The sequence below is a fragment of the Xenopus tropicalis genome, chromosome 8 (genome assembly GCF_000004195.4).
Source record: "Xenopus tropicalis strain Nigerian chromosome 8, UCB_Xtro_10.0, whole genome shotgun sequence".
Classification (NCBI taxonomy): domain Eukaryota; kingdom Metazoa; phylum Chordata; class Amphibia; order Anura; family Pipidae; genus Xenopus; species Xenopus tropicalis.
Genome location: NC_030684.2, coordinates 39,293,235 through 39,345,299, shown reverse-complemented (window position 1 = coordinate 39,345,299; position 52,065 = coordinate 39,293,235). Strand labels below are relative to the sequence as shown.

Below are 52,065 nucleotides of genomic sequence, written 5' to 3'. Positions count from 1 at the left end.
GCAATGAAATGGTAATGTATAGCCAGAATGTCTTGTGGTGACATTTTATTCAAGCTGAGTGCATCTGACCCTGCCAATCTGTTCTGTGCCTATAGGATTAGAATGATGTAGAATCAGTACAATGTCAGCAGACCCATCACCTTTCATCTAAACAGCTTGGTCATCATATTTTTAAAAGTAAGTGGTAATTATACTAATTCATACTAATTTACCATGCTCTGTAGAGATTGAGAAAAAAAGCATTATAAAGATTGTCTGTTCTAAGCCGTTCTGGAATGGGCCTGCCATGCCACAAAGAACCCACAGCCCAAGGGCCACTCATTAACTTACTTTCTCCTTTTGCTTTCATGTACCTTAGCATTGCATCATTTTTTCCTTTTAACTATTACTTTATCTGCCCCATTTTTCCTTTTCTAATACCCCCGTGCTTTTTACTCACTGCGATTATCTTTCTTGTGTCTTCTGCCCCAGTTTGCAAGGTACACTAAAATGAAGGGGGCAAGACACATGAGCCATCATCCAAAAGGTTTGGGGTGCAACTCTTATAAAGCTAAGGTACATGGAGGCTTTTACAGCAGACAACTAGTACAGGTATGGGATCCCTTATCCGGAAACCCTTTACCTAGAAAGTTACGGATCTCCCGTAGACTCCATTATAAGCAAATAATTCTAATTTTTAAAAATGATTTCCTTTTTCTTTGTAATTATATTGTACTTGATCCTGACTAAGATATAATTAATCCTTATTAAAGGCAAAACAATCCTATCGGGTTTATTCAATATTTGAATGATTTTTATCAGACTTAAGTTATGGAGATCCAAATTACGGAAAGATCCCTTATCTGGAAAACCCCAGGTCCCGAGCATTCTGGATAACAGGTCCCATACCTGTAATACTTCTGACAGGATTTAATTTCCTTGTAACCTAACAGATTCTAATCAGTAGGAATTGCACATTGCCTAGCAGAGTAGGCACTTCATTAAAAAAAACTGTTGCCATACAGTGGAATTATTGATAGAAAAAGCCAGACAGCCTGCCATTGCAAGGTTAAAATGGACATATACAGCACCATCCAAAAATATAAAGCCATTATTGGCCCGGTTTGTGAGCTTGTTTCTAAAAAAAAAAATCTTAAACTGTTGAAACCTTTGAAGGAAAAAAAGTAATATGGACCAAATTGTCTTCATTTAATAACCTTATGCAGTTAGATTTGATGAATGTGATGCAGTTAGAAAAATGAAAGCAAAGATTCAACTGATTGCTGCCTATGTAGCTGTAGCTGATTATAGGCCTAGAAATATTAGTTTATGATATGGGGGGCATACCGATGATCCTCTGAGTTCTACAGATATACTCAGTCTTTGACCTTGTGCCTTTATATGGTCATAGAACTCCTCATTAATTTCTAATTATTTCCTATATCCATCAGGACAGATTTAGCTGTGAATTTGTGGCCCTAAAGCCTGTACTAAATAAACATAGCTGTGCCAGGGAATGGATTGTTTGCTGTAGAGATTACATTAGATTACATTATTTTGTATGGGAGTTTGTACAATTACTAGATATCATCATATCAACATATATTTATATTAAATTAACTGGATATTAAGATCACGGTAGCCATGGATATTATGCTTGTTCAACAAATTATCCAAGTCATTCTTATTAGTATCTGCCATTATAACAGCACCCAGTAGGACATTCCACAATCTCACTGCCCTCACTGGCCCTTCATTGTGACCCAGACTTTAATCACATTCTTTAATTCATTATATTAGGCAAGGATGTTGTAAAACATTTTTTAATTATTTATTAAGAAATAATTGCAATTCATTACTTTGCCATAATAACGTGAAACAGGTGTGCAGCTAATGACTTTCTTAATAAATTGTGTTATTTAAGAGAGGGACAGCAAATGCTTACCAAGCGTTTCTGCTATTTCAGTGGCTCGTTACACAAATCAGTAATAAATGTTATTGTTAATGGTATAATTAGTTTGTCATTGAAATGTGAAGCAGGTGTAAAAAGCAAATCAATTACAGCTGATTTCATTTAAAAATCATTAGCAGAAAATTTTTGGGGAAAAAAACTTTTTTATAAGTCATTTTAAAAAATGTCTCACTGTAGAAGGGGAAAATCAATGGACTCCCTTTTTAGAAACATTGAGTGATCAATTTGCACCAAAATGACTTTCATTTGCATTCTGTCTGCTCTTCTGAAGTTCCATATAAGGGCTGTCCAACATGCAGCCCCCACTGACAGCTTAAACCAGGAGTACAAACAATGAGAGGGCAAAGCTTGTTTTGCTTTGGGACCTTACACCACGACAATTTATAACTGGCCACCATATAAATTCTTCTAATTTTGTGTAAGCCAGTAGGAGCCCATTGCAGTAACATGAGCAAAATCGACATAAAATAGACATGATTGGCAGGAAAGCTCTGATGATGTTGACTTTGCCCCAGCCTGAGCTTCTTTTCGTTTCATTGCTTGTTCCTGTAACAAATCTTTATGTAAAAGTGAAACAGATGAAAGAACCTTACCTCAGTCTTGCCTTTAATTCCACCCTGGTCACTCCTCCAGTGCTGTCCTCTCAGTCAGGTCCCTTGTCAAACTAAAGATCAAAACCAAAAGTATCACGCTGCAAGCAGCCAACTAATTGGAAGAATTCTTCTTTTAAAAAAATTCTTTTTTTCACAGAGCCTTAAAATACAGAGGGGACCCAGCGTATAACAGGTTTCGAGGTTAAATGGTTACCTCATCAGTACTTAACAAAAAGACTGATCTGATCAGAAGTTCTAGCTGCCACAAAGTGATTGAATCAGTGAGCTCTGCTGCTTTATATGATGCATACGCTTCCTTTTGTCTTTGATTTTTAACCTCAGCTGTGTTTGCTTTTTTTGAGAATTTAAGGGAAACCTGACAGAAAAGTATAACTACAATTCCAGTCCCTGCTCTTAGATAAAGTTCTTCTGAGATAGATGATCTAGAACGGGCCAGCTGCAAAAGTCTTTGCACAGTTTTGTGCATTCTTCTATTGAGCAGTTGGCGACAGAACAAAAAACTGAGATTATAATCTGACATGAAAACAGCACGTGTAATTCAAACAAGGAAAAGTGCTTTACGTAGAGCAGGGGTAATGAAGGTCTGGGTGAATTCATTCCTCTGTGCTTAGGCACATTTGTCAGTTAAAGGATGGCTAAAGCCAAATTATGGCTATAAATCCTGTATTGTATATACGGAACTAATTGTACCAGCCCAGAGGTTGAGAAGCCCTATACCAGTAATGAACCATGCCACCAAAGTTGTTCACAGAAGGTCTCCATTTTGTGATCGTGTTAGGCCATCTTTTGTGTGTCACATGCTCAGTCTACTCTTGGCGGCTCTTGAGAAGCTAAGCCCAGGAGTTGTCAAAAATCATCAAAACATTAGCAGAAATTAATTAAGGCTACATCTGTCCAAGGTGCTTTTTGAACAGGGATAATTATGAATGAGTTCTGATGCCGAATTGGTTTATATGCTGCAATGATATGCAAATCTGAGTTCGTTACATTGTATTATAGTAACATTTTATTATGAATTTTCTGTAGTATTCATACTGGATATTGTGAGTCGGTCCCTAAGCTCAGGCAACTCACAGCAGGACAGAGCATGTTCAGCAGAAAAAAAGGTGAGAAGATACAGGATGTATGTTTGGAGGCAAAGATCTTCACTTTTAAAGTTCCACAGAAGCCCAAATTAAAAGGTGTAGTATCTGCTACTTCTCATACTAATCCCTGAACCACTTGATCACTTTCCTACTTTCTGTTACTTCCTTGCACAACAACCACCGATCACTAGTTCACTGCCTCTCTGCTGGCTGCACCCCCACCCGGTTGCGCCCTAAGCACGCTTCTGTAGCATACCCACAGTTCCAGTCCTCTTCCTTGTTGAGCTTTAGTTTTATTTTAAGATAAGGCTTTCAAGATAACATGCGTAATGATATCAAGCTGCTTTCATCTGCATCCCACAGTATACTGTGATGATGCTGGACAGCAGTGTTGGACTGAGATGGCAGGGGCCCACCAGAAAGCCTTGGACCATGGGCCTACTCTCAGAATTTTAATTCCTTCTCTCCTCCGTCAAACTCTATTATCCTAGTCTCTTTTCTCTACATACTATACTCTGATCTTCCATCTATCAAGCTTCCTTGTTCCCACACAGAAATAGGGAATCACCATGAAATAGGCTAAATAGAAGCAAGAAGGCCCACTGACACCCCGGCCCACCGAGAGTTTTCCTGGTATCCTCGTGGGCCAGTCCGACACTACTGGACTGGGCAGTTTTAATAAATGGGCAAAAGGGGCAATTGCCGGAGCCCACCAGGATTGGGGGCCCACAATGAAACTTTTAAACTGTTATTACTTTTGACTGCAGCATCCCCTAGAAATGGCAGACCTCTCATTTTAGGCTTATGCCACACGAGGCGTAGGGCTGAAATTTTCGGCAAGTGGGAAAAACGCTTGCCGAAAATTCAGCCCTATGCCTGCTACTTGTGCCTGCACCCGAATGAATGGAATACGCTCGGGTGCAGGCACATGTAGCCGATATACGCATGAAAACGCGAGACTGTGCATTCTCTCGCGTTTTTATGCGTATATCGGCTACATGTGCCTGCACCTGAGCGTATTCCATTCATTCGTGTGCAGGCACAAGTAGCAGGCGTAGGGCTAAATTTTCGGCAAGCGTTTTCCCGCTTGCCGAAAATTTCAGCCCTACGCCTCGTGTGGCATCAGCCTAAATTACTTGGAAGAGCAACTCAACTTAACTATTTAGTTTAATCTTCTATTACAAGAAATGTTTCTGCTTTTTTATTTATTTATTATTTACTTACAACACCTAACTATAGGCTATTTCTATATTTACTTCCTTAATAGATTTGAGCTCCCCAGCTTTTACAGATATGTTAGGCGAACTGTGGGGACCCACCAATAAGATCTTTGCCCGGGGCCCACTGATATCTTAAAGCAGCCCCGATTCTGCAAATTCAAACTCATGCCTGTAGATGGAACACACATTTAAAGGAGACATATCCTATAAAAATTATGAATGTACCAATGAACTATACTCCTCCAGATATAGAAGGATTGTGCTTAAAAAAGTTGTGTTTCTCACTGATTTATTGAGAAATTCGCCCAAAACCCCACTAGCCCCGCCCATCTGTGCCACTTCCTGCTGGCTGAATTCTCTGGATGAGCTGGGGAGCCGACGGCTCTCAGTACACTGCACTGTGGGATAGGAACCAATCAGCAGCTAGGCTGACCTGATAGGGGACTGAAGCCTGTCTGTGCTTGTGTGACTGCAGGGCTGTGATTGGCTCTCCCCCTCCTACTGTGCTTCTGGCAGGGACCGTTAGGACACGCCCACTCTCCATTTCAAACTCGGGCAGAGAAGAGATAGGATCTATAGGGAGCTCCAATAAAGGGGCCATTGTTACAGATAGGGTTAATGTTTAGCCCAAAGGGAAACCAGCACCGGATATTATTCATAATTGCCTACAGGGTTAGGGGTTTTCTCATTTATCCAATATATCTCCTTTAATATTCCCACATGAGTTAAAATTAAAACTACATAAAGATGTGCAATCAATCTTTAAAGTACTTACACTGGTATTAGAGATACTGTGAACACTCTCTCTGATTTGTACTTGATTGGTGAGCTGTTCCATCAGCTGAAGTGCTCAGGGTGCTTATTCCCATCGCACGCCAGGAGAGTGTCCGGCTGCGCTTGATGTTTCTGATCAGCAAGTACAGGGGGAAATCAGGGCAATGCAGCTGATATTTAGGAGTGTAAATGCCCAAAACTATATCTCAGAGGGCATAAATGGGATTGGCAGAGCTGTACAAATGTGCCTAGCTTTTTCTTTCCTGCAGCAAACAACTTGATAAAGAAGCGTTAGGCTGAGGGAGCTTGCTGATAAAACATTAAATATTTTAAAAACTATAATATAGAAATAAAGGCTATTTATAAAGCTAAGTGATTTCATGCAGAAATGCCATTTGACATAAATTCTACACTGCCAGTTCTCGGGGACTGCTGATGACATTGAATTTACTTTTCCAGGTACTTCCTTGATCTTCAAGATGCTTTGTGTTTACCGGCAAAACATGGCGTGGCAAGAGCAAAGATCTTCCATGTACATGAGGCTACTACCACCATAATCTTAAAGCAGTAAATTCACCTTATAGTTTGTTGTAATCAGTGGTATTGTAAGACAATTTGCAACTGGTCTTCATTTTGTTGCTGAGACAGATGTAAAATAGCCAGGCTAATTATATAAAAATCATAAAAAAAATTAAAATGAAGACCAGGTGCAAAGTTATTTAGACTATGTATATTTCTGCCATACTAAAAGTTACATTTAACTTCCCCTTTAAAGTGATTTGCTAACAAGGAAACAGACTGCAAACAATTGATTTGAGTGTTTTTTGTTATCTAAAATACCAATTGCTACTCTTCCATCTGCTGGTTATTTCTAAAATTCTACAATAGTTCTTTACCCCCCCAGGCTGGACCTGGAGTATGTATATTTCTGGGACTGGGGTGGAGCAGGGTGGGTGTTGGGGAGGAAACAATGTTGGGTTGTGACAGAGCATGTTACTTTTGAGACTGTATCAACAGGTAAAATATTTAAAGTATTTTTCTAATTCCCCTTACTTTGTTTTTCTTACAGGTTCAAATTACCAGCTGTCCTTTGTAAGAATAGTCTATTCTTCAATTTCATCATTATGCATTTCCCAGGTACACTCACAGCCTTCTTTATACCAGCATATATGTTTTTTATTATTTAACAACCATTTACCAAACCAGCAAATTTGTTATATGCATCTGAGGACTGCAATGACAGCCATGCTAAAATCATGTATAATCAAGTCTGTCTATGGCTGCTTTAACTCATAATCTTCACGCCCCTGTGATGTCCCCACACCCCAGTTATGTCACTGCCCACCTCCCCGCCCGGCTTTCGGTAGCACTTATATCCTAAACTCCAACTCCCAGCACCTTCACTGTAGTACACAATCATCATTTAAGATAGTTAGGTTATCCTAAAGCCTGTTTAGAATACAGTATCTGAGCTGGTATCACAACCTCACCTGGCAGGGAATTTTATTACAGTATTTCCCTGTTCTCAGATGTTGAATTTAAAAATCATTTTCCTTTTGAATAATAAAATTTCTGTATGAACTTTACCATTTCGCACATAATTTCCTTATAACAGATCCGTTTATTCATTTTTATGCAGTTTTCCCACTTTACTTTATATCATTCCTCCAAACTGGAGCCCAATTTGTCCCATGCTAATCTAACATTAGTGCATCCACATTTTTCCTTTTTAGGGTCCAGCTTCTATCTCTGCTTGGACTGTACAAATGTCATTACTAGCTGACAATTCCATGGATGTGGCTTTTGCCATACAGAATTCTCCTGCACCCAGTCTTTCCCTTTAAAAGTAAAGACAAGTAACTTATTCCTCTTCCTGTGAGTTTCTACCATAAATAATGACACAGACAATGACTTTATGTTAAATCTGTGAAGATCACAGCTTTATTAAATATATCATTTATGAAATGTGATGCTCACTGTAGGGTTATCAGATCTCTGGAAATCAGAGGGCACATATAGAAAGAGCTGCACGCTGCAATATAAATGCACCTTCTATACGTGTCCTCCCATCACCAGAGGGTCTGGTAACCCCACCACATAGGGCTGTTTGATCCCAAGGAAGGCAAAAAACCTAGAGAGAAGCTTGGGCCAATCTGCTTCACTAGAGGCAAAAATTCCTTCCTGACTCCTAAACGGCAATCGGAATTACTCCCAGGATCAATGCGCCCTATGGAGCTTTGTTCAGAAATGTACAGTAATGGGTAAATACATGTTTGCCTCTCTGTTTGTCTGTAGGGAAATGTGTTCATAGGTAATTAAGAGTGTATGGAAAGTGACAGCTCTGATTGATGATGGTACTGGGTGCCCTGGCAATGTCACCCCCACCATGGTCTTATCAGACACAGTGATCCCCGATACTGGCACTTGTGTTGATTGGTATAAAAGTATATGAAGTGCAGAAATCCATCATTTCCACAAGCACTCCCACAAATCAAAAAACATTGGCACTCTCACAAAATATGTGTGCACTCTCTCATCAAAATCAACCCCTTAACTCTCACCCAGATGTACCCAAGCACTCTATAATAAACTGCTAGCATGTACGTGAGTTTCTATGTTTACCTGTGTGGAAATGTGTGCACTCTCTCATCAAAATCAACCCATTAACTCTCACCCAGATGTACCCTAGCACTCTATATTAAACTGCTAGCATGTATGTGTGTTTGTATGTTTACCTGTGTGGAAATGTGTGCTGGAAATATGGGTGCCAGTAAGGAAATGGGGGCATGTATGGGTGCCAGTAGGAAACTGGGGCCATGTATGGGTGCCAGTATGGAGGTGTTGGCATGTAGGGGTGCATATATACTTGCCCGTATAGATCAGTGGGCCAGTATGTGTTGTGTAGCACATAACCGGCCCCTTCCATGTCCTGAGAATGGCTGGATCTTTCTGCCATCTCTAAGTGCTGGGAACCTGCTGTGTCCCTGGATGTTGTTGCCACCTCTGGTGTTCTCTCTCTGCCTTCAGGTAGATGTTGGCCCCTCTCCTGCTCTGATGTTCTTACTCCAGGAGAATTTATATCCTTAGGTGTTGCTGCAGGCCTTGTGGTGGGAGGATTAAAAGCTGGAAATATTTGTGGATAAACTCCTGGGAGCAGCGGATGTAAAAAGTAGTGGCCTATAGTAACTAGATGGCAGATCTTTTCCATGCACTCAATAATTTGGTGTTCTGGGTAGTCGGGGGCCACTTTGACAGGGTTGTTATAAGAATAGATTTTATCTGCCACATTGAGGCAGCACAGTGCCATGAGAGATGGTTGGTGCATGTAGAACTCATGATGTTGGTTCAGGCACAGTGCTGCGATGCCTCGGGCAGCTGTTAGGCTTTTGGCTGCTCTTGTGAGCTGGGCAGGGGAACACTCCTCCTGGTTGGTCAGTCTCAACAGGGAGAAGTGCTCCAAAAAGAAATCAATGGTTGGTACCCCCAGGCGAAACAGCAACTTCCTTAGGATGGTTCTCTCCAGGTGACGCATTTCAGCTGGTGTCATTCTGTAGTCAAACAGAGGTAGGAAGAGCTTGGGGGGGAGGGGGTACCGTAATTCAGCCACTTTGTAAGCCATGTAGAGGCAAGTGGCTCCCACTCTTGTTAGGGTGTCGGGGTCAGTAGGAGTGCAGGACACATACCGCTCCAGGAAGTTGATACCCAGGCACAGGGTCTGAAAGTCCAATCTCAGGTACCTGTGCACATTAATCATTAGGGTGGTGATGTGGTTCCAGGATGTTGAATTTATTTCCTTCTGATTTTCTAGGAAATTTTCCAGCTGATAACCTCCCTCCAGGCCTTTTTTATAGAGGTAACACTCCTCTCCATACTCCCTGAAGGTCTGCAGGGCATCAGCCAGGTTGGTCAGGGTGTTCCATGGCTCCCCCTCTGGCACCGGTTCCTCAGCTGTAGGGGTGCTGGTCCCACGCAGATCACCCTGGGGCTTGGCCCTTTTGAATTCAGGGCTGCACCCAGGGGAAATGATCTCCTCTTCTTTCTCTTCTTCTTCTTCTCTTCTTCTTTTTCGCATGCCAACGCTCAGAATCTCCATCATTTTGCTCCTCTCTCACCAACTGTCACAAAAGACCGTTAGGACCAAGTATCCGTTATCCACAAGTCACCTCTGCTCTTCACTGATTGGCTGGGCATGTCAACAGCTGATTGGCTGAATCTGAAGTACAAATCCCTGAGTTGCTCTCAGTTAACTTCTCCTTTTCTAGTGTCTTGCCTTGTACTTCATCCTCTTCTCTTATTTGTGGATAAATCTGTTTGTAACTTTTGGAAAATCAGTTAGCTGTCCAATGTATGAAACCCACTTATTGTAGAGCGCTGTGGAATATGTTGGCACTTTATAAATAAATGTTAATAATAATTAGCTGACATGTGGCCCTCAAGAGCATGCCCAGTTGAAGCTTGGTCTGATAGCAGGTTCGACTGCACAGTCAGGCTCTATGTAAGTGAATAGAATGAAGAGGAACAGGCAGAAGATGGCTCTTGCGCACCCTGCATGTTTATGACAGCTTCACAAGTTGGAACACTTTTGCATGTAATATACTGTGCAGGGAGTTAGCAGGGAAGGAAGCGGGGTGCAGTGGAGGCCAGTTGAGGGGGGCTGGGGTTTAGGGTGAGGTTTAGTTTTCCTTTAATATGTTGATGTACAGAGTTTGCAACAAAGCAGATTGGCTTTTCCCCTGGGCCTCTTTATCCAGTGTTAGACAGGGCCTTTGTACCTGCTGATATTATGGTGTTCGTTTTGCAGGATAACAGGTAGGGTTCCCACCTTTATAAAATGTTCTTACTGGCTAGATGGGGATTGGTAATAAAATGACAGGCCTTTACGTAAATGGCCCACGGCCATGGGACAAGGGGCGGGACAATGCCTCAGATTGATGTCTTAGATGGGTTTTTTTTTATCAAAGTAGATATATAGCATAACTCTACCCAATATGTAGTATTAGTATAATGCTACATGTTGTCAGTTTTAATCTGGGCTAAAAATTATATTGTCTTTAAAAACGACCTGGAGCTTCCCATAGATCTGCTATGGTCCCTGTCTGAATTTTAAATGAGGAGTGGGCATCTCCTAGCAGTCCCTGACAGAAGCACAGTAGGTGGGGGATAGCCAATCACAACCCTGCAGTCACAGAAAAAAAGACAGGATCAAGTTCCGTGTCCAGGTCCACTTGGCTGCTAATAGGCTCCTATTCTACAGTGCAATGTGCTGATTGCCACCAGCTCCCCTGCATAGCCTGGGAACAACTAACAGAAAGAAGAACAGATGGGCAGTGGAAAAGTGAATTTTTTTAAATAAATTAGGCCAAAACACAACTTTTCTCAATACATTCCTTTTTTATTAAAGAAGTATAAAGCAATGGTACCTTTTTGTTTTATACACAGTATACAGTTCCTAGCACTGTGCAGTCATAAAAGAGTAGAAAAATACATATAGATATATATAGAGATAGCACAAATGGGTAGGTACTTACGTATATGAAGACAGCTTTGCCTGGGTGCAGCATCAACGAAGTACATAGATCATCCAAGAAAAGACTCTGAACTTCTCAGTTCTTGTAATAAACTTTAATAAAAATTTTTAGGGGAGACTGACGTTTCTCAAAGTGCAAAATGGCAACATTCACTGGCAGAAAAAGGAACAGTGGGCAAAGTAACATCATATCAAATACCTTGAAATGTGTCATAAAACAACAAGGGGTCACTTAAGGTGTGAAAAAATTGAAATAGAACAGTAACAAAAGAAAAATAATTAAAAAGAACAGTAATAAGAGAAAAAAAAACAAACAAAAATATAACAATTACACTGAATAAACCAAAGTTAATTTCAGCCTTCAGTTAACAAAGCGCATATAGATAGGTAACATCATAGCTAAAAGTTAAAAAGCATAGAGGACACCCAACAGGATATGGGCCTTAAATGTCCAAAACAGAGAAAGAGGAGAAAGTGGATCACTAAAGCACATACGTTTCTTGGCCCATATAGGAGCAATAAAATGGCACATATGTCCAAATTGGGCAGCTGCGATTTGCTTTCTACATTACCCAGTATGCTCTGTAGAGAAAAAGCTTCCTAAATTACCCAGTATGTTCTGTAGGGAAAAAGATGTATGGACCACCGGAAGTCCAAAAGTATGTTAGTTGCAGCCGTGAAAAAAGCAGGCTATATATACAAAAAGTAGCGCAGTCATAAAACAAGCAGGCTATATATATAGATATAGAAAGAGAGAGTCAGCATTAATAATCAAAAAAACTTTTTTTTAGTGCAGAAATCAATAGCTCAACTCACAAACAATTATTTAAGTTACAGTAAATATATTCCTATCCCTGATGGGGATCGTGTAGATTCTGCAATATTTAAGTTAAGGACCAAGAAACCACTAAAGAGGAGAAAATCCACTAAAATATGATAGAGAGGAGCTAAGATATCAGACAGAACCAATAAAACTCCAATATCACTACATTCCATCTCAACTCAAGTTACAGTAGGAACTTTTCATGATCTTTCATGATGCATCGGTGGTGGAACATTGTCGATAGTCATGCTTTTTTAAACTACCCAACGTATGCTTAGACTTAACGAAATGTGATGAAACTTGAGTTTTCCCTCTACCTGTAGCCAAAGCAGTCCTAATAGCTGATTGGTGATTTAACCTTTCTATCCCTAAAAGTGGTTATGGTCTTCCCCACATAAAGAAGACCACAAGGGCATTTGATGATATAGATTACAAACTGTGATACACAGGAAAGTCTATATTTAATATTAATAAGTTTTCCAGAATAGGGAATTGCAAAGTTTGGCCCCAGTCATCATATTGTGGCAAGTGTAACAGTCAGTGCACTTGTAACATCCTCATTTTGGACCAGTCAACCAACAGGTGGAATTCTCTTTATGGTAACAATGTATGGGATCTGATTGCACCCCCCTCCTGTAAGCAATCCTTGGAACATTCCTGAAGCTAGGGGTAAAGTTTTATCCTTCTGCAGGACAGTCCAGTGGTTTATCACTGCTTTTGCCATAGAACTCGTATCAGAAGAAAATGTCGTAAGAAAAGTCAGTTTCTCATTGTCCGTCACATCCCTTGTCAATCTTCCACTACTGAGAACTTTGTCCTGTGTTAGAGTGAGAGTACGTTGTTTGCTGGCTAATAACTCATGGTAAGGGTAGCAGCCTCTTTGTAGAAAACCAGAGGTCATTGAGTTGGTTATGTAATGTTTTCCTGTCTGAGTTATTCCTTACCATTCTCACCATTCTCACCATATCCTCTAATATGATGAGGTAAGAATGGTGAGAGTGTCACATAGAATAAGCTAAACAAATGGAATGGCACAAATCAAAAAGGTACCTGGAATTGTAGAATCTCCGGCACTAGCAAAATTGTACTATGAAATTATTATTGTATAAAGTCTTGAGCCAGGAGGTACAGAAATTTAGAAAAGTACTTTAAGCTCTATTAAGCAACAACTGTTGTGTATGGGGGAGCAAGGAGTTCACTTGGGCCTTATGATGGCAAGGGATCCTGTGCTTTAAAGAATATGTATCAAATGGTATCAGGTAATTGCAGTACACTATAATCATAACTTTTTGATCCCATGTAACCCATGCTGGTAGTTTTCTGCCATGCCACTGTTTAGCCCAGACCAAACACAGTTTAATCCAGACCCCCCCAGACCCAATTTTTTCCAAACCATGCCCCCTGACCCACTGCTAGAAGGGATATAAATATGGGTGACTGGGCTGATGGGACAACAGGAGAAATCCTGCTCCTGGCCCACTGACACCCCTGTCCGACTAAAAATCTAGGAGGGTTAACAGGAAAATGAGTGTGGGGGGGTGGGGGGGGGGGGTGGGTGCATCAAATTGCCTCAGTTTGTAATGACCAATATTTAATTCATAAATTCCAAATACAGTGCAAGGTGAGGAGTAGAGTGGGAGAACTGGGACTAATGGGCAGGTAGGGGTGAATCTAAACAGCAATGTGATGCACAGTGGTGGCAATTGAGAAGCACATTGCATAGATATGGGTTTTTGCTGTAGAGATGATTGAACTGTGTTGGTAAAAGAGCCTCTCAGTCTTTTCTACAAGCAAAGCAGCAGGAGGTTTCTACTTTATTCTTGCTAGAAAGCTATCCGGCCTCACCTCGTAATAAATTCTTTAAGGTTGATTCCTATTCATACTATAAAATCTCACTCTACTGTCTTTTCCACTAAGTATCTTTTTGTAGATATTGATCAGCATATGTAAGATGCCCCTTTCCAATGAAAGAAGTAGTTTGCCAGTCAGAGCTGAAGACTGAATCTGTTCCAAAATGGTGAATTTTATGAGTAATGATACTTATCAGATCATTTGGTTGTGTAGAGACCTCTTGTGTGGAGCACTGGTATTACACATAACATTGAGGAAACACATTTTAAGGCCTGAAACGCAGACCTGTCACAAGGGTCACGGCCTGTTTCTTACACTATGACAGATTTGCGACACTTATGTGACAAAGTGGCCTTTCTTTTTATCTATCATCTGTCCAATCTATTTACCCATCACCAAGCAGTCTAAGATGTTACTAAGGAAAATATACCTTTATATACTTAATCTAAGTATAATTATATAGATCAGTGCTGTCCAACTGGCGGCCTGCGACCCCCCTCTGTGTGGCCCCCCACCTGTCTGGCTGCTTTGATGGCTTACTCTTGTGTAAGCTTTAAATGGTATCAATACTGTGATTAACTGCCCCCCCCTGCATGGTTCTCACCTCAGATTCAGGCTGTAATCCCTCTGTATTGTTTAAATATGTAATCCCCTGTGTTGTTCACACCTTTTAATCTCTGCATTGTTCACCCCCTGCAGTGTTCACACCTCAGGCTCAGGCTGTAATCACCCACATTGTTCCCCTGTTGACACCTCAGGAGCAGTAGAAACCCACAAATAATCCCTGCACACTACAAAAAGAACATATACTGTGGTGGTACTGCAATTAAAACGTTTTTTAATATATAGTTATTGTGCAGACTGTAGGAGCAGTGCCAGCATTGTGTCACTGTAGGCTGCCTGTGTGTGCCATACACACAGGCATCATAGGGCAAGCAGAGTATGGCACACGCAGGCAGGGTAGGGAAGGCAGAGTATGGCACACACAGGCAGGGTAGGGCAGGCAGAGTATGGCACACACAGGCAGGGTAGGGAAGGCAGAGTATGGCACACACAGGCAGGGTAGGGCAGGCAGAGTATGGCACACACAGGCCAAGTATGGCACTAACCAGCCAAGTATGGCACACAGGCAGGGTAGGGAAGGCAGAGTATGGCACACACAGGCAGGGTAGGGAAGGCAGAGTATGGCACACACAGGCAGGGTAGGGAAGGCAGAGTATGGCACACACAGGCAGGGTAGGGCAGGCAGAGTATGGCAGGTTTTTGCTGTACTACAACCATTAATATGGGTATGGTCATTTGATAACATGGGTGTGGTTTCAAGTGGGTGCGGTTTCAAAAAGGGGAGTGGTCAAAACTGGCTTCCATTATCGGCCCTCCACCACGTAGGTCGGAAAAATTCCGGCCCTCGGTACAACAGAAGTTGGACAGCACTGATATAGATAGATCATTGGAAGAGATTTTCTGATACTTCCAATAATCTAGTGGTACTTTAGACTTTCTGCCACAAAAATACTATTGACTGTAAGTTTGTGTTATCCTACTATTCTTAATTTACTATAATACTATGCAAAGTAGAAAGAAGCATGGGAAACACTGGGAGACATGAAAATGTGGTATTCTCCTTGTTCAAGTGTGGGTGAGGTAATGCTTCCAGCTGTCAATTGTTTGTAGTGATCTAACTGGCATGTCTGGAGGTCAATGTGCTTATAATCTATTCTGCAGTGATCTAACTGGCATGTCTGGGGGTTAATGTGTTTATACAGTGGTGTGAAAAACTATTTGCCCCCTTCCTGATTTCTTATTTTTTTGCATGTTTGTCACACAAAATGTTTCTGATCATCAAACACATTTAACTATTAGTCAAAGATAACACAAGTAAACACAAAATGCAGTTTTTAAATGAGGGTTTTTATTATTTAGGGAGAAAAAAAATCCAAACCTACATGGCCCTGTGTGAAAAAGTAATTGCCCCCTGAACCTAATAACTGGTTGGGCCACCCTTAGCAGCAATAACTGCAATCAAGTGTTTGCGATAACTTGCAACGAGTCTTTTACAGCGCTCTGGAGGAATTTTGGCCCACTCATCTTTGCAGAATTGTTGTAATTCAGCTTTATTTGAGGGTTTTCTAGCATGAACCGCCTTTTTAAGGTCATGCCACAACATCTCAATAGGATTCAGGTCAGGACTTTGACTAGGCCACTCCAAAGTCTTCATTTTGTTTTTCTTCAGCCATTCAGAGGTGGGTTTGCTGGTGTGTTTTGGGTCATTGTCCTGCTGCAGCACCCAAGATCGCTTCAGCTTGAGTTGACGAACAGATGGCCGGACATTCTCCTTCAGGATTTTTTGGTAGACAGTAGAATTCATGGTTCCATCTATCACAGCAAGCCTTCCAGGTCCTGAAGCAGCAAAACAACCCCAGACCATCACACTACCACCACCATATTTTACTGTTGGTATGATGTTCTTTTTCTGAAATGCTGTGTTACTTTTACGCCAGATGTAACGGGACACGCACCTTCCAAAAAGTTCAACTTTTGTCTCGTCTGTCCACAAGATATTGATCTTGGCAATCATTGAGATGTTTTTTAGCAAAATTGAGACGAGCCATAATGTTCTTTTTGCTTAAAAGTGGTTTGCACATTGGAAATCTGCCATGCAGGCCGTTTTTGCCCAGTCTCTTTCTTATGGTGGAGTCGTGAACACTGACCTTAATTGAGGCAAGTGAGGCCTGCAGTTCTTTAGATGTTGTCCTGGGGTCTTTTGGGGCCTCTCGGATGAGTTGTCTCTGCGCTCTTGGGGTAATTTTGGTCGGCCGGCCACTCCTGGGAAGGTTCCCCACTGTTCCATGTTTTTGCCATTTGTGGATAATGGCTCTCGCTGTGGTTCGCTGGAGTCCCAAAGCTTTAGAAATGGCTTTATAACCTTTACCAGACTGATAGATCTCAATTACTTTTGTTCTCATTTGTTCCTGAATTTCTTTGGATCTTGGCATGATGTCTAGCTTTTGATGTGCTTTTGGTCTACTTCTCTGTGTCAGGTAGCTCCTATTTAAGTGATTTCTTGATTGAAACAGGTGTGGCAGTAATCAGGCCTGGGGGTGACTACAGAAATTGATATTGAAATTGAAAATTGAAATTGATAAACCACAGTTAAGTTATTTTTTAACAAGGGGGGCAATCACTTTTTCACACAGGGCCATGTAGATTTGGAGTTTTTTTTCTCCCTTAATAACGTAAACCTTCATTTAAAAACTGCATTTTGTGTTCAATTATGTTATCTTTGACTAATAGTTAGCGGTTTTTGATGAGCAGAAACATTTAAGTGTGACAAACATGCAAAAGAATAAGAAATCAGGAAGGGGGCAAATAGTTTTTCACACCACTGTAATCTATTCTGCAGTGCTCTAACTGGCATGTCTGGGGGTCAATGTGCTTATAATCAATTCTGCAGTGATCTTACTGGCATGTCTGGGGGTCAATGTGCTTATAATCAATTCTGCAGTGATCTAACTGGCAGGTCTGGAGGTCAATGTGCTTATAATGTATTCTGCAGTGATCTAACTGGCATGTCTGGGGGTTAATGTGTTTATAATCTATTCTGCAGTGCTCTAACTGGCATGTCTGGGGGTTAATGTGTTTATAATCTATTCTGCAGTGATCTTACTGGCATGTCTGGGGGTCAATGTGCTTATAATCAATTCTGCAGTGATCTTACTGGCATGTCTGGGGCTAAACACCAGGCCTGGACTGGCAACCTGTGGATTCTGGCAAATTCCAGAGTGGCTGCTCTAAAATGCCATAGACCAGTGATCCCCAACCAGTGGCTTGTGAGCAACACATTGTTTACCAATCCCTTAAATGTTGCTCCCAGTGGCCTCAAAGAAAGTACTTATTTTTTAATTCCAGGCTTGGAGTCAAGTTTTGGCTGCATAATAACCAGATATAATGCTGAACAGAACCTCCTGTAGACTGCCAGTCCACATAGGGGCTAACAAATAGCCAATCATAGCCCTTGGTTGCTCCTCAACACTTTTTCCATTTAAATGTGGATTACTCATATACCTGTAAAGGTTGGGGGCCCCTACCATAGACAGTCACTATTCATTGGGACTTTGGGGAGATTTGTATTGGGCCTCTATGTACCTGAAATAACAAGGCCTACTTTAAAATCCCAGTCCAGACCTGCTAAGTTCACCTCACTTATTGGGGATCCAAGCTTCACTTTTGCTTTAGGCAGTTGGTGTATATATGTGTTTGTTGGTGCAATAAAATGGTAATGTATAGCCAGAATGTCTTGTGGTGACATTTTATTCTAGCTGAGTGCATCTGACCCTGCCAATCTGTTCTGTGCCTATAGGATTAGAATGATGTTGAATCAGTACAATGTCAACAGACCCAGAACCTTTCATCTCAGCAGCTTGGATGTCGTATTTAAAAGTTACTCTTTATTCATAACCTAAAATTGGGAAGCAAAGTAGTCAATATACAAATTAAAAGAAGTTTACCATGCTCTTTAGAGATTGAGGAAAAAGGCATAAAAAAAAATTCTGTTCTAAGCCGTACAGGACTGGGCCTGCCATGCCACAAAGAAACCACAGCCCAAGGGCCACTCCCTAACTTACTTTCTCCTTTTGCTTTCATATAGTTGCATTACATATTCTCACTTCATTAAATTTTTTTCCCTTTTTAATTCTCACTTTATCTGGCCCATTTTTTCCTTTAGTAATGCCCTGGGCCTTTTTCTTACTGAGATTCTGTCTTGTGTCTTCTGCTTCCATCCAGTTTCTCTTTATCCCAGACTCATCCCTTGTGCCTTTCACTCCCCTTTATTCTTCTACTTATCCTAAGTTTGCCCCAGTTTGCAGGGCACTTTGCACAGGGACAGACACATGAGCCATCATCCGAAAGGTTTGGGGCTCTTATAGATTTAATGTACATGGAAACTTTTACAGCAGACAACTAGTAACATTTTGACAGGCTTTAATTCCCTTGTAACCCAACTGATTTTACATTGCTTTTCTAATCAGTATGAACTGCACATTGCCTGGAAGAGCAGGCACTTCATTAAAAAATAGATATTGGTTGGCCATACAGTGGAATCATTGAAACAGCAGACAGCCTGCCATTGCGAGGCTAAAGTGGACAGATACAACATCATCAATAAAAAGCCACTAGTGGCCCACAGTTGTGAGCCTGTTACTAAAGATAATTTCTTAAACTGTTGAAATCTTTGAATGTTAAGTAATATGGCACAAATTGTCTCCATTTAATAACCATTCTGTAGTTAGATTTGATCAGTGTAATGTAGTTAGAAAAATGAAAGCAAATATTTGATTGGTTGCTGCCTATGTTTTAATATTCACCTAATGGTAAAAAAGCAGCAGTGCAAGATGGGTCTTAAATCTGTGCAGCCCATACTCAGGTGTATTCCTTTTAGCATTCCAGTTTGTGCAAAAATACCTCTTGTTGCTTGTTTCATTGAAAATGGTACATCTGTGGCTGATTATAGGCTTAGAAATATCAGTTTATACTATAGAGGGGTTATGAAACACACAGATTTTCCTCTTGAGTTCTATGACCTGTACAAATATATTCAGCCTAGAACTCCTCATTGATTTCCAATATCCTTATATTTTAACAAAAGGGGGTACATTATTTCCTGTATCAATCAGGACAGATTTAACTGTGAATTTGTGGCCCTGAAGCCTCTACTAAAAAAACATAGCTGTGCCAGGGAATGTTTGCTGTAGAAAAATTACATTATGGGAGCTCATAGGTATTATCAAACTAATTTATTTGGTGCCCTGGAGGGTTCGGGACTAATCTATCTGGATATTAAGATCACTATGCCAGGGTCGCACTGGGGAGTGCAGGGCCCACCACGGTTTCTGCCTAAGGAGCCCCTGCACCCCCCATGACCCCTCCTGCCTTCACCATCAGGATCCCCCAACACCCTCCGACCCCCAAGCACGACTAAATGAAACTCGCCTGCAGTGTGTCAGGGTAAGGAGACACACAGGAGTGCCCTGGGGGGTTCGGGACTGGGCTGCAGGGGCCCACCAGGTTTTTTCCCGGTGCCCCAGCGGCTCAGTCCGCCGCTGCACGATACCCTTGGATATTATGCTTGTTCAACAAATTATCCAAACCATTCTTATTAGTATCTGCCATTACAACATCACCCAGGAGGACATTCCACAACCTCACTGCCCTCATTGTGTCAGGTACCCAGACTTTGTTATATTAGGCAAGGATGTTGTAAAACATTTCAAATTAATTATTCAGAAATAATTGCAATTCATTACTTTACCATAATAACGTGAAACAGGTGTGCAGCTAATGACTTTCTTATTAAATCGTATGCATATTTCTAACTTATTTACACTATGTAAGAGAGGGACGGCAAATGCTTACCAAGCGTTTCTGCTATTTCAGTGGCTCGTTGCACAAATCAGTAATATATGTTATTGTTAATGGTGTAATTAGTTTGTCATTGAAATGTGAAGCAGGTGTAAAAAGCAAAATCAATTACAGCTGATTTCATTTAAAAATCATTAGCAGATAATACCTCCTTTATAAGTCATCTTGAGAAATGTCCCACTGTAGAAGGTGAAAATTAATGGACTCCCTTTTTTAAAACCATTGAACAATCACTTTGCACCAAAATTACTGTTATTTTTGTTTGCATTCTGTTTGCTGTTCTGAAATCCCTTATGTATTAAAGCTGCTGCAGACTTTTATCTCACTCATTCTTTTCACATTTTTATGCATGCTACATGGCTGCACAGAAACCAATGTAGTCTGTGGTAAATAAATAGATTTCTAATTAGCATCTAAATAATTTGAATTTAAAACCTGTATATGTTCGTAGTTAAAGGGGTGAGGTGGTAGCCCTATCCAGGGTTGTATCTAGGTCTGTTGCTGCCCTAGGCACCAATGCTCAGCCCACCCCTTATCCATTGGCAGTTGGCACAGGTGCAGGACCAGCGCTGGATTTCTGCACAAGGTGCTCAGTGCCTGTCCCCCATTGGCCACCCTCATCCCCAGGATCACGCACAAACGCATAGTTTTATCTCACACACAGAGCAATGGGAACAGAATACGCAGAAATCTCTTGTGCGCCTAGACCCCAGTGCTCTGGATTTGAGCAAAGTTCAGGAATGGCTGGGCAGCATGCTCCCTTAGGCCTTTGTGACCTTGCCACAAATATGGGCCGACACAGGACAATTTGTACATATGCCAATTGCTAAGAGATGGTTACCCCCTCAGCTTCATAATAGACTGCGAAAAGGGAGCCTCACACAAATGGTGCTCTACTCATCTATTTAGCCACAGAGTGTGAAAACAAAACATATAACTTTTGGTGGTCAAGCCTCAGCTCTTTCTGGATTTTGCCAAAAGTGTGGGCTGGAGGGAATTTTATTTTCCTTCAGGCTCAGGGGAGCTGCCACTCGGCCTGGCCCTCAACCCCAACTGAGTCGCCATCAGGCCCAACCCTCAAGCCCAGGGGAGCTACCATCCAGCCCAACCATGAAGCCCTGCAATAGGCACCCACCTCCCTCTTCTCTCCCCCTGCGGAAAGGAAGATCAAGGGAAAACTAGGCAACCCATCCACAAGGACACCCACTGTAGGTGGGACAACCCTCCAACAGGCACCTGCTTCCCCTTCCCTCCACCCACAGAAAGTCATGCCTATAGATGGGACACATGTTTAACATCCATAAATGAGTTAACATTAAAACTATGATACTAAATTATGCAAAACTATAAGTTCCATGCAGGATGCTGACACTTTTTAGAGAGATTTGGCAATATTGGAAAACTGGACAGAAAATGGAAAATGAGGTTCAATGTTGAAAACTGCAAAGTTAGGCACTTTGGTACAAATAATATAAGTGTGAGTTATACACTAAATTGTAGTGTGTTAGGGGATCCGTCTGCCCTTGATGTTTCTGATCAGCGAGTACAGGGGGAAATCAGGGTAATGCAGCTGATATTTAGTAGTGTAAATGCCCAAAACTACATGTCAGAGGGCATAAATGGGATTGGCAGAGCTGTACAAATGTTCCCAGCTGTTTCCTGCAGCAAACAACTTGATAAAGAAGCGTTAGGCTGAGGGAGCTTGCTGATAAAACATTAAATATGTCAAAAACTATAATATAGAAATAAAGGCTATTTATAAAGCAAAGTGATTTATTGCAAAATTTCTGCAACAGTTCTTTACCCCCAGGCTGGACCTAGGAGCAGGGTGGGGCACGAAGCACTAAATTAGAGTATGTATATTTGTGGGATTGGGGTGGAGCAGGGTGGGTGTTGGGGATAAAACAGTGTTGGGGATGAGACAATGTAGGATTGTGACAGAGCATGTTAATTTCTGGACTGTATCAATAGGGAAAATATTTCCTTTAAAGTATTTTTTCTAATTCCCCTTACTTTGTTTTTCTTACAGGTTCATATTACCAGCTGTCCTTTGTGAGAAAAATTTCTTCATTGGGCATTTCCCAGGTGCACTTACAGTCTTCTTTATACCAGCATGTATGATTTTTATTATTTAAAACGGAACCAGCAAATTTGTTATATGCATCCCAGGACTGCAATGACAGCCATGCATCATGTATCATCACATCTGTCTATGGCTGCTTTAACTCATAATCTCTGCATGCTCTACCTATTTTGGGATTAAGTGGAACAGTTCATATTTAACATTTAAAGGAGCACCAAACTAAAAATTATTTTCTTAAATGTTCTTTGTTAAATGACTACATTTGCTAAGTAGCTGTTTCTCTCTTGCACGCTCTCTTTAAATATATATACAGGTATAGGACCCGTTATCCAGAATGCTCGGGACCAAGGGTATTCCGGATAAGGGGTCTTTCCGTAATTTGGATCTCCATACCTTAAGTCTACTAAAAAATTAATAAAACGTTAATTAAAGCCAATAGGATTGTTTTGCGTCCAATAAGGATTAATTATATCTTCGTTAGGATCAATTACAAGTTGCTGTTTTATTACTACAGAGAAAAAAGGAATAGGTTTTAAAATTCTGAATTATTTGATTAAAATGGAGTCTATGGGAGATGGGCTTTCCGTAATTCAGAGCTTTCTGGATAATGGGTTTCCGGATAAGGGATCCCATACCTGTATATATATATTTATGTACAAGCATATACAGACATATCAGCACTCTCATGGTCAGGGCTGGAACTAGGGTAAACAGAAGAGGTCCCCTTGGCATTGCCCCCACTGTCATTGCGCAGGGTAGCTGACCAGGTTGCCTTGGGCGCCAGTTGGCTTTGCCTGTCCCTGCTCATGGTTATCAGCAATTTGCTATTCATTCTCTCATAGTGAAGCACATTACAATCTAACTTTTTTGTCCCACCTGGGGACATTTCTCATGGATAAAACAAAGGACCTGTGCAAATATATATATATATATATATATATATATATATATATATATATACAGGTATATACACACACACTATATATACTTGCATATACTTGCTCTTATTTATAAATAAAATGGTCATCTGCAGACAGGCATATAGAAATACAGGTATAGAACCTGTTATCCGGAATGCTCGGGACCAAGGTCATTCTGGATAAGGGGTCTTTCCGTAATTTGGATCTCCATACCTTAAGTCTACTGGGATCAATTACAAGGTACTGTTTTGTAACTACAGAAAAATTCAGAAATTCAGAATTATTTGATTAAAATGGAGTCTATGGGAGACAGGCTTACTGTAATTCAGAGCTTTCTGGATAATGGGTTTTCGAATAAGGGATCTCATACCTGTACAATTTTACACGATAATAGCCAGCACCCAAAACATTCTCTTCCCAAGTCACATGATCAGGGTGGTTCCCCTGGTGAAAAAGTCCCAATGTGGGGCCAAAGCAGTGCTTCACCATGACAGAATAAATCACAAATCATTGCTACCCATGAGAGTGCTGATCCGGCTGTATCTGCTTGTATAAAAAGTTTGTTGATCCTGTACCCAACAAATATCCTGCCAAAGAATGCTGGCATGCTGGGGTTATTGATATATATATCTCCAAAGTAGGGTTGCCACCTGCTTGGTTTATGACCCGAACAGTTTGGTTTTCTAAGGCTTGTTCTCAACTGTTTTCAGAGTTGTGAAACCCGAACAAAAATCTGGCCAACTAATGAAAAACAAATACAGGTATGGGATCCATTATCCAGAAAGCTCCGAATTATGGAAAGCCTATCTCTCATTGACTCCATTTTAATCAAATAATTCAGGTTTTTATAATTGATTTCCTTTTTCTCTATAAAAATAAAACATTACCTTGTATTTGATCCCAACTAAGATATAATTAATCCTTATTGGGGGCAGAACAATCCTATTGGGTTTAATTAATTTTTTATTGATTTTTTAGTAGACTTAAGGTATGAAGATCCAAATTACGGAAAGACCCCTTATCCGGAAAACCCTTGGTCCCGAGCATTCTGGATAACAGGTCCTATACCTGTATTTCTATATGCCTGTCTGCAGATGACGATTTTATTTATAAATAAGAGCAAGTATATATAGTGTGTATATATATATATATAGTATATAGTATAGTATATAATTTTGCACACGTCCTTTGTTTTATCCATTCTGGATAACGGGTCCTATACCTGTATTAAGATACTCACCCCAACATGGCTTAGTTATCATCAAGTACAGTTAATTTCTTATTACAGAAACAAAAAAAAAAAAAGAAAATCAATCAATTAGCATTTTTTTAAACTTAGCATTGCTGCATTTCAAAGCTTTCTGGGTAACTGATTTCTGTATAATAGATCCCATACCTTTAATTAATGGATTGGACTTACTCATCAGGCAGAATATAGATAGAAATAGGGTTGCCACCCGTATGGTTTTGAGCCAGAAAACCCAATTTTTTAAAGGCCTGTCCAGTTCAAAACTTTCTCACCAGTTGAAAACACTGAGAAAACTGAACCGAAATCCAGCCAATTGCATCTAATGATGCAATAACCCCACGCTCAATGCTTTTTGCCCCGTCCCCTCCGTTCAGGTTTAGCCACCAGCAAACAGGTTGCAACACTACTCCAAAGTTTCATTGCAAACAAATGGGAAATTTTTCAAACCATTTTATTTAAAAAAAAAAAGTGCATACAAAAAGGAGCAAAATGTTTCCTATTTTTTATGTTTATTACCCATGTAAGGCAATAAGAATGGCACGTCAACCACCCATGCTACAGGGGATGTAAAGAAGCTACTTTTCAATCTAGATTAAATCTTCTAGGTGTAATTCCTCTTGCAACCAGTAGCAAAGGCAGCCCTCTCTCTACTGCTGCAAGTGCCAATTGAAAATGGGTGCCTAATAGTAACAACATTCTTCTAAGGTACCATGTGTAATCATTCTGATTTGTTCAATAGAGGGCATAGCTGCAGGCCCCCTTTAACCAAAGAGATTTTTTTTTTGTTGCTCTATGATCTTGTCTATGATATAGAGAAGGGAATATAAAGGTCCCTTAAAGGTCCCATAAATAATGACACAGACAACGACTTTATTTTAAATCTGTGAAAATCACAGCTTTATTAAATATATAATTTATGAAATGTGATGCTCACTATAGGGTTATCAGATCACTGGAAATCAGAGGGCACATATAGAAAGAGCTGCACACTGCAATATAAATGCACCTTCTATACGTGTCCTCCCATCACCAGAGGGTCTGGTAACCCCACCACATAGGGCTGTTTGATCCCAAGGAAGGCAAAAAACCTGAAGAGAAGCTTGGGCCAATCTGCTTCACTAGAGGCAAAAATTCCTTCCTGACTCCTAAATGGCAATCGGAATTATTCCCAGGATCAATGCGCCCTATGGAGCTTTGCAAGAGTTCAGAAATGTACAGTAATTGGTGAACACATGTTTGCCTCTCTGTTTGTCTGTTGGGAAATTAAGAGTGTATGGAAAGTGACAGCTCTGCTTGGTGATGGTACTGGGTGCCCTGGCAATGTCACCCCCCCCATGGTCTTACCAGAAATAGTTATCCCCAATACTGGCACTTGTGTTGATTAGTATAAAAGTATAATCACAAGCACTCCCACAAATCAAAAAACATTGGCACTCTCACAAAAAACATGTGTGCACTCTCTCATCAACATCAACCCTTAACTCTCACCCAGATGTACACAAGCACTCTATATTAAACTGCTAGCATGTATGTGAGTTTGTATGTTTACCTGTGTGGAAATGTGTGCTGGAAATATGGGTCCCAGTAGGAAACTGGGGGCATGTATGGGTGCCAGTAGGCAACTAGGGGCATGTATGGGTGCCAGTAGGAAGTGGGGGGCATGTATGGGTGCCAGTATGAAGGTGTTGGCATGTAGGGGTGCATATATACTTGCCCGTATGGATCAGTGGGCCAGTATGTGTTGTGTAGCACATAACCGGCCCCTTCCATGTCCTGAGAATGGCTGGATCTTTCTGCCATCTCTACGTGCTGGGAACCTGCTGTGTCCCTGGATGTTGTTGCCACCTCTGGTGTTCTCTCTCTGCCTTCAGGTAGATGTTGGCCCCTCTCCTGTTCTGGTGTTCTTACTCCAGGAGAATTTATATCCTTAGGTGTTGCTACTGGCCTTGTGGTGGGAGGATTAAAAGCTGGAAATATTTCTGGATAAACTCCTGGCAGCAGCGGATGTAAAAAGTAGTGGCCTATAGTAACTAGATGGCAGATCTTTTCCATGCACTCCTCAATTTGGTGTTCTGGGTAGTCAGTGGGGGCCACTTTGACAGGGTTGCTATAACAATAGATTTTATCTGCCACATTGAGGCAGCACAGTGCCATGAGAGATGGTTGGTGCATGTAGAAGTCTTGATGTTGGTTCAGGCACAGTGCTGCGATGCCTCGGGCAGCTGTTAGGCTTTTGGCTGCTCTTGTGAGCTGGGCAGGGGAACACTCCTGGTTGGTCAGTCTCAACAGGGAGAAGTGCTCCAAAAAGAAATCGATGGTTGGTACCCCCAGGCGAAACAGCAACTTCCTTAGGATGGTTCTCTCCAGGTGACGCATTTCAGCTGGTGTCATTCTGTAGTCAAACAGAGGTAGGAAGAGCTTGGGGGGGAGGGGGTACCTTAATTCAGCCACTTTGTAAGCCATGTAGAGGCAAGTGGCTCCCGCTCTTGTTAGGGTGTCGGGGTCAGTAGGAGTGCAGGACACATACCGCTCCAGGAAGTTGATACCCAGGCACAGGGTCTGAAAGTCCAATCTCAGGTACCTGTGCACATTAATCATTAGGGTGGTGATGTGGTTCCAGGATGTTGGATTTATTTCCTTCTGATTTTCTAGGAAATTTTCCAGCTGATAACCTCCCTCCAGGCCTTTTTTATAGAGGTAACACTCCTCTCCATACTCCCTGAAGGTCTGCAGGGCATCAGCCAGGTTGGTCAGGGTGTTCCATGGCTCCCCCTCTGGCACCGGTTCCTCAGCTGTAGGGGTGCTGGTCCCACGCAGATCACCCTGGGGCTTGGCCCTTTTGAATTCAGGGCTGCACCCAGGGGAAATGATCTCCTCTTCTTTCTCTTCTTCTTCTTCTCTTCTTCTTTTTCGCATGCCAACGCTCAGAATCTCCATCATTTTGCTCCTCTCTCACCAACTGTCACAAAAGACTGTTGGGACCAAGGATCAGTTATCCACAAGTCACCTCTGCTCTTCCCTGATTGGCTGGGCATGTAAACAGCTGATTGGCTGAATCTGAAGTACAAATCCTTGGGTTGCTCTGTCAGTTAACTTCTCCTTTATTTCTAGTGCCTTGCTTTGTACTTCATCCTCTACTCTTATGTGTGGATAACGCTCTTTGTAACTTTTGGAAAATCAGTTAGCTGACATGTGGCCCTCAGAAGCATGCCTAGTTTATGCTCTGCCTGTAGCAGGTTCAACTGCACAGTCAGGCTCTATGTAAGTGAGGAGAATGAAGAGGAACAGGCAGAAGATGGCTCCTGCGCACCCTGCATGTTTATGACAGCTTCACAAGTTGGAATACTTTTGCATGTAATATACTAAACAAATCCCTGAGTTGCTCTGACAGTTAATTTCTCCTTTATTTCTAGTGCCTTGCCTTGTAGCTCAGCCTCTTCTCTTATTTGTGGATAAAGCTCTTTGTAACTTTCAGAAAATTCGTTGGTATTTGGTTGCCACCTTTTCTGGATAAAACACCATCCTTCCTATATGGCTTAATATTTTCTCTATTAATCACATTGGAATCAAGCAACACATTTACTACCTGCTCGGTACAATACCAGCCAGGTGGCAACCCTAGTTGCTGTATGCTTGCTGTGTAGCTTTCTAAGTATTGTAGTGATGCCAGCTTTGGAAACAGATTCCCTGGGAGATCAGTGGCTCACGTGGCATGATTTGCCTGTTGTTAGAATTGCCACATTATATACAGAATGTCCAATGTGCTGTTTTACAGACACCCCAATGTGAGTGTCCAATAGGATGTAATACAGAGATGCAGAGGAGTTCACAGGTGCCACCTTCTGCCTGTTCACATCCTCTTCTGACAGTTCGCCAACATGTAGCCTTCAGGAGCATGCCCAGTTGAAGCCCAGTCAGGTAGCAGCTCCAGCTGCACATACATACATACACATATACATACATACTACATACCCCCCAACTGTCCCGCTTTTATCAGGACAGTCACGATTTTTATAGCACAACCCGCTGTTCCGGATTGTTGCTTGAGTGTACCGCAAACTTGTGCAACACTGAGTCTGTTATGAAATGCTGGAGGACTGTCATTGTGGCTGTCATGGAATGCTTAGGGCCCCAGTATGTCATTAGATGTGGGAGCCACTGTGTTATTCTTAAAACCTAGTGCGTCTGATGCTGCCATGCAAACCATTGAAAAAGGGTGTTTTTGTAAAATGGGGAGTGGTATTCTGTGGGTGTGCAAATAAGTGGGTGTGGTCACAAAAAATGTTTTGCGCGCTAAGCCCAAGATGTTTTTGTCCCTCTTTATCATTTTATGTTGGGAGGTATGATACTATGTAAGTGGAGTGAATGAAGAGGAACAGGCAGAAGATGGCTCCTGCGCACCCTGCATGGTTATGACAGCTTCACAAGTTGGAATACTTTTGCATGTAATATACTGTGCAGGGAGTTGATGGGGGGGGGGGGGGTGCAGTGGAGGCCAGTTGAGGGGGGCTGGGGTTTAGGGTGAGGTTTAGTTTTCCTTTAATATGTTGATGTACAGAGTTTGCAACAAAGCAGATTGGCTTTTCCCCTGGGCCACTTTATCCAGTGTTAGACAGGGCCTTTGTACCTGCTGGTATTATGGTGTATGTTTTGCAGGATAACAGGTAGGGTTCCCACCTTTATAAAATGTTCTTACTGGCTAGCTGGGGATTGGTAATATAAGGTGCACAGGCCGTTACATAAATGAGTCAGGGCCGTGGTGCAAGTGGGGCCCATTAGGAGTCCGAAGCCGCCGCTGAAGATGCCGAAGAGGCGGGTGGAGCCGAACAAGACGCGGGGGACCCTGCTGGCTACCAGTGTACTGGGGGGTGGGGCACAGCTGGCTACAAATGTACTAGGGGGGCCCTGCTGGCTTCCAATGTACTAGGGGGGCACTGCTGGCTAACAATGCATTAGTGGGGCCCTGCCGGCTACCAATGTACTAGAGGGGCCCTGCTGGCTTCCAATGTACTAGGGGGGCCCTGCTGGCTTCCAATGTACTAGGGGGGCCCTGCTGGCTTCCAATGTACTAGGGGGGGCACTGCTGGCTAACAATGCATTAGTGGGGCCCTGCTGGCTAACAATGTACTAGGGGGGGCCCTGCTGGCTACCAATGTACTAGGGGGGGCCCTGCTGGCTACCAATGCACTAGGGGGGGCCCTGCTGGCTACCAATGTACTAGGGGGGGCACTGCTGGCTACCAATGTACTGGGGGAGGCACTGCTGGCTACCAATGTACTAGGGAGGGTGGCACAGCTGGCTTCCAATGTACTAGGGGGGCCCTGCTGGCTTCCAATGTACTAGGGGGGCACTGCTGGCTAACAATGCATTAGTGGGGCCCTGCTGGCTAACAATGTACTACGGGGGGGCACTGCTGGCTACCAATGTCCTGGGGGAGGCACTGCTGGCTACCAATGTACTAGGGAGGGGGGCACTGCTGGCTACCAATGTACTAGGGGGGCACAGCTGGCTACCAATGTACTAGGGGGGGCACAGCTGGCTAGCAATGTCTCATGTCTGTGAGTCCTTTTTACTGGTGGGAGAGGGGCCCAGAAAATTTTGTTGTGAGGGGCCCCGTGATTTCTGATGGCGGCCCTGCTTATCAGATCATTTGGTTGCCTAGAGACCTCTTGTGTGGAGCACTGGTATTACACATAACGCTGAGGAAAAACATTGTAAGGCCTTGTTATTTATCTCTTAAAACATACCTCCCAACATTTGAAAAATTAAATTTTTTGACCATGCCCACTTTTGTGGCCACACCCCAATTACCACACCTTTTTTTTTTTCAAAAAATACTCCTTTTATATAGTTCAAATGGTGGGATCAGATGCAAAATGTGCTATACTGTACTACCTAAGGAAAACAATATAGCAACTCCTACATATAAAATACAAATATTGAGTGAAGGCAGTCAGTTATAAGTGAGTTATAACTATGTACCAGTTTTGCCCCTATCACACTATCACAGATCTACTATTTATCTATCTATCATCTATCTATCTATCATCTATCTATCTATCTATCTATCATCTATCTATCTATCTATCATCTATCTATCTATCTATCATCTATCTATCTATCTATCTAGCATCTATCTATCTATCATCTATCTATCTATCTATCTATCATCTATTTATCTATCTATCATCTATCTATCTATCATCTATCTATCTATCTATCTATCATCTATCTATCTATCTATCATCTATCTATCTATCTATCATCTATCTATCTATCTAGCATCTATCTATCTATCTATCTATCATCTATCTATCTGTCTATCTATCTCATCATCTATCTATCATCTATCTATCTGTCTATCTATCTCATCATCTATCTATCTATCTATCTATCATCTATCTATCTGTCTATCTATCTCATCATCTATCTATCATCTATCTATCTGTCTATCTATCTCATCATCTATCTATCTATCTATCATCTATCTATCTATCTATCTATCAATCATCTATCTATCATCTATCTATTTATCGATCATATGTACACATCACCAAGCAGCTTAAGCTGTCACAAAGGAAAATATACCTTTATACACTTAATCTAAATATGACTATATAGATATATCATGTCTGGGGCTAAGCACCCGGCCCAGACTGGCAACCTGTGGAATCTGGCAAATGCCAGAGGGGCTGCTCTAAGATGCTATAGAAAGTCACTATTTATTGGGTTTTTTTGGGGTCTTTTTTGTGTCCTTAAAATGCCAGGGCCTATTTTAATTGCAGTCTAGACCTGCTAAATTTATCTCATTGTTGGGGTGACCCAAGCTTTATTTTTGCTTTAGGCAGTGGGTATACATACTGCAAACAAATCAAAACTTGCACATGTTAATTCATCATTGCATATGTCTACACATGTATAGATATATACACATATATAAATATTTACATATGTATATGTTTAATTCACAATGTAAGCATTTATACTGCCTACTGCAGGGCTGAGTTTATAGATGTGAATTTCAGCTTCTAAAGCTTAGAGTGCCGACCAGTGCAAAGAGTTGGAAGTGCATTCCCCTTTAGAAAATAGTAGGCAGAAAGGGCCACTGTATCCTTCTGTCTGTGCTGTTTCAGGGGTACACCTACATATATACTGGCTTAGGTCTAAGATATCTAATTGTACAGACAATCTGGGCTCTGGCCACATGCTCTGTTAAGCTGGCCTTACACGTTCAGCTCTTAGTCTTCTTCCGACAAACGTTCGGATATCAGTCAAACGTTTAAATACAACGATCTGGAACATTCAGCCTGAAATTATAGGATAAAGCCCTTGAAATACAAATCGGAGGATGTTCTGAACATGAAATAGTTGGCAGACACCAATCATACGAAAGTGACTTCCTTTGTAGACTCCCCAGGGATATCGCACAATACGTGCGCAGTTTTTATTGTTGAATCTCACCCATAAGTCCATAAGTATTTTTTCATGGAATCATATCTGGCCCATTGCTGGAGTAGAAAACTGAGTCGGTGGTTCTCTAAAGCATGAGGTTTGCTTTCTCTATAGCTGTGTAAGGCAATAGAACTCCCCCTTCCCCAGCCGCTCTCCTATCCAGGGGGGGATGCTGGTGGCAGGCAGGGAGTGGGGTGGTGGGGCATTTCAGGTAGGAAAAGCAGCGGGGGGGGGCCCAGCCCCATTAAGTTACCCCACCGACTGGTAGCACACTACACAGATGCATACGTACCCTGAATGAAATATTTCCTCCCTTGCATATTTTGCCACTTGGCATCTTTAGACTTTACAAAGGCTCTTCTGCTTCGGTTTTGCACTGGTAACAATTAAAAGACTCCAATCATGTGAAAATTGTTTCCTCTACCAGAGGTACGGAACTAATAAACCTGCCCTGTAGTTTGGGGAAGTAATACTATTTTTATTAAAAAATGCAGGTAGCAAGGGACACACACGCACATAAGAGCAAGTCTCCTTTCTACTCATTATATGCATATAGCATGCATGGGCATAATGAGAAAGCTAGGACTCTAATACTCAGTCCCAAACATGGCTGCATGCACTGGGGATCCATAGATTGTTATGGTAAATGGCCACAGGGTGGCAGGATTGACTGGTAGGAAATACACAAGATAATTCACAGCCGTGCAATGAAACACAATAATTCTTGTGTTTAAATCAATTGGTCCTAAATTTCACCGGCCAGTGCGACTGCTTGCTACGCTGTAGCTTCGTGAGAATGTCTTGGCAGGCCCAGTGGGGTGTGGGCCCAGTTGCACACGCTGCACCCCGCTAGTTGGAGAGAGGATGTTGGCTAAAGTTTTTGTCAGTCTGCTTACACATCTTTTACCCTATTTTAGAATGTATTGGAACAGTTTGTAAGATGCACAGAGGCAGTTGTTTTTTAGGGTGCATTAAAGGCATACACAGGGTAACCTATAAATTGCTCATAGCTGGGCTGAGAGGGAATAAGTAGCCCCCGTTGGAGACTGTGTTACCTCTGTACGTTCTGATGCAGGGCGGCTTGACTGCTCAAAATGTTATCCTTCTCTTGCACTCTCTGTGGCCAAATAAAAACCGGGTGATACACCCTTTCTATGGCAAGCTGTGTGTGTGGTTGCTATTTTGCTTGACTGCTGTGATACCACATCAGGTATCTAGGGTACACTGGCACCACCACATAAACCTCTGCATTTAGTGTGCGGGATGCCAGCACATCACTGGATTAACCCTGCATAAACCAGATATGGAGAGTCTCATTAATGAACAAATAAATGTCAGTGATAATTAAGGATATTGAATAGGCTGTCTGTGAATACAGAGCAATGCAGAAGTAAGTAAGGTATTTTCTGCTATAATACCCCTTATCAAGTACTAGATATATCCATTACTACCAAAGTATAGGATAGATAGCTCTATCTATTAATCTGTGGGTCAGTGTGACAGCAAAGCTTCCCCTGTCCCTTTAAATCTATTTTCATATTCTTGTCACATTGTTGGGAGGATTAAAGTTTGCCAGGGATTCCTTACAGGCTTTTTTATTTCTATTTTGTCAACTTTTTTTTTTCAGCTTGAAATTTTGCTTAACTCCACTGTTTGCTTATTTATCATTTATTTAAATCTGAATTAACAAAACTTAATCTAATTAAACCATGAAAAAAAAACTTTAATGCACAGAATCCATATTCTTCTTATCATTCTCAATAGGTCTTCAATCTCTGAAAAATATGTGCCTCGCCACAAATCCGGGCCAGCATGCCATCGCATTATACATTTCTAAAGATCGAAGTGTTATGCTTTTAAACGTGCATTTTATACTGCTTTGGTAAACATTTCACCCAAAACCTCACTAGAGCCATCCAGCATCTCAGCTGCTTTCCCCGGCTGCATAGGAGAGCCTGAGGCACTCAGCCCTTTGCACAGCAGTCAGCAGTTAGGTGGACCTGACAGGGGACTGCAGTATATCTTTCCCTGAGTGAAGGCAGCAGAGCTGTGATTGGCTTCCCCTGCATCCTACTGTGTCTCTGAGCTTGGACTGTTAGGAGGTGCCCATTGCTCAATTATAAGAGACGTGGAGCAGGGAGTTTCTATAGGGAGCCCCAATAAATGTGTCATTTTTAAAGTTAGCGGCCCCTTGTAGCTCACCTACAGAACCATTCATCATTACACAGTGAGGGTGACAAAAGGCTTCATGTCCCCTCACATGTTCCACCATATAAAGGTCTGGATACATAGCTTATCAATAATAACAAATCTAGGCCCTTAAATAATTAGAAAAATACACTTTTTTTTAATTTAAAGTACCAAAATCGCTATAGAAAAATATAACGGAAACCCGTTATCCAGAAAGGCCATCTCCCATAGACTCTATTATAAGCAAATAATTGTGATTTTTAAAAATGATTTCCTTTTTCTCTGTAATAATAAAACAGTACCTTGTACTTGATCCCTACTAAGATATAATTAATCCTTATTGGAGGCAAAACAATCCTATTGGGTTTATTCAATATTTAAATGATTTTTAGCAGACTTAAGTCATGGAGATCGAAATTACAGAAAGATCCCTTATCCGGAAAACCCCAGGTCCCCAGCATTCTGGATAATAGGTCCCATACCTGTATATATGTAGATACATAGCCCTAACCATTTTCCCTCCTTTGGAATTTTACCTGTATGGTTTTTCTCACACCATGCAATTAAAACAGGCTTGGCAATTCTTTCCCCTATAACAAACAAGAGGATTGTGCCCCTCCCACTAAGATGCTTTAAGAGCTATGCAAAGGGCTCATACCTGGCCTGATGCTGGCTGCACTGGCAGCAGATTAACCATTATGCATTCTTGGACTGAAAAATTCTCTCCCCACTCTGTATGTGAAAAAGCCACCGCTATAGGGCACTAAAGCGATGCACAGCAACCAAGTGGATATTTGTCTTACTTGTACTGGAGCGGCCCATTTGCTATAGTACACATATTGTGTAAATGTATACAGTTGCTATTGGTTACGGTGATTGCGTTCTGTTGGCCCTCTCTTAGTAAATGGTCCTCACCATCCAAAAAGCTTGGTGTTTTCACCTGACCTATTAGAACATTTGCTGAGCCCCCACTCTTTAATTACAATCTGAAACATATAGGATTGGACTAGTCTGCCAGAAATGTTCCCAGCGGGCCCTGACCTAAGTCAGCTTGATGCCCTTTCTGAAGCACAGGGCCTTATACCTAAGATTATCATTGCCTGTACAAATTAAACACAAGCAGAACCTGAAAGAGTTAAGATGGGGCCAAGCAACTTACAAGAGGGGGTTCTAAGGAAGATTTTGCTCCGTGTAAATGGAAGAGCAAGAGTTTGTAAATACCTCAAACAGGGTGCAGGTCATTGCAGAGGATAGCACAGACAGTACCAGCCCGCACAAACCTTTCCTCAGAAGCTGGGGAATCTACCCCTCCCATAATATTTAGAATTTGTCACAATTTCTCACAAACTCAGTTGCCTTGTATGACAGCTATTTGAGCACTGAGTGATGATAAATGAGACATTTAAGTGCACTGCATTCACTGCTGGATGGTTGGGAAAATGTGGCACCTGAGCTGCAAAGTTAATGGAAGAAAAACAACTTTTCCAGTGAGAAAAGCAAATATTCTGTATTAAAAAGCCACCTTTGAGCATTCAGGCCCATGGCAATATCACGTATGCCACCGTTACCCTCCCCAAGTCAAATGATCACCCTCCACCTATGGTTACAGTTGTACAAAACACAACTTTCATAAAGAGTTTACTTTTAATTTTAAAGGGCAAATACTTGTCTTTAACACAATGAGTCCTCTTTAATTAGACAGAGCTTTTCCCCCAGTCCCCAAACCATGAAAAAAGACACGGACAACTCTTTTGAGGTGAATGTGTGATGGTCACAGATTTATTGTTTTCCTGTAATGAGGGTTCTTAACAGAACCCTATCGATGACATGAGCTCTAGGGTTACCAGATCACTGGAAATCAGAGGGCACATATAGAAAGAGCTGCACGCTGCAGCATAAATGCACCCTCTATACGTGTCCTCCCATCACCAGAGGGTCTGGTAACCCCACCACATAGGGCTGTTTGATCCCAAGGAAGGCAAAAAACCTAGAGAGAAGCTTGGGCCAATCTGCTTCACTAGAGGCAAAAATTCCTTCCTGACTCCTAAATGGCAATCGGAATTACTCCCAGGATCAATGCGCCCTATGGAGCTTTACCAAAATACATTGGAAATGGGGTTCTGTGTGGATGTGTGTATGTAGCAGGGGAAGATTAGCATGTTTGTGTTCATGTATGACTGTCAGTAAGTGTATGTGTGTCTGTGCTGGGTGCATGAAGGTCTGTGTTGTGCATGTAAGGCTGCATGTATGGGGCCATGTATGGGTGCATATAAGGCTGCATGTATGGGTATGTAGGAATGTGTGGGTGCATGTAAGGCTGCACGTATGGGTGTGTGGCCATGTATGGGTGCATGTATGGGTATGTGGGAATGTGTGGGTGCATGTATGGGTGTGTGGCCATGTATGGGTGCATGTATGGGTGTGTGGCCATGTATGGGTGCATGTATGCCGGCCAGTAGGGGTATGAGGGATTGTAAATTACTCCTGGATGGTAGCTGGAGTCGCCGGATCCCTGCGCAGTTTCCAAGTGGTTGGAAGCCGTTGCCTGCCTGGATGCTGCTGGCTCGCCGCCTTCGGGTTGTTGCTGGGAGTCGCTTGCGTCGGTCTCCTGCTGCGATGTTCTGCTGCTTCTGGGTGATGTCTCGACCCCATGGCTCACTGGACGCTATATGGAGGGCAGAGATAGTGGCATAGTTACAGAGTAAGTGTAGAATTTGCAGCCCTTCCCCTTGGGAACCAGCACCAACAAATGAAAACAATGTACATCCCTGTGTATACAAGCAGCAGCAGCAGCTCTGTACATTTTAGTGATACATAAATAGCACAGGCAGGAGGGGAACAATATTGCAATGATTAAATGAACCTATTTACAGTTAAGTGTAGCAGCCAATTATACAGTACATTTGTCTGACGTGACTTGGCCCTGATAAAACCGTGCTAATGATGGAGCCAGTTTGAATGACAAAAGCTGATCTTTTGCCAAACCTACAGAGAATTCCCTGCTAAAGCTGTCACACTTACAGTTCTGTTATCTCCAGTTAATGCTGGCAGTGTCTTCGGAAACACTTCTGGAAGCAGTCCATGTAAATAGCCCGGCTTGGAGGAAATCAGAGTGATGATCTTTTTGACGCACTGTTCTATTAGATGGTCCGGGTAGTCAGCAGGATCCACCTTGACAGCTTTGCCTGAAGGATGGAATTTGTCGGCTACTTTGAGGCAGCACAGAGCCATAACAGATGGTGCATAAGTGTAAAAGTCCTGATGGTGTGTCAGGCTCAGTGCTGCAATGCCTCTAGCTGCCGTCAGTGCAATGGCTGCTTTTGGTGAGTCCTTCTGACTGGCTACTCTCAGGAGGGTGAAGTGCTCCATAAAGTAGTCCATGGTGGGCGCCTCCAGTCGAAACTTCAATTTCCGGATGATGTTTCTCTCTAGCCGGGACATTTCCTTCAGTGTTAAGGTGTCATCAAACAGCTTTTGGTGCTTCGGTCTTCTATGGTTCCTTTTCTCCGCTAACTTGCAGGCTATATTGAAGCAAGTGGCTCCCACTCTATTCAGGTCGGTGGTCTTGATGGGATCAGCGCAGGCAAGAAACCGCTCCAGAAGGTTGGCGGTCAGGCACAGGGAGCGAAAGTCCAAACGCAGGTGTCTGTGGATACAAATAAGATGGCTGGTGAACTCATACCATGATGCCGAGGTGATTTCTGGCTGATGTTGTAGGAAGTTCACCGCCATAAATTTCTCTTCAAGGCCCCTGCTGTATAGGTAGCTGTCTTTCCCATACTCCTTGAAGGTCTGTAGGGCATTGCCCATGTGAGCCAAGGTGTACCATGGCTCATTTCTAGGTGCTGGCTTCCCAGCTGATGGTCTGCGGGTCCCACGTCGATCGCCCTGGTGCTTGACCCTTTTAGGATCACGGCTGCACTTAGGGGCATCAAATAGATGTTCTTCTCCGTCGCTCCGTCGTCTTCGCTTTCTCTCTTTTGAAGTCTCCATATTCTTTGTCTATCTCTCTCTCCTCTCCAACTGTCTCTCCTCTCCAACTGTCTCGTAAGACTGTTGGTACTGGTCATCCGTTACTCATTAAGTCACCTCTGCTGCATTCTGATTGGCTGAGCCAGCAGAAACCGTTAGGTGCCCATGTCCAGTTCAAACCTATAGCTTGTCTCTGTCAGTACTCACCATTTCTTTTGTAAAAGTGTTTTGTGAGATACAGAAAATGATACAACTGGGCCAATTGCCAAATGTTCCCCTAACTTGACAAGATATCTCTCATTATGTATTTGTATTTGCTTTCCCTGGCTGCATAGGACAGCCTGAGGCACTTTGCACAGCAATCAGCAGGTGGACCTGACAGGGGACTACAGTATATCTTTCCCTGGGTGAAGGCAGCAGAGCTGTGATTGGCTTCCCCTGCATCCTACTGTGTCTCTGAGCTTGGACCGTTAGGAGGTGCCCATTGCTCAATTATAAGAGATTGCAGAGCAGGGAGTTTCTATATGGAGCCCCAATAAATGTGTCATTTTTAAAGTTAACAGCCCTTTGTAGCTCTTATAAAAATCAGGCACTATATCTTATTCATTATTGCCTACATGGTGAGGGTGACAAAAGGTTATATGTGCCCTTCAGTGTTCCGCCATGTAAGGGTTTGAGTGGCTCCTCCTGTATTTGCCAGTGATTTTACACAGGAAGTCCCCTGTGCACTGAAATGTAAAGCCCACGGCTGCTCTGTGACAGCTAATATCTAATATAATTTACAGTACTGGGGAAAGCTTTAATCACAGTGTTCCCTGCCCTGTATGACCTGCAGCCTTTTGCCTTTATATGGCCACAGAAAATCTCAGTAAGGCTCATTTATTAACAGTGGGTAAACCTGCACCAGTGCAGTAGCCTATGGCAAACAATCTAACTTTATGTGGTTAGTCGCTGATTGTTGCTATGGGTTACTGCCGAGGGGCAAATGTGCCAGTGTCAGTAAATAAGCCCATTTGATATCCTTTGCTACAGAATGGCCATTTTTTAATTAGGCAAACTGAAAACTATATCTTTATTAAAAGAGAAGGAAAGAATAGAATCACTGGAGGGTGTCAAGTTTGTAGATGCCCCCCCCCCCCCCCCCCGCAGTTCTAGATGCTTACATCTTTTTCAACCGAAGAAGCGACTTTATAATTATCCAGTGCCTCAACTATAAGGAGAGCAGACCTCTCTTAATCGGGTTAATTTGGAATATTTCTATTTGGACAAGCAGTTTATGGTAATAGAAAAGTCTTTTTAGTCAGGCTTCCTGGGTGCACTACTTTCATGCAAACAAGGCCTGGACTCAAGGTGCAAAGCATCATGGTCTCTCGTTATGAGTACTTGGGAATAATAATGCTAGCAATATTAAATTGTTACCATTTAGCAACCATTGGTGCACATTTTCCCTTTCTAACTCTTGGGGACAATGAGACATTAACTGAATGTAGAGAAGATAGAAAGATAGGACATGGAACATGGAAGTAAATACTAGCTGACAGTGACTCCTCAGGGCATACCCTATGTGCATTGCATCCCAGCAGCTTCTCCCTGAGAAGCTCGGAGACATTGTTATTATGGAGACATAACAGCATAAGCTGAGACAATGTGTGGAAATGACATTGATGAGGGGACAGGAAGGTAACAAGGGGGTGGGCCCCATTCCTGAGCTCCCCTGTCACTGTAATATTTTTGGTGGGTTTGTCCCGGTGCCATGAAATTGAGTGCTATCTTCTTGTTCTAAGACAAGAAATAAGGCATATTGGTGTATATGAAGTGGAAAGTTCACTGGCAGCGAGAGTTTAGATGAGGAATGAAAGCAATCCCACAACCACCATGGGTGCATTTATAGGCGGCATAACTGCAGTTGGTATTGTGTCATTTCAGCGCTCAGCATTTCTATGACATCCATGTGTCATTCTTTATTTAATCCTTATAACTAAGCTGCCCACACCTTGTCCACATCCCACCTGACTCCTGCCCACTTGTGGGTATTCCACAGCTGCCTGACCCAATGCAGGACTCCTTGAAAAAATATAGTGTCTGTTTTAGCTTGACTTATTGTGAGCCCTTATTTGTCTGATGGGGCAAATGCACTTGTGCCACTGCAATCAGAGCCCTAGGGGGCAAGATAACATGTAGACATGAGAAACAGGTCTGGGGGCAATAGGTTTGATGTCATATAGTTTCTTTACTAAAAGGCTGAAACAAATAATCGCCAATAAAAGACATTTGAGGTATATAAATAGCCCTGTATAGATAGCCTTAAAGTGACAGAGCTTGCTCCACACACCCAGATATATCTGAAACCTGGTACGACTTCACCAAAGAGAAACATGTTTATGGCTTCAGCTTGCAGTGAGGAGAACATGTTATTACCCCCTATGTACAGTAAGTGCCTCCAGGTCACTGAGCCATTGGGCAATTCCATTCTCTTGCAATTCACCAGTATAATGATTGCCTGCTTCCTAGAAGAATCATTTAATGCTCGAGTTTCACACCTACTCCGATCCGTCCAACCCTGCATTTTCTCAGTATGACCAAACTCTGTCACAAGAAGGGAAATGTAGGAACGTGAAGCTCTTACCTCAGCACAAATATCCAGCACCAATTTCCCTTTTCTATAGAACTTACCAGGCAATCTGCTGCTGCCCTTCTATTGCAAAGTATAACATCAGGCCCTCGTGGGATTTTCCTCCAGAACTCCAAAAGGAATTCCCCCCCTTCCGGGAAGTATTGTAAGGCTATTAGATTGTAAGCTCTTTTGGGCAGGGCCCTCTTTACATCTTGTACGGGTTATTGGTTGTTTTTGTATGTAAATCTGCTCAGTGTGTACACCCATGTACTGTATGGGGCTGCACAATATATTTATAAATATATGTTAATAATAATAATAGCAATACTAATAATATTGTTTTAAAACTTAAAGGAGGCCATACACGGTATGATCTTTTCCCGATATGCCCACCTTGGTTATAGGCACCATTGGACCACATCAACGAGCTGATGTCATCCCCGATTCCAACAGAAAATCAAACCTCCCTGATTGAGATCTGGCCAATTTTAGACCAGATCTCGGTGCCCATACACAGGCAGATAAGCTGGCGAATCAGACTAAATTGGCAGCTAAAATCTGCCTGTGTATGGCCTCCTTAAGGCTAATGGCACATGGGGAGATTTGTTGCCCCAAAATGCTTACCCATTGGTTATTAACTGTATTGCCTGTGGGAAAACATACACAGCGATTCTTTTCTGAAGTTTCCTCATGAGGCGACAGATATCCCCATGTGCCATTAGTGTTCTTACTCACAAGCGTTTTGGCTTGGGCACTGATGTTCCTGGGGAGAATCTGCCCAGCTGGGGATTGGCCCCTAATAGTGCTCCTCTGTATTTGAGGGGGGACTCCGTGCAGTGAAGTGCTGGGCAAGTGGGGTACAAGTGTAAGAGAGAGGCATAAGAACTTTATTAGGGGTTGTGCTGCCAAGTAAAACTCTTGCAGTCAAAATTTTAGCCTGTGATTCATTTCATAACCACTGGGAAGTACCGTGGTGTGAAACAAAAGAGAGTTGGAGGCTGATGGCACACACATGTATTCTACTGCTTCTACTCATTGAACATTTCAGGAAGAGAAACATCATTCTCAAGCAAATCAATTCTCGCAATTCTCTCTTTCTTTCCTCTAAACTGTTATTGTTGTTAAAACGTTAAAACTCAAAATAAAAAAGAGCAGTCAAAGCCCAACAACCAGAGTTTAGTTTTTATTTAAAGAAAAATATATACATTGTACATTCTTTCTGTAGTACTATTATTATACAATCCATACAATAGCAAGATTATTACACACATTCTCTAGTAAGTTCTACAATAGATAAGAGATATTAAAGGGGCTTTTTTACAAAAAGCACAAAGTGACATTTTTTTAACACTTGCACCTTCTCTGAATGAATTAGCAGAATGAAGCTCAATGAGTTGCGCCTCTCTGTCTGCACACCGACACCCGTAGCTTGTGTGTCATTCAGAACTCGGGAGCTGAGGAGCTCCAGGGGATGCAAGGTGCTGGGGTGTCCACTAAAGTATTAGGTTTAAGGTTCCCTTGCATCTGACAGCATTGCACCCTGCAACTTACTATGGATTTTTAGGCCAACGCAGGGCCCTTTAAACTACTAATGTAATCCACTTGTAACAACAGGGCCACCTGATGCTCATTTCAGCCAACTAGCCACAGTCGGAAACAACAAGCTAGGGAAAAAAGGAACATCTGGTGATGATGTTATCCTTAGAAAATAAAGTGAGCAGGGAAGAGTCAGCTGACGTTTCTCTGGTCAATTCTATGCTGAGCAATATTACAAGACATTGGTTTTGTCAGCTGACAGTAGCATGAGTTGAAATGAACACTAGGTGGTGCTGTTTTTATCAAATACTAAAGTCTTCTGGTCTAAAACTGCTGATATTTTAAAAAATAAAAAAATGTAAATTGCAAAAGTCTTAAGAAATTTTACATTCATTTTCAGGGCTTGTGTTTGCTTTAATTGTGTTTAAAGGACAAAAAGAACCATGAAATGGTATTGCTGATAAACCCGCCAGTGGCTCAATGCACAGAAAGCCAGGAGCATATTAAACAGAGGGGATGTGTATGAAGTAGATGTACAGATAGATACTCAGCAGCAGCGGCACAAGAGGAATTGCTACTCGGAGCCTGACAATAAACAGGAAGTGCTACTTTCATTTCTGATGACTCTTTTGACTTCTCTTTTCAAAGATCTAAAAGAGAATAAAACAGAAGAAAATGTTTAAACTTTGTGTCTCTGCATGAGAAAAAGTGAGCAGGAATCAGCCCCCACCCTTTTAATTTCTTAGCACACAGAACAGGAACTCATCAACGGGGTTCCCCGGCACTTACTGAACTACAGATCTCAGCTGAAATCGGCTGGTGTAGTAGTGATTAAAGCTGGCCATACACAGGTTTAAGCCACCAATCTGGCTTTTCCAAAAGAGTCAGCAGCTTATCTGCTCGCGTAAGGGTCCCGTCCAACTGCCTTCCAGACAGATATCTGCCTAAATATCAGTGTGGTGCTGTGGGTATAGGCCACATAAGTAAGAATGAGCTCCATTAACTCCTGCCGTGGAAGCATACGCAATTCACTGAATGAGTAAATGCTTGTGTGTGAGAGCCCTGAGGCCACTAAGGAACACACAGCAGTCCAACTGCCTAAAATGACAATCCAACTGTGTTTTTCTTTTTTAAGCTGCTGCCTCGCCACCTGGAAAATATAGCAATTTGTACAAGAAGAGGACATCCTTTGGATGCTGTGTCCTGGCATAATGGTCGCTGGAGTAACTTTAGAAATACCTGCCCAGCTGCTCTCCTACCTGAGAGTGGGCCGGAGCGGGCAGGGGAGCCATGTTGATTTTTTTGAGGGGGGCCTGTGCTGCATAGTTAAGAAGCTGATAATGGTGGCAGTATTGCTATGTTAGCAGAAGAATTCAAAGATTCTTTTTATTACCCGTTTGCAGATGGAAGAAATCTAATAGCCTTTGTTGTTTCATTTGATGTATTTTTAGGAGCTAAAAATGTTATCTATATGCTAGGGGGCAACACTGGCAGCCAGAGAGTTAAATAATCATGAGTCTTGCACTGTAGGTGTTATTATGTATTGGGAATGTTGTTATTTGGGCCCCCAGCCCTTCATACTCCATGAATAACGGCCAGACCCTCACAACCAAAGAGCACTCTGAATACCTTGGTAAAAAAGTGGTTAAAAACCATGAACAATGAAGACAAATTACAAAAAATTCTTACATCACAAACAAAAATTAATGTTTCCTTAAATCTGCAAAGGCTTCATTTAGCAACTCTGTGTATCAACGTAAAGCAAGAGGGGCCATATCAGGGAGGGTCTGCACTCAAAGGTTAGCAGTCTAAGCAAGAGTTCTACCACTCTTCTATCACTCTCAGTCTGGCCAATGAAGTAATGAGTTAACCAGTGCCTCCGCTATACAGCAGTATGGTAGATCTTGCTTACACGTGTATATACAGAATTTGACACTTGGGAGGCAGAGTGGTGACTGGGTGAGCCGTGTGTGGATCCTGGATAGATAAGAGAATATAAGGTGTAAGGCAGATCAGGGCTTAAATAGGTAGACCAGGGTCTAAACAAGAAAATATTAAAAATGTATGGTCTCTATAGGCAACTTTTTCATAAACTTAGTGCAAGAGTATCTGGGGATCTCCTGATGGGCCCCAGTCTGTGAAAATTGCCATCAGCTCCTGTTTATATCCACTATAGGCCTCTACTACCACTATACCATTTGCACTGTGTCCATCTAATTACTGTGAGAATGGGCCCTGGATGTCAGATTCTCTGGTGGGCTTGGCTAGTAACTCGTCTCCAGAAACACAACACAGACATTTACCACAGGTTACTGAATTCAACCTGAAGACGGTGATACAGAGGATTTGCATCTAAGGCACCCTTAAATACAATTATTTTCAGACATATTTTGAGATAACGTACCATCAAGGACTTTATCCAGATCGGCAATGTAATTTTCCAGCTCCCTTGTGTCTCCAAGTTTTGCTTAAATAAACAGAAAAATATTTAGTTGATTAGCTGTGGTTATTTCATTGGTCTTTACTTTAAGGGTGGGATGTTTCTAATGACTAAGACACAATATGGAGCCAATGGATTAGCTTCACCGCAAGCTTACAATCATTCACATCAATGAAAAATAAGAAAGGTTTAATTAAATCTCCCCTTGTCTGCCCAGTCTCCAACATATCATGGGATTCAAGCAGTGGTTTGGCATAGCAGGGCACTCATTAGTTGCACTGTTGCAGGGCTGGATTACACATTAGGTGAACAAGGCACCTAAGTCTAGGTTCTGCCTGATGGAAGGGCCCAGAAATAATGGGCTGTGATAAGCACTGACATTGACCTGGTAATGTTAACAATACATTGTAAATATTGTCTCTATATGTACAACTGCTATGTGATTGGCCAGAAACAGGCCTGGACTGGGATACCAAATAGGCCCTGGCATTTCAAGTACACAGAGGCCCAAACAGCCCCCACAGGCCCACTAAATAGTGACTGTGTATGGCATCTTACAGCAGCCCCTTTGGCATTTGCCAGAATCCCTAGATTGCCAGTTTGGGCTTAGCTAGGAGGTTTTGCTACTGCATCACGTCCAATAAGAGAGCAGTTTATACCCAAGAACATGTTTTTGGGAATACACTGAGGAATAGAGTGTGAAGAAAGGGGGTCCTGAAGCACTACCTTTATTAAGGGCCCCATTTAGCATTAATCTGGCTCTATACTCTTGTGCTGAATACCTTTGGATTTCTGATTCCAAGCAGGTAACAGAAAAGGGATATTGTTTTGGTATTAACGTAATGCATGTACAGTATGAGGTCAGTTAGATAAATGCATAAGTGAGTGACATGCGCATCTGTCTCACCATTAGTCTGCTGTCTCGCACTGGCCATTGATTGGTTTAGGTTTTCTTCACTTGTGTTGAGACTGCTCCCTTCTGACGAACCGATACCTAAGAGTATACAGAGTGATGATTGGTTTGGGTCTGAAATGAGTTAGATGGGCTTCTAGCAAGAAAGGGAAGTTCCCAGTATAAAGTTTAATCCAGGGAGTTATCTCATTGCAATTTGGTGCCAATGAGTTTTATTACCAGTCCACTTGCTAAAGATAATTTTTGCTCTCCATCTTGATCCAATATGTTAAAAGGTCTCTAGAAGTTAAAACTTATACAGAAGGCCTCAAGGGCAACTCAGTAGCTTCTCTGCATGACTTGGCCACCTACGTGGTGGGGCAAATTGTGCTCTGATTCACAAAAGTCATGGGGCTAGTAGTAGATGGGCAGCTTTGGGCATATACAGGGTGTATACAGTGGCCCTGTACTAATTTGTTGGCAGGTTTCCCCAACCAGAGGGCTTAGGTAGAAAGTATGCTACCCAATAGTACAGGCCCCCATCATTTCTGGTAGTGGGCCTGATAATAAGCTGAAATGAAACAGTAGTCAGTTTAGGTACATGTACCTCCCATGTATGGGTTTTCTGGCACTCTTGCCTGATGAAAGGCCAGGTTTTAAACATTATAAACCAACCAGTGTCCTACAAAGTTGCCTAAGCTCTTACTTGAATCACAGAGGTCTCTTTTGTAGGATGTCAGCTGCTCTTTTAGTTGCTGCAACAACTCCTCAGACTCACAAGGACCCTTCGAAAAGTCTTCCAGGGTATCATTGAACTCCTTTAGTATATGGGTAAGATCCTCACCTAGGGATACTGTGGAGATAAGCAAAGGAGAATATGTTAAAAAGGCACAATCACATATGGAGTGAGCTGATTATACAAATAATGGGTAAGGTGTAGATATCATGGGGTCCACACCTTCCAGTAAATGAACAGAAAGTAGACATAATATAGAAAGAGAAAACTGGTTGTGGGTATGTACCTGTTGCTGCAGTTCCTTATATGTTGTATAAAAAGTTTTGTCTAAAAGAATATCAAGGGCAAATTTGCTCTTGTATTTGGATATGGTTGCTAAGTTAAAGGCTTTGGACGAGAGCAGCTCTATCCCAATAAAATCTACCTGTTCACTGCCATGTCTGGGTGCTGATTGGAACCTATGATATTATTTCTGATATTGCAAGAAGGTTTATGGAGACTGGTCCCGTCGTTAAGCAGTGGTTCCTTTAAGGGAGGCACAGCTGACTCTTGTGTGGCTAAGAACTACATCTAGTACTCACTGTTGCAACTTCACTGAAGCTTATTATGGAAACAGGTACGTTTCTGGTGTGCCTGGACATTACAGAACGTGTGAAAGAAAGTAGACATAAATAGACATAGCTAGCAAAATCCTATCCGTCTGCAGGTACCATTTCCTTGCTGCAAAGCCTCAGGCATAAAATATACAGTATATAATTAAAAGACACCTCATTTACAAGATTAATAATAGTTTTTTACAGTGTTGTAGTGTGACCTTTCCAAGCGACCATACTCGAAGCAATAGAAGCCTAGTTGTTAGAATTGACTAAGAGAGAGTATGAGCAAATGTTAATCATAAATGTCGATATTAGAGGGGAATCACCCACCAAAAGTGCAGAAGGACACCATTATGGAGAGTAGCAACAATTCTTCAAGGTAGTTCCGTCAAGAGAGTGGTTTTGATGTTTACCCACAACCCACAGGTTATATCTCTTTTTGGAATAGAGGATCTCTTCTGATCATAACAGCAGTAGCCAGATGAATAATTATTACTGGGCCCTAAAGCAAAATAATTTCAGGCTCCCTAAAGTTTGTGACTAGATATTTTATACACATGTATCGATCAACAGTCAGTGCCTCCTGTTCCTCTTGGCCTCAACAGTTGCAGGGTTTAATTCCTAGAGGAATGAGATGTGCAGAGCCACGTTTGCTTCTCTGTGGATATGGACTGTTGTCGGGTACGAAAGTAGTTGCTAATAATATAGCAAGATAGTTCCAGAATGACTAGGGCTGCAGGTGCAGAGCTGACATGTGGCTGAGGTGCAAGAGCGGATGTTATAAGTGTCTAACACACCCGTGCAACCTTTCTGTGATATAGTGCACAGTGCAGGTGTCAGGAAACGTAGAGCTTTAGAAAAGAGATATGACAGATAAAGAGGTGGTAAGGGAAGAGAAAGGAAGCTAAGAGTGTAGGGGGCATATAGGTTGGTGGTGGGAGGTAGAGTAAAAGGAGTGACTATAAACCAATTGACTTGCTAGGCCTAAAAACACAGGGCATATACCCAGTTCCCCAGGTATGGTTAATCATTAAAACAGGCATTTTGTATATTTTGCACTGGTACTGAAGCTTGTTGCATTGACTTGTGATTAGTCCCTGGGTACTAATACAGAATTGGTTACTTTTTTTATCTAAAAGCCCTAGTTGCTGGTCTGAACCACTGATAATGATTAGTGATGAGGGAATCTGTCCCGTTTCACTTTGCCATAAAATTCGGAAAACAGCAAAAAATATGGCGAAACTACGAAAAATTTGCGAAACGCATTTGTTGCGCAATTTTTTTGTTGTCCACGTCTATTTTTTGTTGCCTGCGTCTATTTTTTGGTCACACCCAATTTTGCCATGACCACGCCTTTTTTGACGCGACAGCACTCTTTTTTGATGCGACGTGCCCTTTTTTGATGTGACCGCGCCCAATTTACCGTGTGACAATAAAAATTGGCCACGTGAATTTTCTTGGAAGTTTCGTGAAACAATTCACCCGTCGCGAAATGCGGAAATTCGCTGCAAACCCATGCCTGATGAGAAACTTCGCTCATCACTAATAATGATAGCTGAGGCACAGATAAAACCTCTAACTTCTTGAAATAATTCCTACCAGCATCATAATAAGTACTGCCAACAGACCCTGAGGCTGCTGGGTACTGGGGACTAATTCAGTATAAGTCACCTTGATATCTTCCTTCCATTTTAATCCCCTGTGTATAATTTCAGCATGCAGCAGGCAGTTTGCTAATATCAGCTTCAAACCAATATCTTCATAAGGGCACAGGGTCAGTTAATGTCTTGGAAATAACTCCATATATATATAATAAAATGTAATATAAGGGTGTGGGTTACAAGAAGGAAATACAAAGCAGGAATGAAAAATGCAGCCAACCAGAAGGAAGATCTAGGGAAACATAAAGAAGATGCAGTAATGTACATATGTAGAATTCATTTCCTACATCAGGAAGACAGAGAGCGATTGGGATATTTTCTTATTGTTCTCAGGCGGAAATGACCCATTCAGCATTGCTGCGTGTAAGTAAATAATAGTATAGGAACACAGTGAGAAGCATTGCAGCACAGAAGAATGCAAGGGGAGGCAGAGCTATAATACAGATATAGTAACTGGCTTCTTTAATGAGTCCCTGCTTTTTTACTGGGAGCTTTAGTTCTCATACCATAAAGGAAATGTTATATCATCAGTAGTTATTTGCACAGGGGCATAACATGGCGACTGCAGTTTTCTACATGTGCGTGATTATTTAGTCCATGCCAGGAGAATGGTCATAATAACAGTTACACAAGAATATGAAAGGAGTGACTACAACAGAAGATGAAATGTGCATGCAGCACTGAGTTCTTGCTTTATGGTCAGCAAGCTTTGACATGACAAATAGAATAGAACATGCTGTCCGTAAAGCTGAACAATGAATATAGCAGTAATATTTCCATGCACATACACAGCTACCTACTGTATATCACAGACCGTCGGGGGATCTAGAAGTTGTAACCCAACATCTGATGGCCCACAGGTTGCCCATCCCAAAGCTTCTAATTTTTTTTTTTACTGTTGCCTAAAAGCACAGGAGGCTAAGGTGACTTGGCCAATGGCATAAGGTGCAAATGACGGTAAAGCAGCAGATCCCTATATCAGAGGGGTAAAAGAGCGACGTGATGAATGCATATCTTTTCTCAGCTTCAGCTAACATATAATGTGGACCATTATATGAGAAAAAAAAATAATTTCACTGGAATGGTGTAAATTCAGAACCATGACAAGTATTTCTCTTGTGGAGGAGCCAAGTCTGCACCCACCAACAATTTACCCACCTGCACTTCGATCAGTAGATGCCCATGCACAGGGGGCATTAACAATCAAAATTAAAATATAAGTAAGGAAGAATTGGCACACAGTCATTATTAACTAGGTCTTGACCATATACAATCATGTTGGTATGTACAAGTAGTGGTTCTAATAACAGTGATCAAAGCTTTATAATATGAATAATTTAGTTAGTGCTTTAGTAAAGCCTGGTTCAGCACTGATCCAATCCCACCCACCCAGTGTCACCCGCATTAGTGATGCTGATATTGAAATGCCTCCTACCTTTCCTTTCCATGGCTTGCATCTATAGTAGGCACTCCTCTCTGCACTGTGTGTTCTGACACATGAGCTTACTAGCGAGAGTGTTTATGCTGAAAGCCAGCCCACACATTCCAAGAAGACCAATACAGTTAAGAGTGCAGAAGAGTCTGGGCTGGAAACACTGACACAGGCTTGAGGTTTTTGTGGTTTCCAATCAAATTGGGGGAAATAACCTCATACAGTGGCATTTCCCTGTGCAAGCCTAAGTGACAATAACAGCAAAGGCTGCATTATTAACATTTAAATTAACTTTCAAACATTTGTAATTATTATACTTAATGTATATAGTGCTGATTTGTTACCCAGATTCATAACTGATATCAGTCTCTGCCCCCGTGGTGCTTATAATCTAAGGTCCCTGTCACATTTACATACTCTATGGGCAATTTTATCAGCAGCCAACGAACCTGCCTGTATGTTAATAAATACATGAGTGTTGTTTCCAAATTCTTAAATGCAACCACTGCCATGTCCAGGGTTTCCTTGGGTCAATGTGTGCACTTGAACTTTTTTTCAGCAGGATTCGGACCAAGCAAATCCACGTGCATGGCCGAACTGAATCCAAATCCTTATAAATCACATAACTTTTCATCATATAAACACAGAGGTTAAAGTAGGGGGTGCAGTTTGTGGTTTTCTGTAACCCTTCCATCTCCTATTTTGGATATACAAATTAGAATTCTGATTTGGTTTGGTATTTGGCCAAATCTTTTGAGAATTTGAGCCAGGTTTGGCCAAGTACCAAAATAGTGGATTTGGTGCATCCCTATTGCACAATATTCATCAGAGCAGGCTTGGCAGGTGCTTTGATGTAAGTACTTGCAAGTGAGTAAATAATGAAAAGTTGTTTGAACATACACAAAAGGGCTTGTTTTGAACCCAAGGGCATCAAAAAGCATGGAAATGGACACAATGCTGCACATTAAACAAAGCTACTTGCATCGATACAGGCTCCTTGCAGCTTGCACCTAGCAGTAGCAGCAACACACCATTCCTGCATTGGTTGATAATGTGCATCTAGGGTGCATGAACGCAAAGAAGCCCTAACAGTTTTATTTCCATGGCTACCTTTGTGTGTAGCACCTATACATGCAGCTGGCTTACACCTAATAAATGTTGCACTAACTAAAGGCATTTCTGGTACCTGGGAACCAGTGCACCAGAATTATACCATTTGCATCCACCTTGCACTTGGCACTTTTTCTGCTTTGGACAAAATTCCTACATTGAGAAAATACCCCATCTAGTGGAGAGAATATAATTAGCACTAATACAAAACACATTTGAATTCAAATTGCAAATAGTGCAACATTCTGCATTCAAAATAAAACCAACGTTTTCTTGTATTTAACTTTCACATTCAATAAATATTCAATTCCAAATTAATGAGACTAAGTTGTCTAATATAAGCCAAGTGTAATTTCCTCATGCCATGAGTAGTGAGGCCCTTGCGGGGATCCAGATAGACAATCCCAAAATATGTATGGGGAAACTGATCAGCTCTCAGTGACTCTGAGTTTGGGCAAAAGGAAAAAAAAAATGGTTTAGGGATACTCCAAGTATCAAGCAGAGCAATGTTCATATAATGGTGCATCATGATCTCATTAAAGGGGTTGTTAATCAAAAATCAGTGTGAAAAGTGCAAAAATGGCTGATTGTGGCCTTTTTTTGTACTTTGCACTCTATGTTCTGCTTTGCAAATGACCACTAGAATTTTTAAAAAGATGTATAAGCCTTTCTTGCCAGTGTATTCTTTTTTGTCTGCAAAGTTGTGTACAATTGTAAGGCATCCGCCCATACGCTCATTGCCAGTTTTTTGTATTTTTCACTTTGCACTTTGGGCGGGCTTGGCATGCTAGCACACAACAAGACTATTCCTGTTTACCCTCAGCTCTAAACCATAGATGCCCTATTTTTCGCAATTACACTGGGGGTCATTTATAAACAATAGGCAAATTTGCACCTGGGCAATAACCCATGGCAAC

The 52,065-nt window shown here is 41.9% G+C and overlaps 4 protein-coding genes across 4 annotated transcripts; all 4 read right to left on the bottom strand.

Annotated features, from left to right (window-relative positions):
* Positions 1-8,186: 8,186 nt before the first annotated feature.
* Positions 8,187-9,782, bottom strand: LOC101732324 (cyclin-O protein B). Its single transcript, XM_004916778.4, has one exon. The coding sequence runs from the start codon at positions 9,738-9,740 to the stop codon at positions 8,376-8,378; it is 1,365 nt and encodes a 454-aa protein (XP_004916835.1). The 5' UTR covers positions 9,741-9,782; the 3' UTR covers positions 8,187-8,375.
* Positions 9,783-25,386: 15,604 nt separating this feature from the next.
* Positions 25,387-27,820, bottom strand: LOC116406526 (cyclin-O protein B-like). Its single transcript, XM_031890608.1, has one exon. The coding sequence runs from the start codon at positions 27,455-27,457 to the stop codon at positions 26,063-26,065; it is 1,395 nt and encodes a 464-aa protein (XP_031746468.1). The 5' UTR covers positions 27,458-27,820; the 3' UTR covers positions 25,387-26,062.
* An 8,506-nt stretch (positions 27,821-36,326) lies between these two features.
* Positions 36,327-38,152, bottom strand: LOC116406785 (cyclin-O protein B-like). Its single transcript, XM_031891685.1, has 2 exons — positions 37,181-38,152; positions 36,327-36,824 (listed from the first exon to the last, which is right to left on the bottom strand). Exons 1-2 carry the CDS (start codon positions 38,150-38,152, stop codon positions 36,327-36,329), a joined length of 1,470 nt encoding a protein of 489 aa, XP_031747545.1.
* A 3,751-nt stretch (positions 38,153-41,903) lies between these two features.
* LOC100495028 (regulator of cell cycle RGCC) lies at positions 41,904-50,144 on the bottom strand. The gene is made up of 5 exons (XM_002939201.5): positions 50,042-50,144; positions 46,320-46,466; positions 45,629-45,715; positions 44,686-44,748; positions 41,904-42,931 (listed from the first exon to the last, which is right to left on the bottom strand). The coding sequence occupies exons 1-5, from the start codon at positions 50,061-50,063 to the stop codon at positions 42,924-42,926; spliced, it is 327 nt and encodes a 108-aa protein (XP_002939247.1). The 5' UTR covers positions 50,064-50,144; the 3' UTR covers positions 41,904-42,923.
* Positions 50,145-52,065: the final 1,921 nt, after the last annotated feature.

Coding starts and splice junctions, on each gene's coding strand:
- LOC101732324 (XM_004916778.4), bottom strand. CDS start 9,740: ATGATGGAGATTCTGAGCGTTGGCATGCGAAAAAGAAGAAGAGAAGAA.
- LOC116406526 (XM_031890608.1), bottom strand. CDS start 27,457: ATGATGGAGATTCTGAGCGTTGGCATGCGAAAAAGAAGAAGAGAAGAA.
- LOC100495028 (XM_002939201.5), bottom strand. CDS start 50,063: ATGCAAGCCATGGAAAGGAAAG. Junction 46,467..50,041: donor GCAAGCCATGGAAAGGAAAG/GTAGGAGGCATT, acceptor TTATCTCCACAG/TATCCCTAGGTGAGGATCTT. Junction 45,716..46,319: donor AAGAGACCTCTGTGATTCAA/GTAAGAGCTTAG, acceptor GTATACTCTTAG/GTATCGGTTCGTCAGAAGGG.
- LOC116406785 (XM_031891685.1), bottom strand. CDS start 38,152: ATGGAGACTTCAAAAGAGAGAAAGCGAAGACGACGGAGCGACGGAGAA. Junction 36,825..37,180: donor TAACTGGAGATAACAGAACT/GTAAGTGTGACA, acceptor CCCTCCATATAG/CGTCCAGTGAGCCATGGGGT.